This window comes from Geotrypetes seraphini, chromosome 10, assembly GCF_902459505.1.
Source record: "Geotrypetes seraphini chromosome 10, aGeoSer1.1, whole genome shotgun sequence".
NCBI lineage: Eukaryota > Metazoa > Chordata > Amphibia > Gymnophiona > Dermophiidae > Geotrypetes > Geotrypetes seraphini.
The window spans coordinates 89,983,461-90,055,549 of record NC_047093.1 but is presented as its reverse complement, the minus strand read 5'-3'; the positions used below and the strand labels follow the sequence as shown (position 1 = coordinate 90,055,549).

General features: G+C 42.8%; 1 pseudogene; it reads left to right on the top strand.

Moving 5' to 3' along the window:
• Positions 1 to 25,846: 25,846 nt before the first annotated feature.
• On the top strand, positions 25,847 to 65,280 carry LOC117368538 (annotated as a pseudogene).
• Positions 65,281 to 72,089: the final 6,809 nt, after the last annotated feature.

Here is a 72,089-nt window from a genome sequence, read left to right as displayed (position 1 = left end):
TTCCATCTTCTCTTTTCAGAGCAATTCATATCGCTTCTTCCTCTCCCCAGGTCCCTTGCATTTCGGTCGCTTGGATATTGATCTTTACATAGAGAGCTACTCCTCCACCTTTATGACCATCTCTGTCCTTCCTAAAAAGATTATATCCCGGTATGTTTGCATCCCATCCATGTGATTCACTGAACCATGTCTCTTTGATAGCAACAATATCTAGATCTGCCTCTAATATCAGGGCTTGCAGATCATGAACTTTGTTGTTTAGACTGCGAGCATTTGTGGTCATCGCTTTCCAGCTATTTTTCAGTGATAATCTCCTTTTTCGTATGGATTTTTGTGTCGTTTCACTTTCCGTTGCAATACTAAGAAATGAGTTGCTGATATTGCTTATGTTGCAGCCTTTACTACTATCACATCTTTTCTTTTGCCGGGGGTGGTCTCTATAATTGTCCTTCGTACATACACCACCCCCACCTTCTAGTTTAAATGCCTAGAAAAATATTGTCTAAATTTCTCTGCAAGGTTTCTTTTTCCTGCTGTAGTAATATGTAGCCCATCAGTGCAATATAGCTTCTTGTCCTTCCATGTATTTCCCCATCCTCCTATGTACCTGAAGCCTTCTTGATGACACCAGGCTCTGAGCCATCTATTAAAGTCCTCTGTGTTTTTCACTCTTTGCTCTCCTTTTCCATATGCAGGCAGTATTTCAGAAAAAGCTAAAGTCTTTACAAAAGGTTTCACGCCCTCACCAAGCTCCAGAAAAGCTTTCTGTGCTGCAAGTGTGGAGTTGTTGGCCAGGTCATTTGTTCCCAGATGGATAACAACATCAGTGTTAAAATCCTTAGTTTCTTCCTTAATTATAGTCAGTATTTGCCTGGAACTCCTGGTAGCTGAGGATCCTGGAAGACATTTCACTATTTTGGTCTCCTCGCCCTGTGTTCCAAGGTTAATGCCTCTGATGATGGAATCCCCCAACAGTAATAGTTTTCTGTTTTTGGCTTTTTTATTTGTACTTAGGGTGCGCTTGTTCTCTTGAGTTACCTTCATTGGTTCCAGTCCCACCTCCCTTCTGTTTTCCTGAGTATCGCAGTGCACTAGTGGAGCGAAGGAATTCTGTAGAGGGAATATTAGTGAAGGTGGATGTTTCTGTGTTACATGTCGCAGTCTTCCTGAGCCTACTGTGACCCATTTATTCCTGGGCTGTTTTATTCTTTGAGGTAGAGGTGGTAAGTTGGTATGATTTTGTGGAGTGATGGAAGCTGCTTTAATTGTACTCAATTCCTTCTCTTAACTCTAGGACTAGGGGGCATGCGATGAATCTGCTAAGTAGTAGATTTAAAACAAACCGGAAAATATTTCTTCACAGAACGTGTAATTAAACTCTGGAATTTGTTGCCGGAGAATGTGATGAAATCAGTTATCTTAGAGGGGTTTAAAAAAGGCTTGGATAATTTCCTAAAAGAGAAGTCTACAGGCCATTATTGAGATGGCTCGGGGAAATCCGCTGCTTATTCCTAGGATAAGCAGCATAAAATCTGTCTTACTACTTGGGATCTGGATTGGCCACGGAAACAGGATACTGGGCTTGATGGACCTTCAGTCTGTCCCAGTATTGCAATTCTTATATTCCTATGGATCAAGTAACTCGATGAATGGAAAAAAAAAAAAATCACATTCAATCTTCACAATTATTCGACTGAAAGGCCTTGCACCTAGGTTTTTTAGGCCATGTTTTACTCAAAATCATATGATATATTAAGAACGGCATTATAACATGGTTGACCTCATTATCCCTTTCCCAATATGCACATAATTTCACCAGCATTTAGAACTGGCCATAACAGAGGCATGTTATCGCTGTAAAATCAACTTGAGTTAAGAGAAGGATGCCAAAATATGGTTTCCCACACTCTAAACCCTTCCCTTCTCATTTAAACATGTTCCAGATCACTAAGACAGCAAAACTAGACTACCAATTCTCCAATTTACTGATCACAACCCCAGACTACAAATCCTTCAGAAAAGAAATAAAAACCCTGTATTCAAGAAATCCTTAAAGACAAACTAACACAGCAAGAATCATCTCAATCCCTAATAGCAACCCGCTCCACTCCATAACTCCTTATGTATTCTTGAAATCCAAATAACTCCTTATGTAATCTGCCTTGACCCGCAAGGTAATGGCGGAATAGAAATCACTAATGTAATGTAATGTAATGTAAAATCGTTGAACTCTACTGTACATGAATCAATGATAGTGATTCTTGAATGAAACACTATCAAGAGCAGAAAGAAGTTAAACCAATTACTATATTGGAATTAGAGAGGCTAACATGTGGAGGTGTAGCCTAATGGTTATAGCAGTGGGCTAGGGAACTGGTTTTGATTCCCACTGCAACCTGATGGTTAGTGCAGTGGATTGAGAACTTGGAGAACTGGATTTGATTCCCATTACAGCTCCTTGTGATCCTGGGCAAGTCACTTAATATTATTAAAAACTTTCTATACCATATAATAGCCTAAAAAAGGATCCAAGCAGCGTACAATATATAATACATATTCATCCATTGTCCCAAATGCGTAACTTAGATTGTGACTCCACTAGAGACAGAAAAAGTACCTGAATATAGTATATGTAAACTGCCTTGATTGAACCCACATAAAGTTAGTATATCAAGTCCATGACCCTTTACATGAAAAGAGCAAGAAAAATCTTTGCATCTTTTTCTGATCCACACGATACTTCAGAAACCCTCCTTGACCAAAAACACATCTGAGCATGCCACAGCAAAGAAGCATTGTTCTGTACTCAGTCGCTCCTAGAGAACTGTTCTTGGTAACCTAGTGAGGGGAGATGCATAACTATGCAAGTCCCAAATCGAGTGAGGGGGAGAGACAGCCCTGACAAGCACACCTAATACATTTTTTGTGTGAATGGGGAGTTCTCAGTCCCATAGCCTGCAATGGGGAAACACTGCCCCCTAATGCAGGGGAGACTTTTTCTCTTCTTTTGCCTATTTTCAGTACTCTTCTATTGGGTTTGTGTTTAACTATGCAAGGCCACACACATTTACTTGAACATTTAATTATACTGATGTTAAGTCAATTAGGATGGACATGATGTCTCATTAAGAAGTGTTTAGTAGATGGTGAAATAAATTAATATCAGCCAGACAACATTTATTTATTTATTTATAAAATTTTATATTGCACGTAGGTTGATCTCTACAGCAGATAAAATAAAATAAAGATTTCATCGCACATTAAAGGCTCCTTTTTACTAAGGTGCGCTAGCGTTTTTAGCGCACGCACAAGATTAACATGCGCCAGCCGAAAAATTACCACCTGCTTAAAAGGAGGCGGTAGCGGCTAGCGTGCATGACATTTTAGCACGCGCTAAAACCGCTAGCGCACCTTTGTAAAAGGAGCCCTACGTCTAATCCTGTCCATACAGAATCACACATCCATCTAACTACTATTCAATCAAAGGTTATTCAATATCTGCTGAAAAGCCAGGCCATTGCCAATTAACGGAATTGTAGGTACCACAGCTCAGAACGCAGAAGAGGAAGCAGGTGCCATAATACTGCAGCACAAAAAAGCCTGGATTGTTAGATGCAACACACAATTGCACATTAGTGTGTGCAAACACAGTGCATGCATCATGTTAGTATGCACTAACCGCTACATACACCCATTAGCGGTTAGCGTGTTCTAACACGATTACATGTGCTAAAGTGATTGTGTGTGCTAACACGCTTAGTGCCCTTTGCTGAAGTTTCCTCTTAATCTGAACACCAAAATTGCTTTTCAATTTTAAATCATGCTTCTCATATATCTAGAGTCATTTATCTTTTTTTTTTATTACAACTCGCTGAAAAGTGCTGAAGTATCCAATGTAACCTTCGTGGCGAAACGTTTGGAGACCCCTGGTATATGTGTTTGAAAAATAGATTAGCAGAGAGTAAGTCTGACTTGTTAGTGTTCCCAATGGTGAGACGGGAATAGTGAAGTCATTCAGGCATCTCTGCTGGAACCACTGTGAAATTTGATATAAGTAATCTGGAAAAGAAGAACTTAAAGGTGATCAAACTTGCAGATATAAAATTATTCAAAGTTAAACTACAAGTGGATTGTGAAGAACTACAGGAAAACATTGCAAAAATGTACTTTCAGCATCTATTCCCAAATATATAACTCTGTCTTCACGATGTAGCCTGCTTTCAAAATTGAGAGCAGTGTTCTGCAATGGGACAGCAGTGTTTAAGACTTTTGAGGATGCAATGCTGCTGACTTATTCAGTCTGCACGCCCTCTGCTGGTGTGCAGATGCAATGAATGGATTTAGACTAGAGTCAGAACATTCCTCCAGTTCTTTACTATCTGAGGGAGCAATGTCTCCAAAATAGGCTTGTTTAGCACATATTGTGGCAGGAAAGAATCTCATTGGTAAAAAAATAAACAACAAACCCAGAGTATTATGGAAAAGATCTTGATCTCTGCTAGTGTTTGTCTTCAGATAACATACTGAGGTAAGCTTGGAAATTTTTATAAATCAAGCTAAAACAACCAGAATTATTTCTCTATCTTTCTACCACATTTTCCAGGTCTCTCATACTTCAGGATCTTCTGTCTCTTATATTTACAGTAGAAGTCACTCTGTGCTCTCTCTCTTTGGGTTCAATTACTGCAGCAGCACCTTGTGAACATGGGCATTTCACCTAATCCTCCATTGCCCCAGGTACAAAAAACACCTTGTGAGTCTGTTAGGGATGGAGAAAGTACCTTCATAGGTACAGTGCTGCAAATGTCTAGAAGCCCTATAAAAATGGGTAATAGTCATTGAATGGGTTTTTCTCTTTTACTGTGAGAGATTGGAGAAACTGGGCCTCTTCTCCCTTGAAAAGATGAGACTAAGAGGGAACATGATCGAAACATTTAAAATACTGAAGGGAATAGACTTAGCAGATAAAGACAGATTGTTCACCCTCTCCAAGGTAGGGAGAACGAGAGGGCACTCTCTAAAGTTGAAAGGGGAAAGATTCCGTACAAACGTAAGGAAGTTCTTCTTCACCCAGAGAATGGTGGAACGCTCTTCCGGAGTCTGTTATAGGGGAAAGCACCCTCCAGGGATTCAAGACAAAGTTGGACAAGTTCCTGCTAAACTGGAATGTATGCAGGTGAGGCTGGACTCATTTAGAGCACTGGTCTTTGACCTGGGGGCCGCCGCGTGAGCGGACTGCTGGGCACGATGGACCACTGGTCCGACCCAGCAGCGGCAATTCTTATGTTCTTATGTTTTTTGTTTTGCATTAACCTTTTAATTGATATGGGGATGTCACATATGATCACAGGTTGTTCATTCTCTATAGATCTGTCAGGGTTGTGCTTCCAGTATTTTACTGGTAGCACAGTGTTATAGTGTTTACATAATTTGCAGTGGTCTCGTTGTGCTACCTGATTGTATCTTTCCAGAAACAAATAATGGCTGCATTGAATGTGTCTATCAAGTATGCACTAAAATGAGAAGTGGGGGGAAAAAAAGCATAAGAATATTTTAAGATTGACTGTTTGAAAAGGAGAAGAGGAAGCAAAAGACAAGAGGGGACAAATTGAAAATGGAGAGGAATGAGGGAAAAATGGGATTTAGAGAAAAGTTGCTTAAGACCAGCATCAGAGAATTAATGAGAGACCCAAACTTGCTAGGAGAATTTGGTAATTTGAGGCTTTTACCTACATGAGAAGTATTTTCATATAATGTGTCATAGGATCTTGCTCCCTCTCATGGCATCCATTCCATTGGCATGTCCAAGATGGAAATCCGCCTCATGAACTGCTGGGTCAATGATGATTTCCAGACCATGCCTTAGTGGCTAGGTTATGTAATACACTGCATGCCAGGACAATGTCATGACCTCTGGGGAATACTGCAAAGGCCCCCCACTAAACATGTAGACAGCGGAACCAGTACATCAAATATGCACTCAATAACATTCTGTCTTTAAATGTGCAGAATTGTTGCACTCTTCATCAGGGGTTTGTGGATAAGACACCAGAGTTATTAGCAATGTGTTGAAGATTCCTGGAATTTACAGGTATGACAATTATTACTGATGATATGAAAACTGAGATTGTGAATGAATCAAACTTAAGTGAATATATTAAAAAATACAGTTATCTGCACATTGCATTGGAAATTCAGCCTTGAGGCCTTGTAAGAAATAGATTTAGCTAGCTCACAGATTGGCATTCCCTGTCTAAATTGCTGATTCTACATTTCAGCTAATGTTAGGAAGTTCAGAAGGTTGATTTTATGACTCTTAAGAGACATAGATTTATGTACCATTGTTCACATACATCCATGGGGATAAGGTTCTCAGAGGAACAGGAAATTTGGGTGTTTTACAGAGAATCTGTTTCTTATAGATTAGAAAATACAATACTACTTTGAAGTTCATTCAGAAGTTAAGATGTGTTTGTAGGAAGCAGGGCTTTGTAATTGACATGATTGATACCTGGAAAGGTCAAAGATCAAAACTGATTTAGGAAAAAAAGTGAAACACTGCCACCTGCTGGGTTTAAAAACTTAACAGAATGGACTTTTAATGTTAACATTCATGTAAGGCAGGGATCTCAAAGTCCCTCCTTAAGGGCCGCAATCCAGTCGGGTTTTCAGGATTTCCCTAATGACTATGCATTGAAAGCAGTGCAGGCACATAGATCTCATGCATATTCATTGGGGAAATCCTGAAAACCCGACTGGATTGCGGCCCTAAAGGAGGGACTTTGAGACCCCTGATGTAAGGCATTTTTGGAAAGGAAATCATATGATCAACTGTGCCATTGTATTCTAAAGCATGATAATTATTACAATTGATGTCACTTAGGGTATAAATCTGTTTGCCTTGTTTTCTCTTTTTGAAGAGCACTGAAATTCCGAGGGCTTGCTCTTCCCAGACTATGGAAGCTCTGTCAATAAAGACATATTTGTTTTTACATGGATTTTCCTCGTCTGTTATTTGAATTCACAGAACGGAGTCTCTAGCCCAATGATGTGGGAAAGAGAATCCATTCTGGCAATTCTTTTGGCCTCGATGTTAGTCTCCAGCCTACTTGAACAAATGGCTTACATCCATATCCTGCATCTCCTAACCAAAAGATAGTGAAACATAAAACAGACAGTTTTAACATGAATTCTAGGGGTCCTGTCAGATCATCAGAGGTAAGAATTCTATTGAAGTTTTTCATCCCCTTAGCAAGTCCTCACTCAGCACCTCTTTGGACAGGAGCAGCTAAGTACCTGGATTGTGGAAAGCTGGGCTGAGCTGGGAGGGGGAGGGGAAGAGAGAGGAGATCCTGGATGAATATGGTAGGAGGATGGAAGGGGGGAAGAGGAGATCCTGCATGGTTGGGGGGAGGTGGGAGCAGAGGCAGGAGATTCAGGATTGAGCGGGGGGATGACAAACAAGAGAGCATGGTTATAAAAGACTGCTCATTTTTCTTAGACTATTTCTATGTGTGATAGTGTGATAGATGTTATGCACCCATAAACCAGCCTTCTCCAAATTTTCCATCTGCAAAATTTTGACCTATAGATGAGTGTGACAAGATGAGTGTGTCATTGCAGCTCCCAGGGTATTTTGCAACCACATCCATGATCCTCATCCTACCATCACACAGAACCTGGATGCTCATTGAGTATCCAAGCTTCCTGTTAAGGTAAGCCATTTATCTTGGTCTTGGGGGGTGTTGAATGATACATGAGTACAATCAATAGCACCCAACACAGAAGAATTGCAGTTTGAACTGTTGCCATTCAGCTTCCCAGTCTGGGAAATGGATATATTCCTGAGCATGCTTTGTGATTGCAGCCAATTCTTGTTTCAAGTGTCTTGAAAATGTGGATTGGTCTATGCTGCTGTAACCTCCCAGAATTTTAAGGAAGAAGATGTAAAAGATCTATCTGAATCAGAAATGGTTTTCAAGGGTAATGATGTGGAGGAACTGACAGAATCTCTGTGAACCTGGAAGGCATACAAAGCCAAACTGAAAAGTCAAATAGTGATAAATCACCTTGATTGGATGGTATATATCCCAGGGTACTGAAAGAGCTCAAACATGAAATTGCTAATCTGTTGCTGGTGATCTGTAACTTGTTGCTAAAATCGTCTGTAGTACCTGAAGATTGGAGGGTGGCCAATGTTACACCAATTTTTAAAAAGGGTTCCAGGGGAGATCCAGGAAATGACAGCCCTGTAAGCCTGACTTCAGTGCCAGGCAAAATAGTGGAAACAATTATAAAAAATAAAAATGTGGAACACATAGACTTAACATGATTTAATAGGACAGAATCAGCATGGGTTCAGCTTGACTTCTTAAAAGGTGTGGATTAGAGAATGACACGGTGGCAGTTTACCTGCGGCTACTGCGTTTAGCCGCGGGTAACCCGCCAAAAACGGGGAATGAAAATTAGCAGCCTCTATGGGGATGGGGACAAGGCCATCAGCGCCCCGTGGAGCGGTGAATGGTCTTGTCACCGCAGTGAGGCATAAAAGATCGTGCGGTCCCCGCAGCACCCACTCGCCCACCTGCACGCCGGCTCGATCATTTAACCAGCTTCCTCTCTCCACCTCACCTTAGTTTGCCGGCTTTCTTTTTCGGCGACCGGAACGCTTTCAAAAGAGCCGCGCATGCGCGGCTGCTCAGTATTCAATCTTCTGCTCTGACCCAACCGGAAACAGGAAGTTGCAGCAGAGCAGAAGACTGAACCTTGAGCAGCCGCACGTGCGCGGCTCTTTGAAAGCGTGCCGGTCGCCGAAAAAGAAAACCGGCAAACTAAAGAGAGCTGGAGAGCAGTAGCGTACCAAGGGGGGGGCGGGAGGGGCAAAAAAGGTAATGGCGCCAGGCCTTGGAGCACCGAGGCAGACCGCTTCTCCCCCCTCCCAGCCGAACCCCCGCTGACCCTCCTATCTCTCCCCCCCCAAGTGAACCTTTCCGACCCTCCCAGCGAAAGCAGCAAACCTCCCTCCAGTTGCGTCGGCTTTCTCCTCCCTCTGCCGCATCAATAATGACGTCATCAGTGACGCGGCATATGGAGGAGAAAGCCGCGAAGGAGGTTTGCTGCTCACTGGGAGGGTCAGAAAGATTCACGGAGGGGGGGAGATAGGAGAGCCAGCGGGGGTTCGGCTGGGAGGGGGGAGGGGGGAGAAGCGGTCTGCCTCGTGCTCCATTACCTTCTTCGGGCAGCAGCAGCGTTTACAATTCGCTGCTGTTGCTGGCTTCAGGCCTTGTTCTCTGCCGGGTCCTGCCTACTTCCTGTTTTCATGAAGACAGGACCCGACAGAGAGGAAGGCCTGAAGCGGGCAACAGCAGTGAATTGTGAATGCTGCTGCTGCCCGATGAAGTTCAGGACATTGGGGAAGGAGCAGGGAGAAATTGGCTGCTGGCTTGGGGGTGAGGGTAGGGAAAGAATCGTGGAAGTGGAGAAATTGGCACGATGGCTTTGTGGGGGCTAGGGGGAGAGAGAAAGAAAGGAAAAAATAAAGAGGGGGGGCCAGGGGGAGAGAGAAAGAAAGGCAGAAATAAAGAGGGGAGCCAGGGGGAGAGAGAAAGAAAGAGGGGGGGGGGCAGGAGAAGAAAGAAGGACCAGAGACTCATGAACTCACCAGACAAAAAGGTAGGAAAAATGATTTTATTTTCAACTTAGTGATCAAAATGTGTCCGTTTTGAGAATTTATATCTGCTGTCTATATTTTGCACTATGGCCCCCTTTAAACTAAAACACAATAGTGGTTTTTAGCACAGGGAGCCTGTGAGCGTCGAGAGCAGCGTGGGGCATTCAGCGCAGCTCCCTGCACTAAAAACCGCTATCACAGTTTAGTAAAAAGGGAGGGGGAATATTTGTCTATTTTTGTATAGTTGTTACTGAGGTGACATTGCATAAAGTCATCTGCCTTGACCTCTTTGAAAACCCACAGAATATAAATGATAATTAACATTTTCTCTGCGTACAGCGTGCTTTGTGTTTTTAAAAATTTTTTGTTGGTAGATCATTTTGACTTGGCCACAAAGGTAAGGGGGAGGGAGGGAGGGGAGCTGCTGAAAGACATCTAGTAATCCTTGCAGGCTTGACTGTGCAGGGAATTATTTTTGTAAAATCATGTTTTGTTATGTGACTGGCATTATCTAGACTTTAATTTCTATGAATGAATAGAATGAAAATGATATAAAATTACTTGCTTGCGGGGACCGCGTGTTCCGGCTCACACAAGGAAGGAGGGGGTGAAAAGAAAAAAGTTTCTCTTCCTTGGAAATAGATTCTGAAGTGACCTCATCAAAGAAGACCAGCACCAAATGTACAAGAAATCCCTTAAACAATGTCAAAAGAGCCCAAAATAGAAAACTGCTACTGCCTTGAGACTCCATTACTGAAGGAATCAACTTGAAATCACAGAAGAGACAGGAAAAGGTTAAATGCCTCATGGAATCCTCAGGTACAAAACACAAACCAAATTGTGAATGAAATCAGAGCAGACAGTAAGAATTATAAAATTGATGTCATTATCCATCTGGAAAAAAAGGCGTACTAGAAATAATGCCTCAGCAATACAATTTTCAGAAGTTCTATTTGCTCATGGTAAGGGAGAAGAGAGACTGCTAGTGATGGTGGGGGGACTGATAGAAGATATGAAAGAAGGGTGGTAGAAAGGAACAGATGGTAAAGGAGGGAGGGAAGGGTGGTGGTGGAAAGGAATAGAACAGACATTGAAAGAGGGTAGAGAGGAACAGACCCTGAAAGGAAATGTGGAAGGCAGAGTGGGGAGAAGATGCTGGAAGGGAAGAAGACAGATGCCAGACTATGGGGGAGCAGAGGGAAGAAGATGGGTTCTAGACAGGGACGGTGACGGGACGGTGAATGGGATGGCAGTGGCGGTGACGGAGCGGTGAAAGGGATGGCGGTGATGGGGCGGTGAAGGGAATGGCGGTGACAGGGCGGTGCAGAGGATGGTGGGTCGGGGACGGTGCAGTGACGGGGACAGATTTTTTCCCCGTGTCATTCTCTAGTGTGGATAAACATGTGGATAAAGGTGAGTCAGTTGACATAGTATATCTAGATTTTCAGAAAGCTTTTGACAAAGTTCCTCATGAGAGGCTTTTGAGAAAACTAAAGTCATGGGATAGGATGCAACATTCAGTTGTGGATTAGGAATTGGTTAACGGACAGAAAACAGAGGATAGGGTTAAATGGCCATTTTTTTTCAATGGAGGAGGGTAAATAATGGAGTGCTGCAAGGATCTGTACTGGGACCAGTGCTATTTAATTTACAGTGGTGCCTCGCACAGCGAACGCCTCGCACAGCGAACGCTGCGCACAACGAACTTTATGTCTTGATTCGTACAACGGACTTCGTTTCACACAACGAAGTCCGGGGTTCCTGCGGGGTTGGATCGCAGCGGGGTTGGTCGAGCCGCGAGGGTAGTCTCCTTCTCCTTACCTGCCCTGTCGCTGCACACAGCCGAACGGAAATCTTCCCGATGTCAGCGCTGACGTCGGAGGGAGGGCTTAAGCAAAGCCCTCCCTTCCTCCGACGTCAGCGCTGACATCAGGAAGACTTCCGTTCGGCTGTGTGCGGCTGCGGCAGGGCAGGTAGGAAGAAGGCAATGGCGAACGAAAGAGGGGGGAGGGAGCGGTCCGCCCCGAAGAATGTGCACAGCTGGTCAGGTCCCCCGATCGACCGACAACAGGCCCGGCCGACAAACCTCCCTGCCCTGTAGCCGCGAATCTAAATTACCTCTTACAGCAGCTTCAATAATCCAGCTGCTGTAAGAAGGTAATTTAGATTCGCGGCTACAGGACAGGGAGATTTGTCCGACCGGGCCTGTTCTGTTGTCGGTCGGGTGCAAAAGCGCCACAAAGGTGGAGGCAGGGAGGGAGGAAAGGTGGAGTGGAGAAGAAAAGACGCTTAAGGGGGGAGAAGGCCGCTGAAAGCACATGTTGGAGCAGGGGATGAGAGGGAGGGAGAGAAGGGGAAATATTGGACAAGGGCAGAAGGGATGCTAAATCATAGGGTGACAGGCAGAGAGAACAACAGGAAAAAGAGTGGAAGCAATCTTGAACCCTGAGGGTGAGGGCAGAGAGAGGTGGTGAGATGATTGATCATGGGGAGAGGGACAAAAGGGAATAGAGATGGGATAGGAAGATAGTGGAAGTAAAAGGACAGGGAGATGTATGTTTTTAGATGTATCTAAATAAAAATAATAACAAAAAATTTATCTTTTTTATGTCATCTTAGCATATTTTATGCTGCAGAACAAATTATTTTTTTTTACATGTATTCCTATGGGAAAACGCGTTTCACATAACGAACGTTTCACATAACAAACTTGCTCCTGGAACCAATTAAGTTCGTTGTGTGAGGCACCACTGTATTTATAAATGATCTGGAAATTGGAACGATGAGTGAGCTGATTAAATTTGCAGATGACGCTAAACTGTTCAAGGTTGTTAAAACGCATGCAGACTGTGAAAAATTGCAGGCAAACCTTAGGAAATTGGAAGACTGAGCATCCAAAGGCAGATGAAATTTAATGTGGACATATGCAAAGTGATGTGCATTGGGAAGAATAACCCAAATCATAGTTACCAGATCAAGGGTCCACCTTGGGGGTCAGCTCCCAAGAAAAAGATCTTGGTATCATTGTGGACAATATGCTGAAATCTTCCGCCAATATGTGTCAGCAGCTAAAAAAGCAAACAAGATGCTAAGAATTATTAGAAAAGGGATGGTAAACACGACTAAAAATATTACAATGACTCTGTATTGTGCCATGGTGTGACCACCTTGAGTATTGCATTCATTTCTGATCACCTTATCTCCAAAAAGATATAGTGGAACTAGAAAAGGTTTAAAGAAGAGCGACTAAAATGATAAAGGGAATTGAACTCCTCTCATATGAGGAAAGATTTAGGGCTTTTCAGCTTGGAAAAGAGATGGCTGAGGAGAGATATGACTGGTCTATAAAATCCTGAGTGGTGTAGAACGGGTCTTCAGTGAATAAAAAGATTGAGCACCACAGATTTTCTCTTTTATTTTCCTGTGCATTTTTTCAAGCCATCTCAATAATATCCTATGGACTTCTCTTTTAGGAAATTATCCAAACTTTTTTTTAAACCCCGCTAAAATAACTGATTTCACCACTATGGGACACTCGAAGTTACAGGGAAATATTTTATCACTCAGAGAATAGTTAAGCTCTGGAACATATTGCCAGAGAATGTGGTATAAGTAGTTAACGTAGCTGGTTTTTAAAAAGGTTGGCTAAGTTCCTGGAAAAAAATCCAGTATGCTATTGAGACAAAAATGGGGGAAGTCACTGTTTTCTATGGATCGGTAGCATGGAATGTTACTATGTGGGTATTTGTTACTATTTGGGTATTTTCCAGATACTTGTGACCTGGATTGGCCAATGTGAATACAGGCTACTGGGCTAGATGAACCATTGGTCTGACCCAGTACGACTATTCTTATGTTTTTATGTTTATCTTGCTGGAATGTCCCCTTGGCTAGGAACTGTAATGTGCACAGCAATTTTAAAAGCCTTGGAACAGCATGTACTGTACTGAGGGTGAATCAGGGTTGTACCATATAACTTCATAGAGGGATAAAATTGCATTTCTGTTCAAACGGTACTCTTTCCCACCAGGTAATCACATATCTCATCAAAATTTACCCTAGTGTGATGCTGTCGAGGCCAGTTCAGGGGCCTCAAAACCTGGGGTTCCTCCTGTCTACCCTGGTTGTTCTCTTCTCTGGCTCGTGCTGTTGCACAGGCATCAGGCAAATACAGTACGCCAGCATGAACAGGAAACTGCCATTCAAAGAGTGCTCTAAATGAGTCTAGCCTCACCTGCGTATGTTCCAGTTTAGCAGGAACTTGTCCAACTTTGTCTTGAATCTCTGGAGGGTGTTCTCCCCTATAACAGACTCTGGAAGAGCGTTCCAGTTTTCTACCACTCTCTGGGTGAAGAAGAACTTCCTTACGTTTGTACGGAATCTATCCCCTTTCAACTTTAGAGAGTGCCCTCTCGTTCTCCCTACCTTGGAGAGGAGGCCCAGTTTCTCCAATCTCTCACTGTACAGCAACTCCTCCAGCCCCTTAACCATTTTAGTGCCCTTCTTCATGTATGGTGACCAGTGCTGGACGCAGTACTCCAGGTGAGGGCGTACCATATCCCGGTACAGCGGCATGATAACCTTCTCTGATCTGTTCATGATCTCCTTCTTAATCATTCCTAGCATTCTGTTCGCCCTTTTTTGCCGCCCCAGCCGCCATGCAGTGCGCGGGCGGTTTCATTGACTTGTCGATCAGAACTCCCAAGATCTTTTCTGGGAAGTCTCTCCAAGTACCGCCCCGGACATCCTGTATTCGTGCATGAGATTTTTGTTACCGACATGCATCATTTTACACTTATCCATGTTGAACCTCATCTGCCATGTCGATGCCCATTTCTTGAGCTTGATTATGTTACGTTGCAGATCTTCGCAATCCCCCCTGTGTCTTCACCACTCTGAATAACTTCGTATCGTCCGCAAATTTAATCACCTCACTCGTTGTACCAATGTCCAGATCGTTTATAAAGTTTGAGTTGGCCAAAGAGACTGGATATTCAATGCTAGTCACCGGAAAGGTTGACTAGCTTTGAATATCTGGGCTCAGTGTGGACTGCAGAAGTCAGCCCAGCTAGGTCCTGTGGTCTGAATATCAGACAGTTCCTGCTCAACAGAGCTTACAATCTATTCAGGAAAGGTGAACAGGACAAAGGGATTAGGGAATTACTTATAGTAGGAGTGATTAAAACAGACATGGGTACTGAAAATGTATTAACAGTCCCTTCATTTCAACATGTATGTTATGACACAGTAGTCAGTTTATAGTGCGATAGTCCCATCTCTTTTGAACACTTTCAACTAGACCAGTGATTCCCAACCCTCTCCTGGAGGACCACCAGGCCAGTCGGGCTTTCAGGATAGCCCTAATGAATATGCATGAGAGAGATCAGCATATAATGGAGGTGCCAGGCATGCATATTCATTAGGGCTATCCTGAAAACCCGACTGGCCTGGTGGTCCTCCAGGACTGGGTTGGCAACCACTGATCTAGACGTTTCCTTTCCAAAATTTGAGACTGTCTTGAAGACTTTTCCTTAAGAGCTATCCTCCTTATGAGTCAGTGGCATGGATGTGGTTGAACAGAGTTTGGGATAGACACAAGGGCCCAGATTCTCTAAAAGTGCGTCCCGATTTTAGGCAGCTGTAGGCGTCCTACAGCTGTCTAATCAGCCAATCGGGATGCATGTTTTTTTTTAAAAAATGCTCCCCAGGCAGGCCGCCTATATTGAAGGCGAGGCCCGCAAGACACCTAGGCCCTGATTCTGTATAGGACGCCCGGGAGAGGCGTCCTATTCAGAATCGGCCTAAACTAAACCCCGATTCTGTAACCGGCGTCCATGTTACAGACGCGGGTTAGAGAATCGGGTTAGATTAGACACGGCCCGCTACACTTATCGCGGCAAGGGATCTCTCTGCCGCTATAAGTATAGCGGGCCGTGGCCCCTGACCGATCACTGGCAGGAGGGTGCCCAAACCCTCCTGCCCGAAGATGCACCCCCCCCCGACACTACCGACCGCTCCCCCCGACACTACCGACCGCCCCCCCCGACATTACCGATCCCCCCCGACAATATCGGTCGCTGGCAGGAGGGTGCCCAATCCCTCCTGCCCGAAGACGCACCCCCCCCGGCGCTAACAACTCCCACTCCACCAAACCTGTTCTTACAGATGGGTCTTGCACGTCGAGCAAGCAGGCACGCCTCGTCGAAATGAGGCGGGCCCGCCCCTTCCCGGCCCATCCCGCCGAAGCCTAAGGTCTGATTGGCCCAGGCTCTAGAAGCCTGGACCAATCAGGCCTTAGGAATAGCGGGTCCGCCCATCCCTACTAAGTCTAAGGTCTGATTGGCCAATCAGACCTTAGACTTAGTAGGGATGGGCGGACCCGCTATTCCTAAGGCCTGATTGGTCCAGGCTTCTAAAGCCTGGGCCAATCAGACCTTAGGCTTCGGCGGGATGGGCCAGGAAGGGGCGGGCCTGCCTCATTTCGACAAGGCGTGCCTGCTTGCTCGATGTGCAAGACCCATCTGTAAGAACAGGTTTGCTGAAGTGGGGGATGTTAGCGCCGGGGGGGGGTGCGTCTTCGGGCAGGAGGGATTGGGCACCCTCCTGCCAGCGACCGATATTGACGGGGGGGGATCGGTAATGTCGGGGGGGGGGGCGGTCGGTAGTGTTGGGGGGTGCGTCTTCGGCCAGGAGGGTTTGGGCACCCTCCTGCCAGTGATCGGTCAGGGGCCACGGCCCGCTATACTTATAGCGGCAGAGAGATCCCTTGCCGCGATAAGTATAGCGGCCGCGTTTACTTACAATGTAGACCAGCATTTTGCTGGCCTACATTTTTAAGCTTCTCATCTACTAGGGAGACGCGTAGGGCTGCCTAGGTTCAGCCTAAGGCCCGCCTAAGGCCCTTAGACGAGCTTAGGCATCTTGCGGGTCTCCCTAGGCTCCCGGAGGCGCCTTCAGGCCTGCCTGGGGAGCATTTTTTTTTTAAAAACGTGCATCCCGATTGGCTGATTAGACAGCTGTAGGACGCCTACAGCTGCTTAAAATCGGGACGCACTTTTAGAGAATTTGGGCCAAGATGCTCTTCTATTCTTTCAAAATTTTAATATGATTTAGTTTTTAAATTGGTGTCATTTTGATCTAATTCCTAGATTTTTTTAAAATTTACCTATATTCTCTTTTCTTTTTCTTACTTTTTTGATTTTTGTACTATATATTGTACTTCATAAACTACTTTTAGGCAATATATCAAGCTGTAAATATATTTTAAACTTAAGCCTCCTGAGCTCCAGCTCAGATATCGGGGTTATCACCAAGTTCATAGAAACATAGAAAATGACGGGAGAAAAGGGCCACGGTCCATCAAGTCTGCCCACTCTAATGACCCACCCCCCTAATTTCTTCCATGAAGAGATCCCACATGCTTATCCCATTTTTTCTTAAAATCTGGCACGCTGCTGGCCTCGATTACCTGCAGAGGAAGATCATTCCAATGATCAACCACCCTTTCGGTGAATAAATACTTCCTGGTGTCGCCATGAAGTTTCCCACCCCTGATTTTCAACGGATGCCCTCTTGTTGCCGTGGGTCCTTTAAGAAAAAAGATATCTTCTTCCACCTCGATATGGCCCGTGACATATTTGAACGTCTCAATCGTGTCTCCCCTCTCTCTGCGCTCCTCGAGTGAGTATAGCTGCAACTTACCTAGCCGTTCCTCATAAGGGAGATCCTTGAGTCCCGAGACCATCCTGGTGGCCATTCGCTGAACCGACTCAACTCTCAGCACATCTTTTTGGTAAGTTCCATGAGTAAAACTTATGCTGTATGAAGGAAGCTTTTCCTGTATCTGTCTCTTATTTAAGTTAACATTGATTGCTAAGCTCTTATTTTTGCAAGTATTTCCCGTGTGTATTCATCAAAAATTGTATACAAAATATATCTCTTAGGTGAGGTTCCAGGATCGAGTTGGTAAATGTTATCCTAGGTGTTGAGCCTTGGGTAAGGATATGAACATGAATCAGAACAGCAGGGAACATTTCATTATCAAGAATCATTCTGTATTACTAGAGTGAGAGGAGGAAAGCCTGCTAGTTTATTTGCAGGCCGCTCCCTCTATATTTTATTAAGAAGGATGTTCGATTCTTTTGTTTGGTACTGACTGTAAATATTACTGCTGCTTCTCATTTCTACAATGCTAATGGACATATGGAACATTGCATAGATACACATAAAAGATAGCCCCTTCTGTTGGAAGCGTTCAATCACTTCAAGACACAGAGGAAATTCATTATATCCACAGTGGGTCAGATGGCATGATATTAACCTTTTTTTATTGTCGAGGTGTTGATTCTCAGCCAACAGACTAATAAGCAGCCATCCTGGGTCCTCAGCTCAGACTCACTCAAATCTTAGCTAAAAGGCCAACTTGAGACTGTCTTTGGCTCACGGTTCAGACCAGAGACTTGGATCTTAGCCAAAAAGAGACAGAAACAACATTATGATCTTGATCAGAGCAGTTACAAACAAAACAAGGTTTTCAGTGCTGAGAGGATGGAACATGCACCTACTTGATTAACTTTTATAGCTCATTCTCCCCTAGGACCTACTGAGTTGCCTTTTCTCAGTTGATGTTGATTTTAGGTCTTGTACCTCCCCATGAAGGTTCACAAGTACTTTGGCAAAGGATGCTGGGATAACAATAAAAGAGAAAATTATAGACACTATATTATTAAAACAGCCTTTCACAGTACAAGCTTGCCGATACCGGATGTACATAGGAACCTTTCAAGGCAGGGCAAAGACTCAGATAATGAATGTTAACCCCCCTCTTCCCCCCCCCCCCCCCCCCCGAATAATACAATCAGAACCTTCTGTTTGGTAGCAATCAAATTCGAAGAAGAGATTTGCCAAACAAATTACAATTCTTTCTATACCCACCTGCTACCCTCTATTCAGTCCCTTACGCCCACAGATATATTATAAAAAAAGTAGAACGTAATTGGTTTTGGATGACGCTGTGATGTAAATTTGCAAGCTGAACAATCTGAGCTGGATCATTCTACATTATAATATTATAATCAAGTCAATATTCAGCTGCATTTTAATTCTAAATGTCAGCAGCAGAGGTAAAATAAATACCCAGATATTCAGATCCATTATCTGAATAGTGACCTGTACGTACCAAATATCCAGATAAGGCAGTCAATATATTCAGTCTGCTATCTGGATAACTTAGTTATCATTCCATCTATCTGAATTCATCCAGATAGCAACCTGCCATTGCCACTATCTGGATAAGTTCTATACCACCCTGGCCCCAACCATGCTTTGTCCCAACACAATCTGCATATTGCAGAGACGGTCTGTGAGGATATTCAGAGGCACTTTCCGGACACTGCCTCAATACTGCAGTCAGCAGCCCTGTTCGTGAAAAAGGACATCAAAGCCAAGGCACAATATAAAAGCAGCAGCTATGGAAAATGGTCAGTCTTCACTTGACTACCAACTTCATCCTTGCACCCAACACCCCGCTCCCAAGCTAAGGGTTCTCTCTGCTTGTTCTACACTTTCTTGGATACCATTATCATTTTGACTCTAATAGCTTGACTGGGAGGCTGTTCCATGTATTCCTCACCCTTTAGATAAAAGCCCAAAAGGCCTACAACAAATTCTTCCCTGCACAATGGTTTCATCACCAAAAATGATTGTGATGATGATTTTAAGGGAGATCCATAATGGAACACAATGATGATATCATTTGACTTTTTTAGTGTTTGGCAGCCATTGATATGTTTACTTACCTCACCTTAAGAACACAAGAATATCCATACTGGGCAGATCAGTGATCCATCTTGTTTCCTACAGTGGCCAATCCAAGCCACAAGTACCTGGTAGAAACTCATACACTAGCAACATTCCATGTTATCAATCCAATGACTAGCAGTGGCTTTCCCCTGTTTAACTCAATAGCAGACAACAGACTTTTCCTCCAGGAATTTGACCAAACATTTTTTATTTTATTTAAAAATGTATTACCCACAGCATCCTACAATTCTGTGTGGGTTACAATAAACGCACATAATTAAATCAAGACATAGTAAAAATAAACAAAAACCTATCTCAACAATAAAACACTTTCAAGAAAAAGCTTGCTTACGTAAAATAGTTTTCACAATTTTCCTAAACCGCAGCACACTAGCGGCACCTTTTGCCTCCACAGGTAATGCATTCCACATTGATGTACCCTGTACAAGAGATCATGGAGTGTCGAAATCCAGCTATGCTAACCATGCTATGTTACCATAGGGAATTCCAGAGCTTAACTATTCATTGAGAGAAAAAATATTTCACTCAATCAAATGTTAAGCTCTGGAACTTGTTGCCGAAGGCTGTGGTAATAGTGTAACCTAGAAGCTACAATGTTTTGAAAGAGTATGAAGGCTGGAACATGTAGGAGCTGTTCACGTTTATGACAGCAGGAGAATCCAGTCCAATTTTTAACTAATACTTTCCTACTTCTCCTTCAGCCTTCTAGCTCAATCAGAACTGGCCTCTACTAGGCTACAGTTAATTCATTTATAAATACTTGGTCTTCTATTTTATCTATCTATCTATTCAGTTGGCAGTTATCAAGGCTATGATCATTGTTTCAGAAGTATCCTCAGCCATGAGCAACTTGTAGAGTTCAAGCTTGGCCTAAGATTCACACCCAGTCTTCTGCGTGATCTAGCACAATTGTTGAAGTTACTCTTATTAAAAGTCTAATTTTAATAAGTGGAGGAGCAGCCTAATGGTTAGTGTTGTGGCCTGAGAACCTAGGTTCAATTCCCATTACATTACCTTATGATCCTGGGCAAGTCCTCCAAACAAAATAAGTACCTGAATATGTAAACCACTTTGATTGTACCCACAGAAAGGTAGTTTATCATTTCCCCTCCCCTCTTATACCGTTCTTCATTGTAATCCTGATGTGACCCAGGTGGCACTAACACCCTTACAGGAAAAGATACATTTTCTATTTCATGCCCTTCCGGGAATGGAACTGCCCTTGAAGCAGCATAAGGGATTAAAAGTCTAGGATTGTTCTAGTTGAGTCACTAAGTGAGATGTGCCAAAATGCTGGCCTACATTGTAAGTAGATGCGGCCGCTATACTTAATCGCGGCAAGGGATCTCCCCCTCCCCCTAAACGAACGAGGCAGGAGGGATGCCCAATCCCTCCTGCTGAAAGACCCTCCCACCCGCTCCCACCCTAGGCTCCTGTGGGTTGGGCGGGCCTGCCTCATTTGGATGGAAGCGGGTCTGCCGGCCAGTGCGAGGACCCAGCCAGCCAACTTGCTTGGTGAGCCCAGTGGGGGTGGGGTGGGGGTGGGGTTTCCAGGGAGGGGGGCATTTTGTTAGGGAGGTTCGGGGATGGGGGGTTCATTGTGGAGAAGTCCGGCAGGCAGGAGGGATTGGGCACCCGCCTGCCGGCAATCTTCGAGAAAGGGTGAGTGGTCATCGTTCAGGAGGGGTTGGGCTCCTTCCTGCCTCGATCGTATGGGGGGGGAGGAAGGGGCGATCAATGGGCAGGAGAGGTTGGGCTCCTTCCTGCCGCGATTCTCTGGTAGTGGGGGACTGGCAGTTGCGGTGCTATACTTATCGCGGCAAGGAGATCCCTTGCTGCAATAAGAATAGCGGCCGCATCTACAGTAACCCGGTTCTGTAACCGGCTTCTATAACATGGACGTCGGTTACAGAATCGGGTTTATTTTGGATGGGCCTAGGCCCGATTCTGTATAGGACGCCCGGGAAGGGCATCCTATGGAGAATCCGGGCCAAAATTGTTAAATTGCAAAAGGCAAGAGGATCTTGTGAGACTGGGAGACTGAGCATGAAAATTGCAAATGATGTTTAATGTGAGCAAGTGCAAAGTGAAGCATGTGGGAAAGAGGAACCCTAACTACAGTTGTGTGATGCAGGGTTCCATGTTAGAAATCACTGCCCAGGAAAAGGATATAGGTGTTATTGTTGAAGATACATTGAAAACCTCATTTCAGTGTGCAGTGACAGCTAAGAAAACAAATAGTAATTATCGGGAAAGGAATGGAAAACAAAGATGAGAATGCTATAATGCCCTTGCCTTGCACCTTGAATACTGTGTGTAATTCTGGTTGATGCATCTCAAAAAAGATAAAGTGGAATTAGAAGAGGTACAGAGAAGGGCAACAAAAATAATAAAAGTGATGGGATGACTTTTCTATGAGGAAAGGCTAAAGTGGCTAAGGCTCTTCAGCCTGGAGAAGAGTTAGCTATTGTAGAGGTCTATAAAATCTGAGTGGAGTGAAACTAGTAGATGTGAATCACTTGTTTACTCTTTACCTATCGCTACAATTGTCTGTAGTACCTGAAGATTGGAGGGTGGCTAATGTTACGCCAATGCAATGAAGCTACAAAGCACTAGATTTAGAACAAACCGGAGAAAATATTTATTCACTCAACATGTAATTAAACCCTGGGATTCATTGCCTGAGAATATCATGAGAGCGGTTAGCTCACCAGAGTTTAAAAAAGATTTGAATAATTTCCTGAAATAAAAGTCCATAATTAAGTCCATTATTTCCTGAAATAAGCCATAATTAAGATGGACTTTGTGAAATCCACTGCTGATTCCTAGGAAAAGCAGCATAAAATCTGTTTTATTCTTTGGGATCTTGCCAGGTGCTTGTGACTTGGGTTTGCCACTGCTGGCAACAGGATCCTGGACTTGATGGACCTTTGGTCTGTCCCAGTAAAATAACTCTTGTGTTCCTATGAAATGCAAGCAGGAGGATTTTAAATTCTATACTTTATTCAATTGCTAACCAATGATATTCTTTTAGCGCTAGTTCAACATGTTAAGTTTTATGTAAATGACATAGGAGCCAAATAGCCATGTTTTGGAGACATTGAAGTCTATTAAGAGTGGTTCTGCAAAGTTGAAATGTAATTCTTGTTTTAGTTTGGATGTAATCCGCCTTGAACCGCAAGGTAATGGCGGAATAGAAATCACTAATGTAATGTAATGTAATGATATGTACCATGTTCATTTTGCTCCAAAGTTGTTCAGTAAAGTTGTACAATAGTGTGTGCTGTGGTCTTATTTCTTAACCACTATTACTATTACTATTTATTATTTCTAAAGCGCTGAAAGGCGTACGCAGCGCTTTACATTTTTAACATACAATAGATGGTACCTGCTAAGAAGAGCTTACAATCTAATTTAGGCAGGACATTTCGGAGTTGGGGAGATTATGGTAGAGGAAATGGTACAGTAGGTATAGGTATCTGGCAGCCGTGAGTGGGAGTTAGGAGTTGAAAACAGATTCGAAAAAGAGTGGATGGCTGTGAAAGTGTTGACACAGAGCTGGTTGCTGCATGGGGCTTTGGAAAAGGTTCTTTCCACTCTGCACTCTCTGGGCTCGTAAATGTAAAACTTGTTTGTAGCCCAATGAATCCACCTGTTGGAACATGAGGTTTCCTGGTGTCCCGCTACACTGAAAAAGTGTTTCTCTGTTTTGATGACACCGTGACAAGATCTATGCTATTATTCTGGGGTGCTCCTGATTCTCTCTCTCTCTCTTTGGCACTTTCTGTAGTGGCAGTCTTAGCCATCAAAGCCCAGGGCTGGGCCGCGAGCCCAAACCACAAAACCAAAATAAAGCTACACATTTATGTATTGTTGTTGTCGTTTCACGGAAAAGATGGTCTGGAAAGCATTTAAAAGTCATTTTTAAAAATGCACCTCATGCTGCTTTGTCTGTGTTTCTTCACAAGTCACTGCTGCTCCTGCCAGCAAATGTTGTAAAACTAGAGTAAAAAGGCTGGGACTGAATTTGGACACTTGTTTTAGCTTGGTATATGAGGCATACAAAGTACCTATCATCTCCTGATTCACATGAAAGGCAGATGTGCCAGCTTTTTAATCCCCCTCATCAACTCTAATGGATACAAGTGGCTAGAATGACAAGTAGCACCAGTCAGAGTGGTGCCCCGATATTCTTCCTGGCTTAGAGCAAGAAGTTCTACACAAGGTCTTTATAATTCATTGATTTATTTTTTTTTAAACTATACAAATAAAATGATACATAGAACTGAAGCCTGTTTAGGGGATAGTTCTGTGGCACAGAAATGGCTACTTTATTGGGTTTGCATTTAATAATGTGCAATTTCCAAACTCAAAATGGAGAAATGGATATATATGTACTAGTTGCATGTTGTGGGAACATCTGTTTTGGTTGCAATTTTATGAGTGAGCACTTTTTTTTAGGTTCTCCAGTCTCATGCAGAGAAAGCTTTTTCTTTGAAGGCATCTGGGCGCATGCTTCTGCTTCTAAGCACTACACAGACTTGCCCCTACATATATAACTGACCTTTTCGCCTTCTCAGACAACAGACACAAGAGAAGCTCACATTCCAACTTTGTTTCCCCCCAGTGAGAGGTTGTAAACTGAAAAAACACCATGAACATCTTCTCTCGCACCAAGCAGCATCATGGGGTAAAGACCTAGAACAATTGCTTTCGCCCACTACTTATGAGGAATTTAGGAAACGTCTGAAAACACACCTGTTCCTAAAGTATTTAGACAACTGATCCTTTCTTCTCTCTCCCCTCTATAGCGATTAACTTGTTCTATTGATCACTCTCTCCTCAAAAATGGATTTCCTGTCCTATTAACCCTCTTTCTTCCTCCCCTCTTAAAGTCAATCAATTTGTACCTTTGCTTAATCTTTGTAAACCGCATAGAACTTCACGGTATTGCGGTATATAAGTTGTTATTATTATTATTATTATTATATGATACTAGTATAAGCTGACATTGGCCTCCATCCGCCCAATAGTCATCACTACACGCCCCCCTCCATATTCAAGTTTCAAGTTTTATTAAAATTTGATTGAACACTTATTTGTATTTCTAAGTGATTTATATATAAAAGAGGGGATGCAGTAATATAAATAATATCACATATACAAAACAGAACAAAAATGACTAACCAAAAACAGAAGGAGAGAGGGAGGGACTACAATTCATAATAGGACAGAAAACATGTAAGGTAATAACATCAGGGTGGGAAGAAAAGTGAAAAAGAAAAAAAAATGTGGGCGAAGTTTAAAATCTTAAGAATCGTTGCTGATCGACTAACTTATTAGTCTCTGAAACTGTCTCTGAAAAGAAACCTCTTTAATGAACTTTTAAATCTTTCTAATGAGGATTCCTCTTGTAAGTGGATAGGTAGTAAGCTCCCTCCTGAACAGGAAAAATTTGCCAACAACTTTAGAGTCAACTCTGATCTACCTCCCTTCCACCTCCCAGACTTTTCCACACCTTACTTTTAAAGCCTGGTCCTCTAGCGGTGAAATGGGGCAGGAGCAATCTTCCTATACTCCTGCAGAGCTGTGAACAAAAAATGCTGAATCAACTGGATGCCCCAAGGTTCCGGGCATCCAGTTGATTCAGCAGTTAGAGGGGGGAATCCTTGAAAAGCCGCTGTTATTAGGCGAAACATTTCGGATTCACTCTCCTTGGCTGATGGGCAGAATGTATTTTGAAATGCTAAGATATGTCTCTATTTACCATGATAAAGCTAAATGAGGGGTTTATGGTTTAAAAGCTTTATATCTACTATAATAAAACCCTAGACGCGCATATGCACTCTTACTGGCATGTTCCGTGATCTCAGATCTGTGATCAGTAGGTCCGTGGCCGGCAGGAGTGCTTATGCGCACTTACCGTTGACAGTGGCCGCCAGACAAATCGGAAAGTGCTGGGTAGACAAATTGGAAAGCGCTGGCTTCCCTGCTCGCGCAGACCTCCATCAACGAAAAATGGCACTACCGGCCGAAGTTTATTTTAAAGTTTAAAGCCACTGCAGCGGCTCCTCTCATGAGCCGCTCCTGCGTCGGAGAAGGCTTCCGACGCAGGCAGCGATTGTGAGAGGAGCCGCCGCAGCACCTTTAAACTTAAAAATTAACTTCAAACGGTAGTGCTGTTTTTCCATTTCCAGCTGTGCCCTCTCTTGATTAGTAGGTCCATGGCAGCCAGGTGATGTGCGGTTTTGCCGGCTCCATTACATTTCACGCCCGGCTGAAGTGTATTTTAAAGTTTAAAGATGCGGCGGGGACTCCTCTCACGAGCCGCACCTGCGTTGGAGAAGGCTTCCGATGCAGGAGGGGATCGTGCAAGGAGCCGCGGCGGAAACTGAGACAGTGCAGGAACTGAAGACATCAGGAACATTCCAGAGCCTCCTCACAGCCATGGAAGGTGAAAAGGAGCAGAAAGAAAATATTCATGCTAAAATTGCCAGGGAGGAAGAAGATAAAGTTTCTGCAGTAACAGTTGCAGGATGTCAAAAGAGAGAAGGAAGTGGAAATTCAGCATCATAATGAGCTGATTGCTCACCTGAAGGACCAGCTTCAAGAAATGAAGACAAAAACCAGCATGGAGGGCAAGTATGTGAAGACTGACATGGACCTGCAGATATATCAGACACAGAAGAAGTGCAACAATGCTGAGGCAGAGCTGGAAGAAAACATCTTGAGGCTAAAGGCCAAAATGGATGAAGAGATTCACATGCACATGGAGATTGAGAACTTCCTCAGACACTAGCAGAGGGAGCTTGAAGAGAAGCTCGAACATTGGATGGAGAAGTATGATAAAGACACAGAAGCAAAGCAGCAAGAGCTGAATGACCTGAAATCAGCTCAGAGCAGCGATCAGCAGCTGCTGCAGGAACTTGCAAAGCAGTACAGGGATTACGAGCGTGCAGTCATTGAGGACCGACTTTAGAAACAAGGTGAGAAGCAACAGCGTCAGACAGACAGACAGACAGAAAGCAGCCAAGGAGAGAGAGAGAGACAGAAAGAAAGAAAGACAGACAGCGGCTAAGAAGACAGAGAGACAGAAAGACAGACACATCTATTCTAACACCCGTTTATGTAATGGGCTTAAAGACTAGTATTTATATATTTAATTACTAGATAAAGGTTTGATAAGTAAATTAAAAAAAAAATTTAAAAACTGATCTTTTCAAAACTAATGAGGAGGTGCATAAAACTCCTTGCAATGAGAGGTTAACTGAGCTTGAAGTTTTGTTAAAGTTTATTGAAATGGTATGAGTGTGTTTTGAAAGGTTGTTTGAGGGAGATTAAATTGGGTTTAAGAAATGTTTGGGGGAGTTTTGTATTCCTGAGATTTAATATAGGTACTTGTATGCTTCTCAGGTTAAAGATTTAATGGAGGGACATAATCAAAAAAACCGTTTAAGTCCCTTTTTGGCCTAAGGCCTTAAACATTGAAAGCAGAAGCAGGGAAAGTGTCCATAACCAAAACAAACGTCCTTGTTTTGATTATGGCCTGTCTCTACCTTCAGCTGTTTAATCCCCCAGCCAACCACTACGTCTACAAGTACACCCCCACGACATCTACACTTATACCCCATAATGAACCAAAAAAACGCATAAGCCCAAAACGTCCAACACAAGGGCTTTTATGCGAAGAAGGAGCCAGTCCTTCGCCTAAAAGCTGGATTCTGTAACCGGTGTCTGTCAAAAACAACACCGGTTACAGAATCCCCCCCAACCGCACCCCCCCCCCACAACATCGGGGCAGGAGGGAACCCAAGCCCCCCTGCACCGGGCATCCGCGGCACCCCCCCCCCCCCCCGACGACATCGGAGCAAGAGGGAGCCCAAGCCCTCTTGCCCCTGCAATCATGCCTCCCCTCCTGCCGAGTACGATCAGGCCAGGAGGGAGCCCAAATCCTCCTGGCCCTGGCGACCCCCCCCCCCCCGACTGGATCTGTCCAGGAGGGAGCCCAAGCCCTCCTGGCCCTGGCGACCCCCTACCCTCCACCCCCACTACAATACGGGCAGGAGGGATCCCAGGCCCTCCTGCCCTTGACAGAACCCCACTCCCCCCAATGACCGCCCCTCCCAAACCCCCAATCGCCCCCCCACCCCCATCCCCCTTCCCCGTACCTTTCAACGTTGGCCAGGTGGATGGGTGCCAAGCCCGCCTGTCTGACAGGCCAGCCGGCTCCAGAATGGGGCCGGATTGGCCCAGGCGGCTGAAACCCCACCCACAGGTGGGGCCTGAGGCATCTGGGCCAATCAGAATAGGCCCAGGAGCCTTAGGTTCCTCCTGTGGGTGGGGCCTTAAGCACAAGGGCCCAACCCGGCCCATGTGCTTAAGACCCCGCCCACAGGAGGAGCCTATGGCTCCCGGGCCTACCGCAATGCCATCACTCCTCTACCCGAACTGCCGCAACCCGTGGCAGGAGAGATAGGGCATCTCTCCTGCCACAGGTCACGGCAGTTCGGGTAGAGGAGTGATGGCATCGTGGTAGGGGAGATGAGGCATTTCTCCTGCCGCGATGGTTGCGGTAGGTGGGTGGGTAGGTTGCCGGGCCGCTGAACTGATCGCACCAGCGGCCATCAGCTCAGCGGCCCCTTTTTCGGCACTTAGACCTGGTTTGCCTTCGTCTAAGTCAAAAAGATATAAGTGCCGACTAGGCAACCTGCCTACGGTTTTGGTTATACCTGCTGCACGCCTAGGTGTAGGTCGGCCCACCTCCCGTCCTTTCCCCTCCTCTAAACACGACTCTTTTCTCTCTGTACGTTTAGAGGCAGGGGAAAGGCCTAAGCTGTTTTTAGATACGTCTAAAAACCAGCTTTGGTTATGGGTACTTGGACGATCAGGCTTTTTGATCGTCCAAGTAGCCATTTAGGACACTTTTTAGACTTTTTTTTTAAATTATGAACCCCTTAATTTGTGCCATTTATAAGTGATCTAAATATATTTTTAAGCACTTCTAAAACACAAAGTTCTGATAATGTTTAACTTCTTTCTCTTTAATCAAAATCTCAATGTGGTGACTAGAAAAAAAGGTTAACTTTGTGTGTCCTTCCTCCTGTTGATGAATGGAGTGGACACAGTTTGATTGGAATTGTTTATTTGATATGCCAATAACGAACAAAAGATCTACAGTGGTTTCCAAAAATTAAAGCCCAGTTACAATAAAACCTAATCAACGTGCAATAGTTTTATCTGCAACTTATGAAAATAAAAAATAAACTGTTGGATGTGCGCAAATAAATTGATGCTAAATTTACAGAAAACAAAAATAATGCACTTAGCTCGAGCTACGCAGGCAGGTTCGCTGCCATCAGTTCGGATCCTTGACACGGTGATTCCGTGGTCCTCGGGATTTTGGTATTTAGGGATAATCCTTGATCCCCAGTTGTCTTTTAGGCTAGTGGTTCCCAATCCTGTCCTGGAGGACCACCAGCCAGGCAGGTTTTCAGGATAGCCCTAATGAATATGTATGGGGCAGTTTTGCATGCCTGTTACCTCTTTTATATGCAAATAACTCTCATGCATATTCATTAGAGCAGGGTGTCAAACTCAGGCCCGCAGATCAAATTTGGCCCGCGATTTGGCTCACCATTCCTTCCCGCCCTCCATCCCAGCTTCCCAGTCTCATTTTCAAAGCAGCCTGCAGAGGATAGCCAGTTGGCTGTAGTGAATCTTGTAGGCTGCCTTGACCTCTGCAGCACATTTCCTATGCTGCAATCCCATACATCAGAGGAGGGGTGGGACTGTGGCAGAGGGAACGTGCTGTGGAGGATGAGGCAGCCTGCAAGGTTCGCTACAGCCGACCTGCGATCCTCTGCAGGCTGCTTTGAAGATGAGACTGGGAAGCCGGGATGAAGGGAAGGAACGGCAGGCCAAATCTAGAAGGTGAGACCGGGAAGAAGAAGGGGCAAAATATGCAGGCCTTCGGGAGGGGGGGGGGGGGGGGCGGGCCCTGGTGTAGAAGTACAAGGAGGGAGGGAAGGAGGGGTCCAAAGAGAAGTGCATATGCTGGACTGAGGGTAGGGGGAGGGGAAGAAATAATGAATCTAAAAACAGGAGAGGGAGAGAGATGGTAGACTCAATTTAGACTGTAAATTTAGTAATGGGATGGAGGGAGGGAAGGAACAGAAAGGGAGAGAAGTTGGATACAAGGGATGGTGTGGAGGAGGAATAGAGATATTGGATAGGAGGGTAGTTGGGAAGAGAAAGGGAGAGATGGTGGATGAAAGGGTAGTTGAAAAAAGGAGAGATTATGGATCTAGGGATGGTTGGGTCCATTACTGTAGCTGTGGGGATGGAGATGAAAAATGGAAAGATGTCAGACCTCCAGGGGGAGGGAAGGGAAACAGAAGGGGAGGACAGAGATGGAAGATGGATGGTTAGCACGGAAAAAGAAGAAAACAAAAAATGGCAGGAGACACAGGCAAGCGAGTTATCAGAAGACAACCAGAGTCTGGGACCAACATGATTTGAATAATGACCAGACAACAAAAGGTAGAAAAAAATAATTTTATTTTCCGTTTTGTGATTACAATATGTCAGATTTGAAATGTGTATCCTGCCAGAGCTGGTGTTAAGACAGCAAATGTGAACTAGGAACTAAAAGAGAGAAGAAAAGTCTTTTTGTATAGGATGCCTGGGAGGGGCGTCCTATACAGAATCGGGCCTACACTAACCCCAATTCTGTAACCAGCATCCATGTTACAGATGCCGGTTACAGAATCGGGTTAGAGTAGACGCGGCCGCTACACTTATTGCGGCAAGGGATCTCCCTGCCACGATAGGTATAGCGGCCGCAACTGCCTGTCCCTCCCACCTGATCGCCGGCAGGAGGGTGCCCAACCCCCTCATGCCGGAGGACACCCCCCCTCCGGACACCCCCTCCCATGCTAACACCCCCTCCAACCTCCTCCCCAACTAATCTCTAATTGTTGGCTGGCCGGGTCTTGCTGCCGTCCATCCGGCAGACCCGCCTTGTTGAAATGAGGCGGGCCTGCCCCTTCCTGGCCCATCCCCGCTAAGCCTAAGGCCTGATTGGCCCAGGCTCTAGGAGCCTGGACCAATCAGGCCTCAGGCTTATCAGGTCTGCCCATCCCCGCCCATCCCCACTAAGCCTAAGGCCTGATTGGCCCAAAACTTTACATGTACAGTTGAATAAAAGCAGCAATGGGTCAACTTTTCCGGAAAACAACTGATTAATTCAGTAGCTACTTACATTATTTAGAGCACTATAGTGGCAGATTTGCAAAGAAAGACAATTTTTTTGAAGTAGTTCTTTGATTACAGGCTTTCATTTAAAAAGTGCTGTCCTACATTTTGCCCAATTAAAGCTGTCCTCCCTCTCTACCATGTCCCCTAATGAGGAGATAAGAAATGAAATTTGTTTTAAATCATCTGATTTGAAGCAATTTGAAGCTGACAGCAGGCTGTCGACTTTGATTATAACAACTTTGCAGGAGACTCTTAAGTAGAAAACAGAGATGCTACATTTTACAGTAGGAGAGGAGGAAGAAAAGTTATATGAAGTTGTTTATCTCTGGATTAACTAGTGTATAAAGAATAGGGAGCACCACAGGCTATGAGGGGCATAATCAAAACATTCAGATGTCCAAAAACCTGCCTAAATCAGCACTTGGATGTCCTAATTGCTGATAATCAAAACAGTCTTTCTGTATGTCTAGCATGATGTTTCAGCCTTTGTACATTCAGAGCACAAGATAGGCATGGTGGAGGCATTTTATGGGTGGGTTTTGGGCAGTCTCAAGGGAGGGTTAGACATGGACATCTTGCAGCAATAATCAAACATTTTGCAAGACATCATGGATGGAACTAGACCTGTTTTAGAAGGGTCTAAGTGCCACAAAGGTGCCTAAACTGATCAGAAGACCACTGAATGCATCACGATAAGACACTCCCACACTCCCCCATTGCTCATGGACCTCCTCACACCCACAAAGATCAGAATACAAACGTATATACATGTCTCCAGAACATGGTATAGGAAAGCCTATCAGAGCTACACACAGGTGTCTTAAGCAGCCTGGTGGGTGGGCTAGTGAACCATAGAGAGGAGTAGCAAATCCCATAAGCCACTCTAACCACTACATTCATGGTTGAAAATGTGAGCCCACCAAAAACCCCCAAAACTCTACTCTATGGCCATATACCGTATTTTCACACATATAACGCGCGCGTTATACACGATTTTTACAAACCGTGCATAACCTTGCGCGTTATACGCGTGAGCGCGTTTTACAAATTTTTTTTTACATAGTTCCCCCCGACGTCCGATTCACCCCCCCCCCGTAGGACCGCTCGAACCCCCACTACGAAGGACCGCTCGCACCCCCACAGCCTCCCGACCCCCCCCCCCCCCTCATCATGTAGAAGCTCCTACCGGTGTCCTGCTGCTTCCTCTTGGTGGTCCCGGCCCTTCCGTGAGCCCTGCGTCTGCGCTGCTTCCTCTTCCGGCGGTCCCGCCCTTTCTCTGATGTCATAGACTGTTGCCATGTCTAGGTGGCCAGTCTATTACAGGACTCACCCCTCCCATATCCAAATGGTCTTGTTCTAGGCATTTGGGAATTGGACAAATTTTTTGTCAAAAATGTGATATAAAGATAGATGTTCCGGTGGTCTGGGCTTCCCAATGGCTGGATGTCCAGACAGTGAATTTTTTAAAAAATGATTTCTATACGTATGGTGGTTTGCCTTTTGAAAATAGGCGTTTTCTTATTGCCGACTTTGGACATCTAGCGCCATACGTCCAAATCAGACTTAGAAGTATGTTTTGAAAATGCCCCTCCGCAAGTATCTAGATTTTCAGAAAGCTTTCAACAAAGTTCCTCAAGAGAGGCTCCTGAGAAAATTGAAGTCATGGGATAGGTGGCAAAGTTCAGTTGTGGATTAGGGATTGGTAATTGGACAGAAAACAGAGGTAGCTGTGTTGGTCCATATGTGGTGATAATTGTTTGTTAGACTAAATCCATTTTTTACTATCTTTCAGAAGTCAAAACATCCTTCCTCAGATTAGTACACTATCTTCACCAGAGGAAGGCAGTTTTGAGCCTCTAAAAGCTAGTCAAAATGAATTTTGTCCAATAAAAAGGTATCTTCTTATCTATTTTTGTTTTATTTATTTATTTTTAATTTAGGGCTCCTTTTACTAAGCCGCGCTAGTGGTTTAACACGTGTAATAGCGTGCGCTAAACCACGAGACACGCTAGCCGCTACCACCTCCTCTTGAGCAGGCGGTAGTTTTTGGCCAGCGCCAGAGTTAGTGCATGATGAAAAGTCACGCGCGGCTTAGTAAAATGAGCCCTTAGGAGTAAATTCTCTATTACTGCGTTTAACTTAGGCGTGCTTTGGACGTCCGATGTAAGTGAATAATTACGGAGTTAAGGGTCTTAATTAATGTTAATTGGGAAATAAACGACACATAGACGTCCCTAAGAGGTAGTTGACGGACTGACGTCTACAGAAAGCATAGTCCCGTCTCCAGTTCTGGACGTGGGCGTTCCGTGGGCATTCCGTGGGCGTGCCAAATGGGGACGCTAGATAGGCGCTACCTGAGCGAACGCCTGCGTCTAAATATCGTGTATTATGTAGACGTAAGAAACCCTGGTCTAACTTGGATTTCAATGCCGTTTCAACTTTCGTAATTGCGGCTCTTTGTTAGACGCGAGGCAGACGTTCGCTGTGTTTTTCATCAATAATTCCAATAGTGAGTTTGAATAGGTAATTTTCATCTTTTCTCTGTCCTAATAAATATAATGTCAATGGAACACATTATATTGCATGGATAACAAACCACATTTCTGCCCGAACAATAATATAATTTACACATGGCTTTTACAACCCCCTTTTTTTTCTCAACAAACAGCATTGCAATCGGCTCTCTTTTGAAAGCAAAGAAAAATCAGCACACATTATCAGCACTTAAAAAGAGAATAAACAGATACACACCTTAACATTCAGCTTCCCTTATTGCAAAATGGAGGTCTTCAGTTGCACAAAACTGACCTCATTGTGACCCCATCAATCTGCACCTTCAAAGTAGTATGCCACAATTAAAAGATGTGCTGGGTGTAGAACTCACAACCTCTGGATGTTAGGAGCACAGGCTGGCTCCTAACACATAGAGCTACAGCTGCTTCTACTTAGGTCCAACTCACCACCCTTTCATACCATACTTGACTGAGCTGTCTATGCTCATTAGCTATCATATCAGGATGAACTCAAATAAGTTTAAGCAAAGGAATGCCTAAAGATTTGGAAGGTTTTCAAGTAGAAAACAAATATCAAATATGTATTGAAGAATTGCAGCACAAATGACGCTGATCGGTAAGGGCAAAAAAACACCACTTTTCCGGGTATGACGCTTAAACGGAACAGATTACTTACAGTCATATATCCATTAGTACAGTGCTTAGAATGAAGATTAGCGTGTGAGAAAAATGGAGCTCCACCTCACATGCATTCAAGCACACTTGGGAATATGGGTTTGGGGCTCAGTGAAAGCAGCGCTTTTAACGATTGAGCTACCACTCTTTTGTCTCAGCCTACTATGACATTATAGCTAAACTCCTTTTCCCTTAGCACTTCACTAAGATATGATATGACAAGGGAGCCAGAGACATTGGAGCAAAAGTTGCTGTAGCTCAGTGAGGAAAGGCACTCTCTACCAATCTTTCGGGCTTTGAGGGTTCAAATCCCAGCCTGTATTTTACTTGTGGCATATCTACCTTCCAGGTGCACTTTGATGATGCTTTCCACTTTTTATAGGAGTTGAATATAACATTACTGTACAACTTTGCTGTGTAGCAGAAAAATAAACTTTTCCCCCTTCCATGCTAAGAATTTGAGTTCAACTCATCTTATATTTCTCCTTTTAAACATGGCATACTTTGTTAGTTTTTATCATGGTAAAGTATACATTTCTGAAATGGTGAAGAAACAATAATATACAACTGCAGTGTTTTGTCTCTTAGCAGAATTAACGGCCTATAAGAAGTGGTATAAGCAAATCCAAACTGCTATAAGCACAAGAAAGCATTTCTAGCTCAACACAGTAATGCTCCTGTTCCGAGCTCTGACCTCTGAAACTCCCCGGTTCGACTCCCACCTTTGCTCATTTTAATAAGGTCCTAGTTTTTTCCTATTAGCTCTTATAACAGGGTCTACATGGTGGACTTTGCCATTTGTAAGGTGCACATTTCCCTTTCCAGGCAAACCTATTTTCAACTTACCATGGCTCGGACATCCTAAGCATTGATGAGAGCACATTAACCAGGCGATCCACAAATGTCATCTTGCTGTCAGAGGAATGGCTCCCTTGTCATATCATATCTTAGTGAAGTGCTAAGGGAAAAGGAGTTTAGCTATAATGTCATAGTAGGCTGAGACAAAAGAGTGGTAGCTCAATGGTTAAAAGCGCTGCTTTCACTGAGCCCCAAACCCATATTCCCAAGTGTGCTTGAATGCATGTGAGGTGGAGCTCCATTTTTCTCACACGCTAATCTTCATTCTAAGCACTGTACTAATGGATATATGACTATAAGTAATCTGTTCCGTTTAAGCGTCATACCCGGAAAAGTGGTGTTTTTTTGCCCTTACCGTTCAGTGTCATTTGTGCTGCAATTCTTTAATACATATTTGATATTTGTTTTCTACTTGAAAACCTTCCAAATCTTTAGGCATTCCTTTGCTTAAACTTATTTGAGTTCATCCTGATATGATAGCTAATGAGCATAGACAGCTCAGTCAAGTATGATATGAAAGGGTGGTGAGATGGACCTAAGTAGAAGCAGCTGTAGCTCTATGTGTTAGGAGCCAGCCTGTGCTCCTAACATCCAGAGGTTGTGAGTTCTACACCCAGCACATCTTTTAATTGTGGCATACTACTTTGAAGGTGCAGAATGATGAGGTCACAATGAGGTCAGTTTTGTGCAACTGAAGACCTCCATTTTGCAATGAGGGAAGCTTGAATGTTAAGGTGTGTATCTGTTTATTCTCTTTTTAAGTGCTGATAATGTGTGCTGTTTTTACTTTGCTTTCAAAAGAGAGCCGATTGCAGTGCTGTTTGTTGTTCACTTTTGTTTCTTTGCATCCTAACAGTTCTCAGAAGTGGTGGAATTTGCTGTTTCTCCTCAGCATTCTGCAGCCACAGGCTGCATGAGATACTTTCATGAATGTGTTTCTTTTGATGCAATATAGGCATTGGCCAACAACTATGAGTTAAATCAAACTTCAGAGGGCTTGGACAGGTGTTGAAGAATGATCCAGTTAAAGGGAGATGTTTTTGGTGGGGGAGGGTGTTCAGCATGAGAGAGAACAGGTTGCATTAAATATTAGACAATGGGCTACACATAATAAAAGCTGAAGCAAAATATTGATATGTAAAGGCAAGGCTAAAGAGTTACCAGGTGTCCTGGCTGAGAAATGAATATAAACTATTTGCTAACCTTACTCAAGACTTGAACCCCCTGATGTATGGAAGATGAAAAGCAATGCCTTAAGGCATAGAGCTATAGAGGTAACATTGTTTAGAACATAGAGCTTCGTATCAAAGCTTAGAGATGTGAAGGAAATGACTACAAGGTCACTACAGCTGTATATGGCAAAACGACATCCAATGCACATCCAATTAGATTTGAATCCTAACGGTTCCTATGACGTCAGCCGCTAATTAGGCGTGCATAGTATATAGAAAGCTTTGGCACAGCCATTTTTCCTATGTAGGACCCCCTCATGTGATTTGGTGTTTGTGGTGTTCCGTTTCCTCAATGATGAAACTTTGTGCTATGACTTGGCTGTTCTCCTTTATACTCCCTTCTGCCTTTGACACTCCTCCCCACCCCCATTATCTGTATTTCTTTAGTTTATGGATTTTTCTGGGTGTTGGTGTGAGGGATTGTTGAGGACTTAGGTTTTGTGTTAAGTGTGGAGGGGAATCAATTGTTAGGGAAAAGAAGGGGCCAGGCCAGGTTACACACAGATGCCCACACCCACCACTCTCCCTGCTTTCATAATGTCATGGACTGCCCCACCTCCATTTTCCATATCTGCAACTCTCCATGCAAGAAATTTGATTTCCGTTTTGGAGCCATGTTGTAAGGTGAAGACATCTTTTCAGGCTACTTGTAGAACATGTTCAAACACACCCCATAGGACAGCCAATGAGGTGTGATGGGCGTGGTTAGGAAGCGGGACAAGCAACCACGCCCGAACGGCGCTCAATAGGCATTGGGAAAGTTTTCCCGCCCTACTGACGTCAGACGCTACATAGGCGTGCATGGGTATAAGAAGGTCCAGGTGAGTAGTGTTTCCTTTCTATTCTGTCCTATTGCTTATGCAGATGTTTGAGACTTTACTCTGTCTTAGTCTTTTACATTTTTTTTCCTATCTCTGCCTCCCATTTCTCTCTATTCCACAGAGCCATTAACAAGCTACATGTCATTCTAATATGCTGTTTTATCTTTTCTAGAAGCAGCTCAGATAGTAAGTCCAGGTGAGAATGATATTTTGTAAGCTACTTAAGTGTCCTTATGATAGAACTAAAGAAACCAACCAGAAAAACTGACTTCTCTTTATGGGCTTTCATTGTGTGCTATTGTTTATAATAGTTATTTTATTTCTGATATCTCCTACTCTCCATTCCACAGGGCTGACAAAAATGACTGAGAAGACTGATAAAGACCATGCTGGTAGAAATTTTGCTGGTAGAAAAATGGATATGTAAGTAAAATGGATGTGTTCACACATCTGAGAGGGTTTACTCATAGAGCTAAAGTTAATTCTTTGTAGAATCAAATTACAGGCAAGTTAAAATCATGTGAGGAATGGTTCTGTGTACTAACTCATTGATAAAAATAGGTCGGGTGTGTTGGGGGGGGGGGGAACACTGCCCTTCAGTGGACATCCAATCAGTGTACATGGTTCAGGTGGAAAACTCCTAATGAGTGCCTAATGGCTGCCATTTTTAATAAGGAGTCTAAAGGTATGTTAGCAGCTCTGTTACTTCTAGGTGTGTGTTCTGCCACAACTTCAGTGTTTAATTTTGGAGACATAGGTTAACAGTTTCTCTCTATTCTTCATTTCAGGTTAACTCTGCTCATCACCTATATGTTTGCCAGAGAGAGACCAGATGAGCAGCTCAGCACACCAGCTTGCACCTAGCCAAACAGTTGTAGGTGAGAATGATATATGGTAACCTTTATTTGCTTACTCTACTATTCTTCACTTGAGTCACTCTTCAGATGAGTGAAATATGTTTCACACTTCTATTGTTCTCTTCACACAGGTATCATTGATGACTTTCAGGAACAATAGTAAATTGATAATGTTGGCCTCATAGAACACCATGGCACGCATTCCTGCTGTTATATGCACACAAACTTTTTGTTTTCAGTTAGTCTATTCCCTCACATGAGTTCTAAACAGTAGCAGTGGAGGATTACAGGTGATATTAACCCACACCATCAGCGAGTTAAGGCTATTGCTTTAACAACTTTACCACGGTGACATCTAAGCAGCTCAACGTAAATGAGGTTAACACATTGCTTCAGGGAAGGGAGGACAGATATGGACCTTGGGGGTTGAACCCCCTGTTTGTGAACCTTGTGTAAACCAGCTTCTCCTCTTTTTTGTTTTCAGGTGTCTAAGACAGGCAACTGCAGTATTATCAGATGGAGTTTTGTATTACTGAGAGCAGTGCAGCTGTGAGCATCTTTGTGGTTTCCACACCTGCTTAACCAAAATAGTGCAGCTCAAGAACCAGGAGGATAGATTGAGGTATGTGGCCTTTACTTCCATCACCTTCCGTGAAAGGAAGAAAAACCCACATGTCTCATTTGGATTCTCCTGGTGTGGAGCCAACTCTTACTAGCAGTAGCCCTATTCCTCAACAACAAATCTACCACAGTGACTTATATTCTCTTCCTTATGTAGCCATTTACTTTGGAACAGGGACTGGCTTACTTTGCACATCATAGCTGAGATGTCGTCATCTACCTACAGTTGCATATACCCTTGCATTCACTTGCTTCTTTCCTAGATTCTGCAATGATTTGACATCAGAGTGACTAGCAGGTAATAGAATGAATGACAGACCCCAATAAAGATTGTTAAACTTTCTATATGTCACCTTGTTATATTGAAAAGGGCCCATTCAGCAGTCCCTCCTGAACCCCTATCTACCTTGGACTCTGTCCACTAAACTGCTGATGCTACAAGGTTAAAACCACACAGGAAAGTTTAAACTATAAAAAAATTTTTAATTCAAATATAAAACTTTTAAAAATTTAAACTTTTGAAAAATATAACTATTTACATATAACACATAACGCAGGGAAAGTGGGTGGGTGCCCCCCAAGAGCAGCTTGAGCTACCTCAGGCGAGGGGGGCGGAAGAGGTGCAGTTATTGAGAGGGTGTATGGCTGCTGGCACCATGCCCTCTTTCGGCTACCAGCCACAAGAGGGCATGTTCCATCCTCTCAACACACCCTCTCAATACCTGCACCTCTTCCAAGAGGGCAGAGTAGGGCTCTATCTCCCTGACCGCCCCCTCCTGAGGCTGGTCGGGCTGCTCCTGGGGGGGAACAGCAAGGAAAGGGGGTGGGATGGGAACAGGAAGGGCAGGAGAGTGAGGGGAAGGGCTATGGGTGGGGGAAGGGGAAGGTCCAACAGGGGATGGTGGTGGGGGGGGTCCTGGAGGTAGTGGTGGTGCAGGCGGTGGGGGTCCAGGGGGCAGTGGTGGTGCAGGCGGTGGAGGTCCAGGGGGCAGTGGTGGTGCAGGCGGTGGAGGTCCAGGGGACAGTGGTGGGGCAGGCGGTGTGGGTGGTCCTGAGGGCTCCCAGGGAGAATAATCCCCCTCCTCCTCCTCCCCTTCTTCCCTCTCCGCCTCCTCCGCCGAGGACCAGGGTGGGGCTCCCTCCATCAGCTGTGGTGCCTCCTGAGGGGGTGCCTGCGCTGCTGCTTGACAAGAGAGAAATAGGATACAGTCAGATATGTCCACAACACTTTTGAACATGACATTCTTTACTACGTTATTTTCTTCAAATGCTAATAACAGGATGCAAAGCACCTACTCCACTGTAAACATCAAAATGTAGCGTAAGTAAGTGAGGCAAGTAGAACACCATAAAGCCATTGTGACATGATATCACAATGGCAGCTTTACTGCAGATTTTATGATTAAGAATGGTTTACAGCTACTCAAGCATTTTCATCTATTTATTCTGGTAGGCTGATCACAAAGAAACACACGCTGGACTCATTACTCACCGGCTTCAGCGCGCAATTCCTCCCTCACCCCCTCAAGGAAGGCCCGCTCCTGGCACCTCAGCATCCGCCCCCTTTTCCTGAGATCCTCAACCTGGATAATAGAGAGAGAGAGAGAAAGAACAGAGAGGAAGGGATATGATGAGTGCCATCTAGCACTGTGGCATAACATGTTTACTTAAGTATTGACCTCTATAAGCACATAAAAATGGAGTATGCTGCCCTCCAAGAGCCCCTATCCGCTTTGCTGCCTGCCTCCACCCCCTTCTGCCACATGTTTTACATGAATGTATTCACGTACTCCACATTTTCCCCTTTCTGTGCTGGAGGCATCGCTATCTCTCTACTGTACCTGGTACAGTGGGGGGGGGGGGGGTTTGAGGTGACATGGCCAGCATCACAAGGAGGAGTGTGGGATTGAACTCACAACCTCAGGGTGCTGAGGCTGTAGCCTATCAGCACTGCCCCACATTACAGCATGTCCTGGTGAGCTTACAATCATGCAGCAGGGGCAATAAAATAGTTTGGTCAGAAGGAGCAGCGTGGCTTGAAACCCCTGACGTCAGGGTACTGACGCTGTCACTTTAAACGTCATGCCACTATCTCCCTAGACCAGCAGATTGATACAGGAAAGTTGAAGGTATTTGAAATGACATAGCAGCACTTTAATATATTTGTTTTCCTTTGGCAAAGTTGATTTCAAGATGTTTCTATTACAAATGCGATGTTCATGACCCAAAAATTAGTTGTATGCATGTTGTGAATGGAATAGATGCCTTATAGGAGCTGAATTTGTCATTTAAAATCCTACTACTGCTCCTTTGGGATGTGCTTTAATTTCAGTATTCAATGTAAAAGATTTTATTATGCACAATTGTAGTTTTTAAAAGGAATCAAGATTTACCCACAATAACATGACCAATTTGATTGAGACAGGTTTCCATCATCATTACATGATTATTTGTGAGGGCCTGACTTGGAATACTTACTTCCCTGAGACATGAGGCTCTTCTGTTATACCGCCGGATCAGGCGGGTCCAGGAGTTCCTGAACTGCAGGTATGACCTGTGATGGCCTGCCACTCTAAAATAATGGTGCTCATGGCCCAAAAAGAGCCTGGCCAGCAGCCTGGAGTCCTCAGTACTGAAGTTTGGCTGTCTCCTGGCAGCCATTTTAGGAGAAATAACTGCGTATGAAGAACGGGTGATTCTATGACATCACAACGCAAAAAAACACGATGATGTTTTTGTGCCGCTTGGGCATGCTTGCAGCGGCTGCTCCGCACTACATCAACACTGTTGATTACATCTTAAACCACACCGATATCGCTGTTATACAAAAAAGTATAGCAGAACGCTTAGAAGCTTACCATGTAAACCTAATGAAACTTCACCTCCCCCAAACACAATGACAAGTTATAAATTAAATAAATGAAGATTGGGAAGTGAGGTTCACATATTTTAGCTTAGCTATGCATGTTTGGGTGGGTGGAAAATAAAAAGAATATTATGTCTTTGGTAACCTTAATCAGGACTTGAACCCCTGACCTTTGGAAGATACATGCAGTGCTTTTAAGCACTGAGCTATGTTGGGGACTTGGGAATGGGAGTCTCCAGAAATGGCTTTAGGTACAAGCTTTGACAAGGGGTAATCATTGCAAGTATCTACAGGTGTATTTGATCTGAGAACACCCAATGAACGTCCAAAACGATTTCAAAATTCTAACGGCTTCTATGACGTCAGATGCTACTTTATGGTTAGGGTTAGGGCTACAGTTAAGTAGCTCGGTAGCTCAGTGAGTAAACGCGCTGTACCAATCATCCATAGGTTGTGAGTTCAACTCCTGGCTTGTCTTTTACTTGATTATAACTTTTACTTGATTATGCTGCAGGAGTGTGTTGTTGGGGGTGTTGCAGGGGTGTCTAGGATGACAGAGAATAGTCACTTGCATTTTCAACAATGCATTTGAATTTCTTAAGATGAAACCTTAGTGAGCCGGGGGAGGAAGGTCACCGCAGCCTCGCGCCTCAGATGAAAAGGTTAATTTTTTAGGGACTGTGTAAGCTGATCTGGGACAGTCTTCAGCGACTCGGAGCCCTACTCCCGGGTGGGCAGAAGGAGGAGGCTTTGGCGGTGGTGGTTTTGGTGGTGAGTGAGGGCGGGAGGGGGGAGTCGCCTGGCTGCTGAATCTGCACTCCTGCTGGCCACAGACCTACTGATCACAGAGCAGAGATCACAGAAGCACGCAGGTATGTGCGCATGTGCGGCTAGGGTTTTATTATATAGGATATACACCTATCGCATCTCATTTTCATCACAAACACATTAGCGAGACTATACACAATACATTACAAAGTTGAGCTTGGGTTTGATAAAATAAACAGCATAATTTTGACTCTGTATTACATTTATTGAACCATACTTAAGAATATGGGTGTTGCATCCGTGACAACGGTGCTTTACACCATTGAGCTACCAGTCTTTTACCTCAACTGACTATGATATGATAGCTAAGTAGAGTATACTTTAGCACATCACTAAGGTATGCTATGACAGGGGAACCAAAGACACAGGTGTAGGTCAGTGAGTAAAAGCACTATATCGATCATCTGTAGGTTGTGAGTTCAACTCCCGGCTTGTCTTTTACTTGTGGCATATCTACCTTCCAGGTGCACCTTGATGATGTCACAATGAGATCAGCATTGTGCTGCTTGCTACTTCCTCTTCCTGTGAACTAGAAGCCACATTCAGGTCTAATCTGTGTTTTGATTCTGTTTCTAAGTTGGGCCAGTGTAGGTTATGGGATTTACCTTTGTTCTGAAGAATGAGCTGATTGTTGCAATGTTTTAAGACCAGGAGAGTGTTCTTTCGAGCAAGATATCACTTCTAAACTATCCTCTCTGAAATAATGTCTCTGGGAAATCGAGAGAAAGCTTATTGGATGACTTAGGGTGCCTTTCCTGCCAGTCTTTGTGGAACTTAAACGAAGTTTATATGGTGTTCAAAGTCCTATCCTTTCCACTTCTAATAGGAGGTGAGTATGACATTTCTGTACAGCTTTCTGTGTAGCATACATCTACCGGTTCCCACCTTCCATACTGATAATGTAAGTTCAACACCCACTCGGTACGTTTCATCTTCTAGTTCTCCTTTGAAACATAACATATTTTTTTCCTTGTATTAATGGTAAACTGTACAATTCTGATATCCTAGAGGAAAAAGATACAACACAGCAGTGTTCTCTGTCTGCCATTCCCTACCTCACTGATATTGCTAGATCAACTAATATATAGTTTACAAAATGGTATACTGTGTTTTAGTTATCTTTTTCATCATCCTATACTTACAATGCTGAATGAGTGATAATAAAGAGTATAAATAAAGTATAATTTTAAAAAAAAACAAAAAACAAAACAAAACCGTACCCACGTCTATCACGGGTCCATTGGAGACGTCTTAATGACGTTTCAGAAACCTGCGTCTATTTTGCGCGAAGAGGATGTAGGGACGTCTACCGCACGCCTAAGTACCATTTGATTGACACTTGCGTTTCCCGGACATCTAAAGCACGCCTATGTTAGACGTACTAATAGAGAATTTACCCCTTAGTGTGTCAGTTTTTAAAATTTACATATTCTATTGTTATGTTTTGCATAGTACAGATGGACATGCATCACTCTTTCTGTTTCTTTGATGATGCACTCTATGCAGAGCCTGGGATCTTGGTGTTTCAGTTACATTTTTGTCTGTATATTTCTACTTTTTGTCAGTGGTTACTTATTCTATACTTGTGAGGGTCTATCCATGTATGTATGTGAAAAAATGTAGATATTATACTGGCACTGATTGTATAGGATTGATACATACTAATCTGGCTTGTATAGTTTTCCCACAAAAAAACAGTGGGAACGGACAATGAACACTCCATACAAGATCACCGATATAAAAAAAAGTCTGTTTATTCCAATAAAGGACATACACAAAATGTGGACCCGATACAGTACTGTGTTTCGGTGAATAAAAATGCCTGCATCAGGGGTCACTGTAGTGTTTTAATCCACAGTCCTTTGTTAGTACAAGGCTGGATCAATCAAAAACAAGAAAAGGCCAAGCGCTGAATAACTGTTGAAGCAATTCAAAAATAATTTTGACCAATAAAAAGGCGAGAACTGACGGCAGCCAATTTGGTGCCGAAAAGATTGCTCCTGCCCTACACCGCTGGCCGCAGCCATCAGCCATCCAACGAGGGAGGTATTTAAGGGGGGGGGAATGGTTTTAAAAGGTACTGGTAAGATAAGCTGCGGCTTATCTACCAGTTTTAAAACATATATCAGCATTTGCTGTGGCCTATACACTGGGGCGGCCTATATATGGGGAAATGCGGTACTATGTTACTGTCATCTGACACAATAAAAGATTTAATGACTTGTCCAAGTTTTCAAACAGTGGCAGTTGGATTTGAAACTTGGCTTCTCCGGTTCTCAACTCGCTGCTCTAAACATTAAGTACAGTTACAGCCTAATTCTAAATATGGAGCTCAAAACTGCACGTAGAAATTTAGGCATGTGCCCAATTTCCATGCCCAATTTGAATAACAAGCCAATTAGCTCAGATAACTGAGAACTAGTAATCATCATTTCTAATTGGCATTAATTAAAATTTGCACACACACTTTAGGTGCTGGGATATGCGGGGGCATTCCTGGAATTTAAGCACAATTTTAGAGAAAAAGGAAGATCATTCCATTAATGACATCCAACTCTGAGCACAATTTATAGAATACGAGTCAGCATGAAATTTTATTGGTGATGATTTTTCAGCGTCATCTAAAGAATTTTGGTCTGAAACCTGGTGGTTATTTGGCATCCTATGAAAAACACTGTGAGCAAATAATTTTAAAGCTATCAGTAAGTAACCTCAAGATTTCTCTTATAGTGCCACTGAACATCACTGTTCATATCCCCATTAGGAAGATACTGGACTGGAGTGCTAGAGATGACCGACAGCCAAGAGTTAAAGTACCAGTGTATATTTCCCAAATGCTGTTACATACATAACATAGTAAATGACAGCAGATAAAACCCCGAATGGTCTATCCAGTCTGTCCAACCGTACACGCTCTTAAATTAATGATTTCTTAGATATATCTGGGCCAGAAACCCAGAGGTCTGCCTGGTATTATGCTTAGGTTCCATCTATTGGAGTCTCCATCAAAGCTCACTCCAGCCCATCTAAACCATCCCAGCCATCGAAGCCCTCCCCAGCCCATCCTCAACTGAATGGCCATATACAGGACACAGACCATGTAAGTCTGTCCAGTAATGGCCTTAGTTCTTCAATATACAATATATCCATCATTTTCTGATTACAGATCCTCTGTGTTCATCCCATGCTTTTTTGAACTCTATCATCGTTTTCCTGTAAATAATCTACTTTTTGTGTATTATTTTGATTTTTTTGGTACATACTTAATTCCCTGGAGTATGTTCAGTGTACCTGTTACCATAAATAGCAGAAGTACCAAGGGTAGAGGGAGAAGGCAGCTGGTGAAGCCATCAGAGGAACACAATGAAAGAGTCCTTCCTTGCTGTTTCCCAAAGTGTCACCACTGTCCCTTTACTGCTGACACAGTTGCCATCCAAGGATTTAAATTTACCCTGTTAAGCCCCATCCCTCTCTGCCTAACCCTGCCCCCTTTAGCCTTCCCAAACACTGAAAATCATGGAAGCTAGAGTTCAATCCTACTTCTCCTGCTGCTGCTCCTTGTGAACTTGGGCAAGTCACTTTACCCTCCATTGCCTCAGGTAAGGCCTCCAGTGATAGGAAAATACTTGCTCTATCTGAATGTAACTCACCTTTAGTTACAACTTAAAAAGACAGAATTTTACAAGCTAAATCTCCAACCAAGTCCAACCCTGGATATCCTGTTCTGGCCTGCTGCTCCTACCGAGAGGTTATCAACCCAGTCCTTGAAAAACACCCAGGGTTTTCAGGTTATCCACATTGAATAAGCATGAGATAAATTTGCATGCGTTACCTCCATTGTATACAAATCTATTGCATGCCTATTCTTTGTAGGTATACTGAAAACCTCACTGGCTGGATGTGTCCCAAGGACTGGGTTGTGAACTGCAGCTGTAGCTATTAGGCCACTTCCTCTCCCTTTTAGTCGCTGAGGAAGGAAAAATCTTGCACATGCTTCAATAAAGATTACAGAGTCTGATTTTATGATGTTCTGTAAAAAGACAGACAAACTTCCTTAGTTTTACAGACCTTCCCAGAAGGGACTTAGTTAACATTAATTTACCCCCTCCTTTACAAAGCCGCATTAGCGTTTTTAGCGCCAGCTGCCATGGTAACAGCTCTAACGCTCATAGAAGGCGCTAAGAATGTTAGTGCGGCTTTGTAAAAGAGGGGGTTAGTGATTTAGGTACTGGTATTAAGCTAGCACTCCACTAGGAAGAGAAGGTTGTACGTTGGACAGGTTTGACCGTAGGCTATTTTAAAACTCCATGCTCACCAGCTACATCCTCAGTTACAACTTTTATATGACCTACTTCAAACAGCTGGTAGAAAGCACCTTTCTCATTTTGAACAGTTCATCCCTGGGGACCAACTTGCTGACTTACAACAAACTACCCACACTCTACTTCAGGGGTAGGGAACTCCGGTCCTTGAGAGCCGTATTCCAATCAAGTTTTCAGGATTTCCCCAATGAATATGCATGAGATCTATTTGCATGCACTGCATTCAATGCATATTCATTGGGGAAATCCTGAAAACTCGACTGGAATACGGCTCTCAAGGACCGGAGTTCCCTACCCCTGCTCTACTTGAAACTAGAGAGCTGCACGGGAACGGGGACGACAGGAATCCCGAAGGACCCACGGGCATCCCACGGGTTCCCCCTTCAGGTCACGGGGATCCCGTGGGGACGCCCCCTAGGGTCGTGGGGATCCCGTGGGGACGCCTCCGAGGGTCGCGGGGTTCCTGCGGGGCTGGATGTACTCAGTCGCGCGCCTCTTCTCCCTACCTGCTCTGCTTGCAGCACAGAGCCGAATGGAAGTCTTCCCGACGTCAGCGCTGACGTCGGAGTGGAGGGAGGGCTTAAACAAAGCCCTTCCTCCCTCCCACGTCAGCGCTGACATCGGGAAGACTTCCGTTCGGCTCTGTGCTGCAGGCAGGGCAGGTAAGGAGAAGGAGAGTAGCCTCGCGGCTTGAGTGGCTACCAAGGGAGGGGAGCGGTCCGCCCCGGGTGCAGCACAGCTGGCCAGATCCCCTTACTTTTGTGGTGCTTCCCCAACCGACCAACCGACCGACAACAGCCCCGATCCGACAAATCTCCCTGCCCTGTAGCCGCGAATCTAAATTACCTTCTTACAGCAGCTGTAAGAAGGTAATTTATATTCGCGGTTAAGAGCAGGGAGGTTTGTCAGACCGGGGCTGTTGTCGGTCGGGGAAGCGCCACAAAAGTAAGGGGACCTGGCCAGCTGTGCTGCACCCAGGGCAGGAGAGAAGGAGGGGGAGAAGGACGCTGAAAGCACTGGGGAAGACAAAGGGGTGGAGAAGGATGCTGAAAGGCAATGGGGAAGACGGGGGGGGGGAGAAAGATGCTGAAAGGCCATGGGGAAGACAGAGAGGGAGAAGGACACTGAAAGGACATGGGGAAGACAGAGGGGGGAGAAGGACCCTGAAAGGATATGGAGAAGACAAAGGGGTGGAGAAGGATGCTGAAAGCACATGGGGAAGACAGAGGGGGGAGAAAGACCCTGAAAGGACATGGGGAAGACAAAGGGGTGGAGAAGGATGCTGAAAGCCATGGGAAAGACAGAGAGGGAGAAGGACGCTGAAAGGACATGGGGAAGACAGAGGGGGGAGAAGGACACTGAAAGCACATGTGGAAGACAGAGGGAGGAGAAGGACGCTGACAGGACATGGGGAAGATGGGGGGGGAGAAGGACGCTGAAAAGAAATGGGGAAGAGAGAGTGGGGAGAAGACGCTGGCAGGGAAGAAGACAGAGATGCCAGACTATGGGGGGAGCGGAGGGAAGAAGATGGGTGCCAGACCAATTTGGAAGGGGGGAGAAAGGGAGAGGCACAGTAACAGAGCAAATGGAAGATGCAGAAGGAAGAGAGACAGTGGATGGAAGGAATTGAATGAGAATATGAGGAAAGCAGAAACCAGGCAACAAAGGTAGGAAAAGAATTCTATTTCTTTTTTTTTTTTTTGCTTCAGGATAAAGTAGTATATTAATTGTGTTGATAAAAATTTATAAACATTAGAGGCTTTGGTAGAAACCCGTTTACAAAGTATGTATTCTTCCCAAGTAATATTTCCATATTAATAAAGTCTTTCTGCTTATTTTTAAATGGGTTTCTACCAGAGCCTTTAATTCAGTAGCATAATTAAATGAAATAAGTACTTCTGAAGTTTATAGGGACGGGCGGGGACGTAGGGGATTCCTCACGGGGACGGGCGGGGACGGAGGGGATTCCTCGCGGGGACGGGTGGGGACTGAGGGATTCCTCACGGGGACGGGTGGGATTCCTCACGGGGACGGGTGGGGACGGGTCGGACATTTGGCGGGGACGGGTGGGATTTCTATCCCCGCGCAACTCTATACTTGAAACTAGAAAACTCACAGTGCGATCAGTGTTTGATGCCTTTGATGTAACCTCCAGAGCATCAGATCTATCTATTGCGATGTGCCGACAGGCATGGCTTCCAGTATTGGACTTGGATCCTAATGTCCAGGACTGTTGGGCAAATATTCCTTGTGTAGGAGATGAAACTATTCGGTATATTAGATAGATTATGAGCCCACTGGGACAGACAGGGAAAAGTGCTTAAATGCCTGAATAAATCCATGTAAATTTTTCTGAGCTCCCCCTGGGAGAACGGTATAGAAAACTGAATGAATAAATAAGTGTATTTATAAAATATTACTGTTAACTGTACCTTGTTCAGTTTTGTTTGAAAATGGGCAAACTGAGTAAATAAACTACATTTTCAGTGCTTTCCAACATTACCTTAACAGAAAATGATCTTGCCTTCAGTAGATACCAGTCATTTTCAATCGAAGAAATACTAGGCCTGTGATTGGTCTTAATCCGGGTTTTGATGTTGATTGGTGCACATATCTCAGAGGAATGGTCTGGATTTAAAATAGATGGATTTTATTACTGCATAAATGCTTATTCTGATTCATTTTGAAATGTGTTTAAAAAGAAGGATCTCAGCTGGTTCTTGATTCTTTAAATAGTAATAATAATAATAATAACTTTATTCTTATATACCGCCAACAATCTTGCGACTTCTAGGCGGTTTACAATGAAGAGAAACTGTACAGACAGCGAATTACAGAGTATAGCATTGAACATCAAGTGATAGTAACAGGAGAGTTACAGGGCTGTGTATTACATGGTTTCACAATGAGTAGCATTATACAGTCGACGATATTCAGAGCATAAGTAGGAGAAGAGAAAGGAGATTGCGCTTTGAGTTACAAAGGTGCAAGGCTGCGAAGGTGAAAAAGATAACATGAGAAGTAAGTTGTTAACTTGGTACATTTGAATGAAGGACGGGCACCAGTGGGAAAAACTGGTAACAATTTAAAGATAGAAATTTTGGCAGAAGAGGGTAGACGGACTCCTTGGGATGGGAGGAGGCTCCGATTTTAGGGGAGAAGTCTGGTTAGGTTATAAATTTCTTAAACAATGTGGTTTTTAGTTCTTTCCTAAAGATACTATATGATTCTCTGGTGGCATAAGTGAAGTAGCCTGTCCAAGTTTGCAGTCTACCTGCTTGGAATTTGAATGTTCTATCAAAGAAGGTGCGATATCTACAGCCTATGATATTTGGATAGGTAAAGAGGTTACGGTTTCTGGTAGGCCTAATAGAGGAGTGGAATTCGAAGTGAGGTAGTAGGTAGCTGGGGGCCAGTCCCCAGATCAGTTTATAGCAGAGGCAGGAGAATTTGAATAGAATTCGTGCTTCAATTGGTAACCAATGAAGGAGTTTGTAGAATGGACTAACATGATCGCTCTTCTTTAGTCCGAATATTAGACGGATGGCCGTATATAAGAAGTTTGGAAACTTCTTATATACGGAATTTGGAAACTTCTAAAGGCTCTTTGTGCAAGAAACATCTTTTTATCTAAACTTCAAGGATGAGTGAAGAGATGCTCTAATCAGCCAGCATGTGTTCCCTTCCTGCATCTCTGCGTGCAATCAATGTTCCAGGATATTACACAATCTCACTATAGCAGCAGGTAAAAGAAAGAAATCAAAGACAGTACTGCAGGCAACTGAAATGTCCCTCACATTTCCTGTGGTTTAATATTTGCTCTGACAAATTTATTTATTTAAAAAATTTCTATCCCATACCATCTACAGTTCTGGGTGGCTCACAAATGTTATACATAATGGGCTCCTTTTACCAAGCTGCGATAACGTTAATTCTAGCTGCGACAGCGTTAGTTCTAGCCACGTAGCGTGGGTTTATCATGCACTGCAATTCAGCATGCGCTAAAAACACTATCGCAGCTTAGTAAAAGGAGCCCAATATTTTTATGACATAAACCATACAATTAAGAAATAAAAACTTATATTATTAAAAACTTTATATACCGTGTTTATAGCTAAAAAGGATCCAAGCAGTTTACAATATATAATTCAAAACAATTTTGAAAAGAACTCCATTCAAAATAGAAAAGAAAAGAAGAAAAATATTTTTTTAAAAATACATGCCCCCTCTTCTACGAAACCACGCCAGTTTTTTTAGCGCAGAGAGCTGCACTGAATGGCCCTTGCTGCTCCCGACACTCATAGGAACTCAATGAGCATCGGGAGCAGCGTGAGCCATTCAGCGAGGCTCTCTGCGCTAAAAAAACACTAGTGCAGTTTTGTAGAAGAGGGGGATAATATTCTACAACAATCAAATTATCGATAATAAAAATTAACTAATTAATACAAACTAAAAATTTTATTAAAAATAAATAAATGAATAAGTATGGACTGCAGTCCAAAACTCATTTCTTCAATTTAAAAAAAGCCAGTTGAAAAAAAAAATGTGCTTTTAGATGTCTTTTAAAATTTATATGATTCTTCTTTTTTCAGTTCTATAGGTAAACTTACCCTTCATAACTAGCCAAAGCAAGTTACCATTCAAGTATTTGCTTGCATGAAGAAAAAGGCCTTAACGTGTTTTCTAAAAATAATAATAAAAAAAATCTCAATTTGTCTAATATGATGTGGTAGTGAATTCCAGAAAACTGGACCAGCAATCATTAACATTTTCTCTCTCTATGGAATATATCAAGCCTTACTTGTTTAAAAGAGGGCAGGACAAAGCAATTGCCTACGGCAGCAGCGTCTGGGAGTGGAAAAGAGCATCTACAATCGAAGCAAAATAGATCCAATAACCACACAAACTGAAATAAATAACAGGAGGTACTTTACCAGAAGGAAGGCTAGACAATAAAATAATAATGAACATTTTGGGGAAGAGGAGACTTCTCTTGCTCTTGTTATTAGGTTTCACTCTGGCTTGCGGGAATTGGCTGTTTTCTACTAGAAGCCTAGGAATAATAATCAATAATAAAAAAAACAACAGATTTAAAAAAAAATTTAAATTGGATTTTTTTTAAATAAAATGATTATTTTGAAGAAAAGTCTATCTAAAGATACATTATAGTCCAAAAGTTATTCATCATGAAATAAGGATGTTTTTAATCATGTAGCATGAGGCTGTATATTCATGCAATGTTTACATTTTTTGCTAAATAATAATAATTTATTTCTTATATATCGCCCTGCAAGTAGTTCTAGGCCAGGGATCTCAAAGTCCCTCCTCGAGGGCCGCAAACCAGTCGGGTTTTCAGGATTTCCCCAATGAATATGCATTGAAAGCAGTGCATGCACATAGATCTCATGCATATTCATTGGGGAAATCCTGAAAACCCAACTGGATTGCGGCCCTTGAGGAGGACTTTGAGACTCCTGTTCTAGGCGGTTCGCAACAGTGAAATTAAAAAAACATTTCAATTAATAAATACAATCACATACTCACTAACAATGAGCAAATACAGTTTCAGACACACAGCTATTAATACCTCAGTTAAATACAACCTAATTAGAGGAAAAAGTTACAAGGAGAGCCTATTAAAAAATATCTTTGTAAACTTATAATAAAATCAACATTCTTGTTTATCAAATAAATGAGTTTTAATAATTTCCTAAATATAGGGTAAGAATGAGCCTGTGCAATCAATGGGCTTATCCAGGAATTCACTTTCCCCGCCTGATATTCTAAAGTCCTGTCAAAGCATGTTTTATAATGACATGCTCTTGGGGGTAGGGAAGATCAACATACCCAAATTTCTGGTATGTTTTTTTGAATTAAACAGTTTCAGATATGGTACCAGATAAGAGGGTAATAGTCCAAAAAGAGCCTTGTAACAAACACACCCAAATTTAAAAAACACTCTGGCCCCAAATGGCAGCCAATGCAGTCTAGCATAATAGGGACTTACGTGATCATATTTTTTAAGACCAAAAATTAAACATACCGCAGTATTCTGAACCAGTCGGAGTCTTAATAAGATCTTTTTCGGTAATCCTAGATAAACAATATTACAATAACCTAGGGTAGACAATACTGTAAACTGGACCAGTAACCGAAAGAATTCCGTGTCAAAATACTTCTTAATAGTCCTCAGTTTCCACAATAGTGCAATTTTTCTATCTAGGGCCCCCTTTTAACAAGCCGTGTTAGGGTTTTTTTATTGCTGGCCACTGCGGTACAAGCTTTGATGCTCATAGAATTCCTATGAGCATCGATTCTATTACCGCAGCAGCCAGTGATAAAAAAAACCCTAACGCGGCTTGATAAAAGGGGGCCTAGATAATCACAGATGCTTTGGTTTTGCATTTCTCAAAACTGAAAATTTGTGTCTGCAGAGATAACATGCTTTTTCACAGCAAAAATGTTATAAAATATAGGAGTTGAGAAAAAGACCATAGCTCCATTGTTCCTTTGCAAATCAATTTACACAGAATCAACCCCATATTTTGTTTAATCACATCAGTTAACATGGATGTTTAAACAAATACGAGAATACATATGCTATAATGTTATTGTTTTGGTTAAATAAAACTATTTAAATTGTTATTATGGTAATTATTATTTTTCTCCTTTCAATAAAGTACAGCAGCAAAGTTATCCAAACATGAAAGATTAACCTATTAAAATGGAGATATTTCACCTTGAATTATTTCATAATTATTTATCTATGTATTTCTATTTCTAATAGTATAACCAAATCAGCAATTTTTTGCTTTAACTGTAAAACTAATCTGAAAAGTTATTTGGTTGTAAATATTAAGATTATACTAGAAAGAATGAGTCTTTCTATAGAAAACCATGATTTAAATTAACTCTTTCTTACTATTGATCTAAATTGATTTGATTTAAATCAAATCTGCCCTGATCAGAATTATAAACTAACCCAGTCCGGATTCTCTAATTGGCATCCAAGTCAGCAGCCACCTTAAAAGCAGTCACCGATCACGTGCCAATTACATAAGCTGGTTACAGAATCATGCCTGATAGGTGGCTGAAAAGCAGGCCCAGCAAACCCAGGCCATATCAGTCACCTATCTTTGCCATGGGATCCTAAAACCAGAGTATAGCTGCTATAAGCTGATTGGAGCAGGGGAATTTCCCCCCGATTAGCTGAGCCAGCAGGACTCCCCGAAGCCGTGGCTTCGGGGAATCCTGCCAGCTTAGCTGATTGGGGGGGAATAGCCCTTGCCAAAGTCAGGTCAGTCAGCTGCAGCAGACAGAAGACCTCCCCAACCTAATTGGCAGGAGGGATGCCCACTCCCTCCTATATGAGAATACCCCACCATATGAAATCAGCAGGAGCGATGCCCACTCCCTGCTGCCTGATACTCCCCAACACCCCCATCTGAAATCAGTAAGAGAGATGCCCACTCCCTCCTGTCTAATACCCCTCAACACCCCCATCCCACTTCATTATAAATTTTTGTATTGTATACTGTCTTGATACAATTTTGAAAAGCGGTATAGCAAGCACTAAATAAATAATAAACCATAAACCAAACCATTCCACTTCCTCATTTTCATATATAGTGGGGCATAAGCCCGATTTCTTGCAGCTTTACCTTACTAAAAACAAAGTGGTCTCTTCCAGAGTCTGTCATAGGGGAAAACACCCTCCAGGGATTCAAGACAAAGTTAGACAAGTTCCTGCTGAACTGGAATGTACGCAGGTAGGGCTAGTCTCAGGGCACTGGTCTTTGACCAGAGGGCCACTGCGTGAGCGGACTGCTGGACACGATGGACCACTGGTCTGACCCAGCAGTGGCAATTCTTATGTTTTTGTGTTCTTATGAAAAAGCTACACCATAGGTATGTATATAATGGGCGTACCTTATTGAAGCAAAATACATGCGCACATCATAGGTATGCATTACATGTGCTGCTATATGAATCATAGATATACCAGTGCTATTGGATGGAGGGGAAGGGACGAGAGGGGAGGTGCGTCTGCTTTCAACAAGTGCACATAAGAGACTACTTTAGTACATGCACCTGGGATGCGTGCTTTTGAAATTTTTTCCCCAGAAACTATTATACAACTATACTAGTATAATTTATGTGAATGGTGTATTTTTTATTTTATTTTATCATGAGCCACAGTCAGAAACACATACTTGAGATGAACTTTTCACAGTACCGGCACATCCGGACCAGCTGGTATTTTTGGTTGTCGAAAGTTGGCACTGCGCTTGGAGAATCACCTGACAATGAAGGATGAATTGCTCAGAGTGCTTGTTTAAATATTAATGAGTCCATTTTACTACCATTTTCATGTATTTATGACCTTGTTGTAATACATTTGCATGGCAGAGTAGGAGGCTGCTAGGAACCTTGGAAGACCATGGTGAGTCATTCTGATAATCGTGCGGTTACACACTGTCATGCTAAACCAACTGGAGCCGGTTTAGCGACCATCATTAATGGCAAGGTAAATTTTGAGAATCCGGCCCTGAATATGAAAACTAGCTCGAAGGAAAGGCAGATAAAGGAAACAAAGAGGGAATGGGAGAGTGTGAGGTGCAGTGAAACTGAGAGCTTTACTTAGGTTCACACAGTGAACTGTGGAGCTGGGATCCGGAATGCTATTCCTAGGCCACTACACTCTGTGGTGTCACTGCTAGGCCTCCATGGCTGAATTTACAAGACAAAAACTGAGAACTTGGTACCACAAAAGGACTCAGAGTAACAATATGTTGATGCATTAGTGAAGGAATTCAACTTCCCACAGTTTTAATGGTTTACGCCTTTCTGATTTCTTTTACAGGTAGTTGGTGTTTAAAGTCTTTCATTTTCTAATAAAATTGTCTGGAGAGAAGAAGGGAAAGAAAAGAGTACATGCTATGATTACGGTAATGTGAAAATGAAGCATGATAAGGTGTCAGTTGTGACTTATAGCTACAACAAAATTTCTAAAGTAGGGAAAAATACAATTATCTGAGTCAGAGGTCCTCTTTCAAAACAAATACCACAAATCTTGCAAGGACATTGAGAGAGAGAGATGTAGATAACGGAAGGGGTAGAACAGATTTATAAATACAGAGAATAACTATTACTACTAGAATACCTATTACTACTACTACTTAGCACTTACAGAATGCTGAAAGGTGTACGCAGCGCTGTACATTTTGACATTTATAGACGGTCCCTGTTCAGAAGAGCTTACAATCTAACTTGGACAGGCAGACATGACATATAGGGATGCAGAACCCAAGGTGTGAGGAGTTGAAAGTCAAAGAGGTGGGCTTTTAACTAGGCCTTGAACACTGCCAGAAATGGAGTCCGCCGTAGGGATTTGGGTAGCTTGTTCCAAGCATACGGTGCAGAAAGGCAGAAGGGATGGAGTCTGGAGTCGGCAGCCGATGAGAGGGCACAGAAATGAGGGACTTACCAGCTGAGTGGAGCTCACGGGGGTGGGGGAGGGGGAATCATAAGGGGAGATAAGTGAAGAGAGTGAGGGGCAGCTGAGTTGAGTGCATTTGTAGGTAAGTAAGAGGAGTTTAAATTGTATTCGGAAACGGATGGGAAGCCAATGAAGTGACTTTAGGAGAAGGGTAACACGAGTAAAGCGGCTCTCCCAGAATATGAGTCATACAGCTGAATTCTGGATGGATTGGAGGGGAGCAAGATGACTAAACGGAAGGCCTGAGAGTAGCGAGTTTCAGTAGTCTAAATGCGAGATGATGACGGCATGGATGTTTGGGTAGTGTGCTCAGAGAGGAAGGGTTGGATTTTGGTAATATTATAGAGGAAGAGGTAGCAGGTTTTAGCGATATGTTCTATCTGGGTGGTGGAGAGAGAGGAGTCACAGATGACCCCAAGATTATGAGCAGAGAAGATAGGAAGGATGAGAGTGTTGTCCACAGATATGGAAAATGAGGGAAGCAGAAAGGTGGGTTTAGAATAACTAGTATTTATTGGGAAGGAGATTGACCTCCATACATTAGGCTGAGGGTCAAATAGGGGGGCTCATTCAGGTGTCTGTAAGTGAGGGAAGAATGACAAGGGAGAGGTACCCAGAAAGTCCAAATAAATTATATAATAAGTTCAATTAACCACTTTAACAAGAAATAATTGAAATTTAGATGTCCAAAGGCTGTGCGCGATTCACAAAATAGGCGTCCATAATTTTGTGGATGCCCATCAGAAAAAGCTGTGCCTAATGAGATGGACGTGGCTTTGATATAGACATCTATTTACAGAATCGCATGCCGCTCAGTGTCCTAACTCATCTACATTCTCGCCTAAAATGTAGGTGTTCAAAAAGCAGGTCTACTTTTAAGCATTATTTGGGCACGAGTTAGGTGGACCTGACTTAGGAGTCACTTAAGTGTGCTGGAGGCATCCACAAATAGGTGAACAGGGCTTCTATTTTTGGGGTAAAGAGGACTCCAGTTTGATATTAAGGTTAAACGATGTTTAATAATGCATTATTTAAACAAAGCACATTAAAAAAAAAAAATATATATATATATATATATATATATATTGCATATTAAACCTTCTATTTTGGGGGTAATGAGGACTCATTTTTGATCATGGAAAATGAAGTTCAATAATGCATTACTCGTACATATATTTTGCATATTAAGCCTCATTTCCAAAAGATTAAGAAAATAAAAAAAGAAACCCTACTCACAATGGTTGTGGTTCAGGGCAAATGGACAATCTTGACATCATTGTGACATCATCAATGTGCACCTAGATGGAAGATTGTCACTAAAAAATAATAAGAACCCCTGTCTAAAAGGAAATGTCTGTGGCTCAGTGGTTAAAGGCATTTCTTCCATCTTCCAAAGGTTATGGGTTCAAATCCACACAACCCCTTCATCCCCCCTCCCACTTAACAGCTTTGTTTAGTCTCATAAGAGAGTATGAGTTGTGGACTTTGCCATTTACATTTACATGCTGCCCTTTCCAGGATCCAGAAGGAAACATATTTTTACCCTGAGATGGCGATTCTCTATTGTGCATCTAGACTTAATAGAATCACGCTCAGCATTGTGCTGCTGGATGCCTAAACGATGCCTTCTGGATGTCCTTTACAGAATATGCCCCAAGTGACTGAGGTGTCTGCAGGCAAGCTGATGATTGCATTTCTGGCATTAGGGGGAAGAGTGTGGTGCAGTGATTAAAGCGACAACCTCAGCACCCTGAGGTTGTGAGTTCAAACCCATGCTGCTCCTTGTGACCCTGGACAAGTCACTTAATCCCTTTATTGACCCAGGTACATTAGACAGATTGTGAGGGAAAAATGCTTGAGTACCTGAATAAATTCATGTAAACCATGAGTTCCCCTGGGAGAATGGTATAGAAAATTAAATAAATAAATGACACAATGCTATTTCTGACAGTATGTGCCACTGTTATCACTGTCATAAGCCAGTATCCAGATCACTGTAAGCTCAATTAATATTTACCATGTGCTAGATATGGTACATGGATATGGTTTGCCCATCTTTACACCTGCAGACATTTAAGGGAGCAGAAAAGATTTCTGGGCAATTAAGATGCACATACAGACCAACAGGTGCTGAGAAAGATCATAAGAGACCTCCCTTTCTCTCCATCATTTGAATCCATTCTCTTATGTTTTATCTTTATTCCCTAAAGTAAATGATGGATTTTACTACCGAAATAATCAAACTTGTTTAAACACTTCAATCCAGGATCATTGTCAGAATGTTCTGAGATAGATTTACAAATTCCAGCCTGACATTCCAGGCATTAATTGATGTACGTATTATAAGAAAATGAATGAACAACCCAAGAAAACACCTCTCTTTTTGTGACATCACAGCTCAAAGAGGAAGGGTCGGATTTTGGTAATATTATAAAGGCACAGAAGCGGCAGGTTTTAGTGATACATTCTATCTTGGCGGTGAAGGAGAGAGAGGAGTCAAAGATGACCCCGAGATTATGAGGAGACAAAACAGGAAGGATGAGCGTGTTGTCCACAGAGAAGGAATCCCCAGCTCTATTTTTTTGCTTACTTTTTGCTTGATGTAGTTTGATTTGTTAAATTAGGCAGCCTGCTTAACCAATCAAACTGCATCAAGCAAAAAAGTAAACAAACAAAAAGCTGGGCTCTTGAGCTGGGGATTCTCCAAACCCCCCTGAGGGTTCTGACAGTATTGATCTGAATCTGATTGTCTGAACAATAGCTGTCTGTTGCCTGCTCAACCAATAAAATTCAGAGCAATACCCTCAGGCTCTTTAGGGGAAGGGGCGAATCCCCTGAAGGCTATGACCGCAAGCCATTGGACACTTGATACAAATGTATCTGCTCTCAATGGATGAGAAGTTTGCCTCAGTCTGCAGACAAATAAGTTTATCCCAGGAGTTGTCCGAGAGAAATCATCTTATCCATGAGGGCTTTGAACTCTATATTTCAAGACTCCTGTTCCATTGGAATTGGAAGGACTGAGAGAAAAGAACCTAGCTTTCAAAAGTAAACATTTTAATGGGGGGAAAAACATAATAAGACCATGAATATTATATTGCCTCTGTATTGCTCCATGGTGCAACCTCACCTTGAATACTGCATTCAGTTCTGGTTGTAGTATCTCAAAAAATATATAGCGGAATCAGAAAAGGTTCAAAAGAAGAGCGACCAAAATGATAAAGGGAGCAGAACTCCTCTCGCTTAAGAAAAGGCTAAATAGATTAGCGCTCTTCAGCTTGGAAATGGTACGGCTGAGAGGGGATATGATAGAGGTATACAAAATCCTGAGTGGTGTAGAATAGGTAAAAGTGAATCAAATTTTTATTCTTTCAAAAAATTACAAAGACTAGGAGACACTCAATGAACTACTTTTTAAAACAAATAACAATATTTTTTCACTAAACAAATAGTTAAATTCTGGACTATGTTGCCAGAGGATGCGATAACAGCAGTTAGTAGTAGCTGGGTTTAAAAAAGGTTTGGACAAGCTCCTGGAGAAAAAGTCCACAGTCTGTTATTGAGAAAGACATGGAGGAAACCACTGTTTGCTCTGGGATTGGTAGCATGGACTGTTGCTACTATTTGGATAGTCATGACCTGGATTGGCCACTGTTGGAAACCAAGATAGACTATTGGTCTGACCCAGTATGGCTATTCTTATGTAATCCACTTAAGTTAATACCATAAACTCTATCCTGTCTCTAGAGGGAGGGGGGGGGTCTAAACTATCAGCTGGTGGCTAATCTGAGATGACCAATTATTTAAGTTTGGCATTTCACACTCTAATTCTGGGTGCCCAATAATGGATTCCTTGTCTATCCTCTGATAAATCATTATTTAAGAGTAGGTTTTGGGTGTATAAATGATTGCTGGTGCCTTAATTTGAATTAGAAGCTAGGAATGTGGTGTTTATACCAGTACAGCACTGGCTACCCTCCTATGAAAAAGAACATGAAAATCTTACTGTAAGTCCCCGGAGAGCTACTATAAAATACAGAAAGTGCCATCTAATGGAAAGTGTTGAAGGGTGACCAGAACGATGTTCGTCAGTTATACCTATTCTTCCCGCTTTAAATCTCTCATTGATTCATGGCGCTGTGTCCATACCGAGTCAATATCCGATGGTGAATTTCCACAGAGTTCGCTCCCTGTGCCCAAAGAAAGCGCACTACTGCACGTTGTTCTTCGATGGTGCAATCTTGCAATGAAGCGTCCATGTTTCTGACCTCGTGACTGCCACATGACTAAAGGCCGAGTGATGCACTGTGCGTGGACGAACTATCCAACAGGCAATGGATGTATACATATGTTGCATTTCGATAGCTCTGTTCTGGTTATCGTGCAATGTAACAATTGCCTTTAATTTTTGATTTGCCCTCGTACATTTCATGAAACATAGCAACACGAGTAACATAGTACATGACGGCAGATAAAAGACCTGTGTGGTCCATTCAGTCTGCCCAACAGTCACATTAATTTCTGAGGCAACGTTAAACTAAGGGCTCCTTTTACAAAGGTGCGCTAGCGGTTTTAGCGTGAAGTTAGCACGCGCTAAAATGCCCCGCGCGCTAGCCGCTACCACCTCCTTTTAAGCAGGCGATAATTTTTCAACTAGCACACGTGCTAAAAACACTAGCACGCCTTTGGAAAAGGAGCCCTTAATTTTATAGACCGGCTCTTCAACCAAGAAGGTGATCGACTCGATTTACAATAATGGAAGCATAGTACATAAATATAGAAGAAGAATGTAATCTAGAATAGCTTAGTTTCCAAAGTGTTTTGTAAACAAGAAAGTTTTCAGAGCTTTCTGAAATAAAACGAAGGGGCCTAGACTTCTAAGTGAAAGCAGTAGCTCATTCCAGAGCTCAGTTAGTTTGAAAATGAGTGGCTGAATTTCTTGAAAGTTCTATTTTTACCCTTTCTTCCCTCCCCCAACCCCACAGCATGCTCTCTCCCCATGCATCATCTCTCCTTCCCCTCCATGTCCATTTCTCCCTCTCATCACTCTCACCCCTCCTGCAACATTTTTCCTTTCTTCCCTCCCTGCCCTCCCAACACCAGCCCCACTCACAACTAACATGCTCCCTCTTGCTTCAACGGGATAATGGCAGCAATTCCTACATGTCGCCAACCCAGAAGCCTGCCACTTCTTAAAAATTCTATTATAAAGCAGATGCAAACAGTAAAGCTTTCAGTTTCTTTTGAAACTTCAGAAAAATCCACAACTCAAGTGGCAAATTATTCCAGAGTTGAAGTTGTTGCTCAGAAATTTTTACACTACAGCAGTAGAACAGTTAATAAACCCTGCTGTGAAGAACAAAGCAGCCTCAAGGGATGATAATCATGTAATAGTCAATTGAGACTGCAGAGATTATTTTATGCATAACTTTAAATACCATATCACTTAAAGACTAAATGGAATTTCATGGTCAACCAATGCAATTTCAGAACTGGCAAAACACAATCAGCATGCCTAATTCCACTAATCAGATGTATGTCCACATTCTTGGTAAAGTGCAGAGATTTGATAAGACATTTCAGGTAAACTGATCTGTATATAGTAGCACTTGTTCCCATAGAGGTACATTGTAACGTATGGCTGGCGTGTTAAAACGCCACAACATTTAAAACATATATTTCTGAGCTTTCCAGAACAGAAAAATACAGTACCTACTGCACCTAAATATATGAGACACCTGCAAGCCTGAAGACTATTGAAGTAGTGTTCATTCAGTTACAGTCAATATTTTTAGTGCTTGGATCACGTTTATTAAAAAAATAAAAATGAAGAGTTATATGAGGAGCCGCTGAAAAGTTCTCAGCCCTGCCAAAAAGAGAATGATGTGGAGCCATGAAACTTACAAGTTATTCCACACTTTATTGAAACTTTTCATTTGAATGATATGAAATGAAACAAAAGGGTCAAGAAAAGTGTGGAATAACTTGTAAGTTTCATGGCTCTACATCATTCTCTTCTCTTTTCAGCGACCCCTCGTAGTGGGTTTTTAACCTGTTTTCCTTGATTTACAGTCCACTGCATTAACCACTAGAGTACTCCTCTATTCTGCTGCGATGGCCTGAAAATGATGCCAGAGAAACATTCAAATCCTTGTATGAACATTTGGGCTCTCACCCCTCCCCGGATACAATCAATGAGTCTGCTCAAACACCAGTGGTGCTCAAGCACCCACAAAGCCGGCCCCCATGAGACAAGTGATGAAGGAGCAGAACACACCCAGCCCCGCCAAATCAAGGGCACAAAACAAACCATGTCCCACTGGCTCCTGCCTCATATAGCTGACTGCGACTCGACCTGCAGCACAATGCGAGAGGTATGCAGCTGCCGGCTGCAACATGGACCCCAGCCACTGCTCCACCTGCTGCACTCTCCCAGACCAAATGCTGCCAGCAAGCTGCCCAAGGGAGATGTCGGGACCAGGCTACAGCGGCACAGAACACCCCGTATGCCACCACCAAACACTGCACGCTGCCGGGAGGGAGAAAAACAAGGTACTCCGCCCCACGTGCCTCAGAGCACGATCGGCCTTCCCAAGGAAACCTCTACTGTCTACCTGACTGCCGCGTGCTTCCTTTTGATGGCGCCGGTCCAACAGTGGAGCTCTACAATGCCGCGTGGAAGGAGGCTCCGAACATGGCAAGCACGGGCAAGCAGACAGAATGGTGTCCTCTTCTTCCCGGCGCACAGCTGAAAAGATGGCTGCGCTGGGAGAGTCCTAATTTGAATCGCCCGCCGCTCCTCTTGTCCCCACCCCTTTCTTCCCCTATTGGCTACTCTCACCTTGCCCTGACCTGCGAGCCCTCCCCCCCTTTGTGGCAGGCCTCGTGAGTTGCTCCAGCCTGCTTCTATCTGGCCATATTTTTGAAAATGATGTCAGAGAAACATTCAAATCCCTGTCTGAACCTTTGGTCTTTCATTGTATAGATTTTGGCCATGATTTTGCTCAACTCAAATGTTTTTGTATCGATGTGGAACCCTGTAAGGAGAGAGGAGGCAATAGAGAAAAGCACCTTTTGCAAAGAGAGGCAAGGTGGATATTCAGGCTGGGTACTCTCTACCCAAGGAGTTTAAACGCTGCTCTCAATTGGAGTGTTTTCTTCTAAGTCTCTGTTTATACTTAGTAACTTTGTATGTTTCATATTTTCCTGCGAAGTTATGGGGGCTCAGCATATTGTTTTTGTTTTTCCTTTCGAACATGTCAGAATTTGAGAAAGTTTCCTTTCGTGTTTAAAGAGCAATACCAGCCGTCATCAGAGTGGGTGACATCACTGACTACTAGTTGAGCCACGAGCTCTTTTGTCTGTGAAACACAGCATTATTTTGGTCAACTGTTGCAATGATATGAAAATTTTTAGTCATATTAAGATGTATTGCTTAAAATACTTTGTTATTTAGCGATTTTTCACAGCTAATAGTATGTTAAACACCTCTTTTTACTCCATTACGAGCGCATGCACCGGCATCTTTTTCAAAGAATAAAACTTTCATCATAGGTGTGTGCACGCTGGTGTTGTGTGGTTGGGATATCACAAACCGTAATTTGAAGATCAGTTTGTTAAGATAGTGCATTGTGTATTGTTTATTGTGAAGTGTGGACACTTTTAATACGGTTCTTTATTTCTAGACATCCCCTGCAAGGATTTATGACCCTTGAAAAAGCCCCTATTAATGGTGAAACAGGTCCCGTCAGGGATTTGGTGAGCTACAATCAGGTTCACCGAGTAGCACAGCACTCACAAGATTAGTTCAATTTTGAATATTGAATTGGTTGCTTTATGTGCACTAGAGAATGACACGGGGAAAAATCTGTACCCGTCACTGCACCGTCCCTGGCCCACAGTCCCCTTCACCGCCCCATCACCGCCATTCCCTTCACCGTCCCCGAAGCATCCATACAAGCCTCAGTACTGCAATATTTAGCTTATTCCTTCCTTATAAATCAAAGTTTTGGCTGCTGAACTGGAGAAAGAGATGTTCAGCTGTCAGGGCTTTGTTTATAAATTTTTATCAACACAACTAATATACTACTTTATCCTGAAGCAAAGAAAAGAAAAAGAAATATAATTTTTTTTTTCTACCTTTATTGTCTGGTTTCTGCTTTCCTCATCTTCTCATTCAATTCCTTCCATCCACTGTCTCTCTTCTCTCTGCGTCTTCCATTTGCTCTGTTACTGTGCCTCTCCCTTTCTCCCCCCTTCCAAATTGGTCTGACACCCTTCTTCCCTCCGCTCCCCCCATAGTCTGGCATCTCTGTCTTCGTCCCTGCCAGCATCTTCATCCCACTCTCTCTTCCCCATGTCCTTTCAGCGTCCTTCTTCCCCCCTGTCTTCCCCATGTCCTTTCAGCGTCCTTCTCCCCACTCTCTGTTCCCCATTTCCCTGCAGCCTCTTCTCCCCACTCTCTGTTCCCCATTTCCATTCAGCATCTTCCCCCCACTCTCTGTTCCCCATTTCACTGCCTAGAGCTGGCCTTTTTACTGGGCGCCTCCAAAATAGGTGCCGCTCAGCGTGATTCACTAAACAGCGCCCAATTTTACTTGAATCGCGCTGAACGGTGCCTAAATCAGCGCCTAACTTTTGGGCGCTTCTTATAGAATTTGCCCTTTATTTTACTAGGCAACCAAGGAGCAAAGTTATCAACATGGGCTACCATTAAGGACATGTTATTTTTACCATTATGTTAAGCTATTTTATCACAGGTTGCATTTTATGCAATGAGACCTAATTAGAAATATCTGGGATTCACAGTAAAATAACATGTATTAACAATAGCCTATATTGATACTACACCCCTAAATTTAGGCTCTTAAAAGCATGTGGCGGTCAGTTCAGGGAAATAAAAATAAAGTGACAGAATGAAGACTAAATTTAGGTGTTTCAGTTTTAGATTCCTAAAGTTAATTGTGTTCAGCCCTAAACTTAGGTGCTTACATTAAGCTGAAAATTGGAGTTTTACTTGGGGGCCTTTCCCAGATCTACTACAGCTTTAAAAGCAGGCATTCATAGAATCTGTGCACGTGCCTGAAACGCCCAGCATTGCCTCCCTCCAATATCAAGAAACTCAAATTTATAAAGGCTTTGTTGTGTGATTAATTGGTGGTTATATAAAATGGATTCTTTTGTCCAAGTTGACATTTTTTGGATGGAACACTCTGCCATGTATTCTAACATCAGCAAGGGCTAAAATAAAATCTTTTTCTTCTATTTGACATTTGCACCCCCCCCCCCAATGATTCCCTCCCCATTTGAAACCAGCAGAAACATTATAATTGCAAACTTATTTTATTCTAGGACATTCATTTGAAACTGCTTGCCAAACATACTTTAAAGAGAATGAATTCCGAGTCCCTGACCGAGCAGAAGTACCACCGATAACCTGACGTTCTGTAACAATTTTTATGGATTTGAGAAACTGTAGTTTTGTTTTAATTACAAACAAAATTAGCTCTGCAGCTTCAGAGTGAGTTAGAGGTTGGTGGGGTGCTGCCAGCATTGCCATGTGTCAGCCCTTTGTTGACATCCGGTTCAATAACTCCAGGGTCTTCAGGGAGCTCTAAAGCCATAACTGCCTACTGCTTACAGACGGCACATTATGTATTTAAAGCTGCTATCAAAAAGTTAATTAAGCATAATTAGCTAATTAAGTTATTTGTGCCTCAGGTGTATAGGTTTCCATAGTTATCCAAAACTTAATTTTAGCTTTATTGTGCTAATTATAGAACGTCATACCTGGCAGTACATTGGCTTTGAGACAGCCTACACTTTTTTACTAGTAAGATCACACAGGGCAAAGAAGGGCAACTTCTGTCTCTAGCTCTCCATGGGTCTAAAACTGAACCTGTAACAGCTTTTCTGTACCCTTAGGATAAAACAATTAGAGAATGACACGGTGACAAAATTCATCACCGTTCCCGTCCCCGCGGATAACCGCGGGAAACCATCTTCATGTCATTCTTTAAGGAGAGAGGGAAGAATCAGAGTATAATTGGGCACAACCACTGACCCGCAAGCTTTGCTTTGAAGAATGCTGGTGGAGAAGGACCGAGGTTGAAATAGACACTACAGAATGACAGTCTCTGGTATCCAGAGCAGATATTGTGATGTCATAATGCCTCTTTCCACCAGTGCCTAAGAGCCAATCACATCAGTGATGTCACAATGGCTTCATTATCCTTGGCTCACATAAGAATCAGAGTATGAATGGCCACAACCACTGACCCACAAGCTTTGCTTTGAAGAATGCTGGTGTAGAAGGATTGAGGTTGAAATAGACACTAGAAAATGATATGGGATTATTTCCCGCGGTTATCCGCAGGGACGGGAACGGTGACAAATTTTGTCACCGTGTCATTCTCTAAAAACAATCACTCAAGAGCCACTGTTGAATTCAATCAAATCATATACTTATTGTGTCCTTATAGATATCACATAAAGGGACTAGCCACAGATGTTATCACTTAAAATTTGTATAGACCTTTAGATGGCACACGGGCAAAACACACCCGGTTGCTACTACTCTTCATCGGTCCAGCCTTTATTAGTTTATTCATATAAGACTCATTTTGTGATTTTTTTTATATATATATATGTTTTCATTTTTACTTAGAATTTTTATAAATGTAAACTTTTTAAAAAGACCGTCACTTAGCTAAGCGTCACTTAGCTAAGTGACGGTCTTTTAAAAAGTTTACATTTATAAAAATTCTAAGTAAAAATGAAAACATATATATATATAAAAAAAATCACAAAATGAGTCTTATATGAATAAACTAATAAAGGCTGGACCGACGAATAGTAGTAGCAACCGGGTGTGTTTTGCCCGGGTGACATCTGAAGGTCCATACAAATTTTAAGTGATAACATCTGTGGCTAGTCCCTTTATGTGATATCCCTTAGGATATAAGACATTTTAGAGTGTACGTGGGAATAATTGTGCATAAATTGCAGCAGGGGAAAAAAAAGTGGCAGTGGATACTTTTACTGTAAACGTTGCCAGGGCTGTGGTCTACAAAGGCTATGGGTGGAATCAGGAACTACATGCATTATGCAAATATGCTAATTAATGTGTGTACTTGCCTATTTTAAGGCAGATTTTAGAGAAAAAATACAAATTGGTATCAAGATGTGAAGGTTGGGACGTGTCAATTTCTACTAGTATTTAGGAAAAAGTTCTGCCCACATATCCCCGGATTATATAAAGAGCACCCAAATATCCATGCCCAAATATGGGCATGATATGAGATGCAAACTAATTGATTAACAAATCAATTAACACCAATAATTGGATGCTAACATTCAATTATTGATAATTGGCACCAATTAGTAGTACTTGCATCTGGCTGCCCACTATGCTACAGTATAAGCCTAGGTACCCAAACCCCATAGCATGCAACCATAAGAGGGCATGACAACGGGAGGGGCGTGTGTGGGTCAGGGGCATCCTCAAAAGATGTGCACAGTATTATAGACTTACAGGGATCTGCGCCCAACTTGTAAGTCAGGATTTACACTAGGTAAACCGCCTGGAAGGTTTTCCAAAGGGTGGAATAGAAAATTTTAAATAAACTTGGAAACTTGGTTTCAGCTAGGAATTCCTCACCACTGTTCTCTCGAAGCTAGGGTTACCAGATGTCTGGGTTTCTCTTTTAGGGGGCTCCGTCAAATGTCCGGGCGACTTTTACAATTTGCTGCTTTAGTCTGGATGTTACCATCTTGGGGGGGGGGGGGGGCGGCGGCACATGAAATAATCCTGACTGGGGTCGGTGTTCTGCTCTGGAGCTCCTTCCTCTTTCAGCAGCCTTCCCATCTGGCTCTTTCCCTTCTACCCATAACCCCAATTCCCGCAGCCCTCTTTAGCGACTCTGCAGTGGTGACAATCAAGACAGGCTGCCAGCATCGGGGGCCTTCTCTTTGCAAATCTCATGTCTTTGTTTAACTTCCTGTTTCTACACAGGCAGGACTTGCAGAGGAAGGCCCCGATGCCGGCAGCCTGTCTTGATCGATGACTCTGCAGAGTCTCCGAAGAGGGCCACAGGGAAGGGGGTGTGGGTGCTGGTGGAAGAGAGAGGGCCAGATTCAGGACTCATGGGTGAGGGGGACAGAAAGAGAAAGGGGGGAGGGAAGGAAAAATATCATAGGGGCTGGAGGGAGAGTGGAAAGATGCTGGCTATAGGGTGTGAAAATAAGGAAATTCAGGGGATATGCTGAAAATGGAGACAAATAGTGACACAGAGAAGAGAAGGGGCAAGCGGGACCTATAAGGATAGGGATACAGAGGTAAAATGCTGAAAAGAGAGAGGGGTAGATAGGAACACAGGAGCAATGCTGAAAGGGTGTTAGATGAGTTTACAGAGGGAGGCAAAGCTGAAAGAGGCTAGATGGGCGAACAGAGGGGGCTGTTATTATTGTCAGGCTTGTATTTTATATAGAATTTTATGCAGAATGTTATGTTGATTTTTGTTTTACTTTTGTAAAATGTTTGAAATGTTTGTGAAGCTGTATTATATGTGTGCTGTTATAATTCACTTTGTAAAAGGCGGATTAAAAATAAACAAACCATAAAACATAATACTGAAATGGAGGGTTAATGGGAGATAAAGACATAGAGAGGGAGCAATACTGAAGGGGAATAAAGCTGAAAAAGGGAGGTGAAATAGAGACACAGAAGCAAAACTGAAAAAGGGGAGGAAGATAAAGACAGTAAACATGGGGGTGGGGGGAGAGAAGATAAGGACAGGGACACAATGAAGATTTTGGAAAAGAGGTGAGATAGGCACATAGGTAAAATGGGCACATAGAAGGGTGATGCTGGGAAAGAAGAGGAATGGTGACACTGACAGACACAGAAGAGAAATGCTGGTTCAAGGAGAGATGGCACAGAAAGAGGACAGACATTGGAAAGAATGAGAGCGTGAAGAGATGATGAGGAAAAGCAGAAACCCAAGACAATCAAGGTAGATAAAAGGTGTGTGGGTGTGGGTGTATGGGTGGAGGGTTGCTAGAGGATAAAGTAGTATTATAGCTGTGTTAATAAATGTTTATAATTTGAAAATGGAAATAAGGTGACATTTTTATTACACTAATTTTAAGACATTTTTTGACTAGCTTTAAGAGAACAAAACCCCCTTCCTCAGGTCAGGAAGGGGTACGGTAACAGCAGTATATGGTACAGACCTGAGGAAGGAGATTTTGGCCTCTGAAAGCTAATTGAAAAATGGATTTGGCTAATAACATGGTATCTTATTTTCCATTTTTGTTTTACTTCTGTGAGGTGATTGGTATTTCAGTCTTTTCAAATTTACATCTGCTGTCTTTATATTTTGCACATTCACATGTATGTCTGCCATTTTAGAAACTTTGGAGTCAATAGTCAAAGTCCAGTTATTCAAATAACCTGCCCAGTTAAATTGCTTATTCATATTTAACACCTTGATTTACTTGTAAGCAGATGATTTTATCAAATAGAAATGAACCATAAACCATAATGGCATTTAACTAGATATTTAGTAGCACTAACTGCCAAAAAACAAAGGGCTCCTTTTACTAAGGTGCGCTAGCGTTTTTAGTGCACGTAGGATATTACCGCGAGCTACGTGGCTAGAATTAATGCCAGTTCAATGCTGGCATTATGGTCTAGCGTGCGCACTATTCCGTGCTTTAATACCCTAACGCACCTTAGTAAAAGGAGCCCAAAGTTGTAGATTTTCTGGGTGGTCTGGGGGCTGAGTCGGATTAAGTGCTGATATTTAGCACTTAATTGCCTACGTTAACTGGACAAATAGGATCGGTGGAGGCGTAGTGTTATATGTTAAGGAAGGTCTTGAATTAATCAGACTCAAAATTATACAGGAGCAGAAACACACCTTGAAATCCCTTTGGGTAGAAATTCCATGTGTAAGGGGGAAAAGGATAGTGATAGGAGTGTACTACTGACCGCCGGACCAGGATGAATGGACAATTGCTGAAATGTTATCAGAAATTAGGGAGGCTAACAAACTGGGTAACACAGTAATAATAGGTGATTTCAACTACCCTGAAATTGACTGGGTTAATGTATCATCAGGGCATGCTAGGGAGATAAAATTCCTTGATGAAATCAAGGACTGCTTTATGTAGAAGTTGGTTCAGGAAACAACAAGAGGTGAAGCAATTCTAGATCTAGTTCTTAGTGGAGCACATGAATTAGTGAGGGAGGTAATGGTGCTGTGGCCGCTTGATAACAGTGATCATAACATGATCAGATTCTCCATTGTCACGCCTGATATAATCTCAGGTTTGCTAAAGTGACTTTCAAAGAAATATTGCTTTCTAGATGTTAGAGCATATCCCTCCTGAATTTCTGACAAGGCTGACAGACCTGTATCCAAAAATCTTATCCATCATTGCACTAACTCTTATATCAAAATAGAGAACTTCAGACCAGTGGCAGGAATACCCTGGCCAGCAAAATTGTTAGAATTTTGTGTTAACTTACAGCTATCAGACTTTCTCTACAAGGTTGATGATTTTCATAGTTGGCAGGATGGATTTAGATCTATGCACAGTACAGAATCCTTATTGTTCGAACTAACCACAAAAGTGAAGTCTTATTTGAGTAAGGGCAAACAATCTGTTCTGTTGTAGTTCGACATTTCAGCTGCATTTGACACAATGGGTCATACCTTACTACTTCTCAAATTAAGTGTGCTAGGCCTCCACGGTATGTTATTGAAATGGTTCTCAAGAGTTTTGGGGCAATAGAACTTATTGTATTAAGGAAGGGTAGTAGCAAATCTCAAGCCTGGAGAGCTTCAGCAGTGTGCCGCAAGGCTCTGTACTATCTCCATCCTTGTTTAATGTATACCTAAAAGCCTTGGACATTTTGTTTTCTCCTTCTCAGATACAACTATTCCATGTATTAAAAAAGGAGGAAGAAAGACCAAACAGCAGCCAGCGTGGTTAGCGAGTGAAGTGAAAGAAGCTATTAGAGCTAAAAGAGAATCCTTCAGAAAATAGAAGAAGAATCTGACTGAAAATAATTGTAAACAACACAAGGAAGGCGAAGAGAGATCTTGAAAAGAAGATTGTGTTAGAAGCAAAAACACACAGCAAAAACTATTTTTAGGTATATTAAAAGCAAGAAGCCTGGAAGAGAATTGGTTGGATAGCTAGACGACCGAGCGATAAATGGGACTTTCAGGGAAGACAAGGACATAGCAGAGAGATTAAATGAATTCTTTGTCTCGGTCTTCACTGATGAAGATTTGGGGGAGATGTGGGGGATATTCCAGTTAACACACTAAATTGAAATTCCCTAGTGGGAAAACTACATAAAATAATATAAATCAGAAAATTCCCACTTATAATCGAGTGTAAACTCTATTTTACATACAGGAGTCGGCCTCAGTAATGGAGCCTATGCGTAGTCGTATTCAATGACTGAGGTATTCAGCATAGTTATATCAGCTCCTTATTCTCCAATCATTGGCCTTACTCCAGTATCTTTTATTTATTCAAAATTATTAAACTCTACCTATTATAAATTAGCTATTTCTATTTTTTCATTTTTTCAATTTTTTGAAACTTTGTTAAAATATAGTGTACAATTCATTTCTAGCATTTATTTTCGTTCCTTTCATTACACTCTTACATATTTCGTGAGACTACATTCTTTCATTTATCTCTCTTTACCATTACTACCTTTAGTGCTGTTAAAGGTTATTTATCATTTAGTCAGCATTTAAATTTCAAAAAGCCTACTTATCTTTAGTCAGCGCTTGTGTTTCAAGAAAGCCAACGTGGCCAGCGTTTCGTGAGCAGAGATTCAAACCCACTGCATCAGGGCCGAATTATTTGAAAACAAGCCGCTGTAGAAGAAACAGAAATTTAGTAAACAGTAATAGTTTTCATGAAATTTGTTCTTAATAAAATATATCTTATTCCAGTGCCAGAAATTGTATTCAATTCTGATGAATCAGAGAAACTCATACAAATCTCTATAACATTGGATGATGTAATGGGTCAATTTGACAAACTGAACAGTAGCAAATCATATGGACCAGATGGTATACATCCCAGAGTGCTGATAGAATTAAAAATTGAACTTGCAGAGCTATTGTTAGTAATTTGTAAATTTTCTTTCAAAATCAGCATAGTACCAGAAGACAGGAGGGTGGCCAACGTGATGCCAATTTTTAAAAAGGGTTCCAGA